Here is a 64,414-nt window from a genome sequence, read left to right as displayed (position 1 = left end):
TGAATAACTATTTTCACAAGTGTCGGATTGTTTCGCGGTCTTCGGCAATATTCTTCATCGTAAAAATACCTATCGAGGTCTGTATTCAGAATTTTTATAGAGGTCAATGGGCGACCTCTGGCGATTTTTCTTTGCAAAAGTAAGTTTTCCCATAGTAAATCTCATACAAACTTTGAACGGCTGGCGCTAAAATATAGTTTCTCCGATCAAGCTGAAATTTTGCTCAGTTGTTATGGGACCTAAAAGCAATCCAAAAAGTGAACTGGAGCGAGAATCTAAATTTTGTCCCACACTAATGGTCAATTCTTCATTGAAGTAGAGCTTCCCGGGAAACAGAAAATCATTTCCCGGAAACGGGAATCCCAGGAAATTTCATTTCCCGGGAAATGTTCCCGAGATTGGAAACTCTATTTGCCAACTATTTCCTCAGTTTAGTGCCTTTGAAAACGTGAACAGGGGCACAAATCGGCCATTGTGACGGCCATCTTTTTTGCATTTCGAGATATTTCACCTTAAATGATTTAATTGGAAAACTCTTAACATGTTCATGAACGTCTTATATGCACTCCCGTGCATAAGTTTGGGGGCACCCCCTTCAAAACATACAAAAGTGCTTTGTCCTTATCTCTGTGATTACACGTCCAATTGAGGAGTGTGATCTTTCGACCGCGACGCTTGCTCCTGCGAGGACGGGTGATGCGATCAGGATTAACCATCTCAGTTGCGTCGTTCGCGTAGTGCAGAGAAATTATATGTTCTTTTATATCTAACAAATTAAAACTTTTATATCAGTAATGGTTCGTGAATATCAGGTAAATTTAAATTGATATTTATATATTTATTATCATATCTTATCATATGTTATCAATAATGCCCTAAATTGTCGAATTGAGCTCATCCTCCTATACACCCTACCCTACTAATACAATCTCACTATCCCGTGACATCTATGAAGATAGTTTGAATTCCCTATATCTTCTTAAGAAGACGTTGAACTAACATTCCTTTCATTCCCCCAGCGATCGTAAGGACGTGGCCAGGTGTACAATGTGATGCTTGTTTTTGTTTTATTTCTATTATGTAGAAAAAGACGTTGATCCCAGACGTTTTATTGCGACACTACATATACATTTCTCAAAACCGATAGAGCTGAGCATTGAACAGACACCCACGATTTGTACAGTCGGTAATGCCATGCTATGCTGCTACCTCTGTGATTACAAGTCCAATTGTGCTTCATAGGTATTTTTCCAAAAGCATTTTTTGAATTTTGTGTACTAAATTTGTACTTAAAGTTGACATTTTTTTAAAATTACACTGCAAAAAACGTGACATATTTCATCAGCATTGGATCGACCAAAATGTTTAATCAATGTGTCATTAAAATCATAATCTTAAATTCTTTGAAGAGCATTCACGGCATTTTAGCGGAAAAATCTAAAAACTATTCAAAATCAATAAAGTAGTCATTCAAGTAATCGTGCAAAAGTTTGGTAATGTAAAACATTCGGTACAGTCGAATTTCGTTCGTTCGTCTTTAAGTGAGCTTCGTTTTAATTGGGCTCCCGTTAGGCGGCATCCACAAATTACGTAACGCTCTAGGGGGAGTAGGCTCAAGCGTTACGGCTCATACAAACATTTGAAATTTTTCATACAAAAAGCGTTACGGAGGGGATGGAGGGGGTCGAAAATGTCCAATTTTAGCGTTACGTAATTAATGGATGCTGCCTTAGGTGGGCTATAGCCAACTTAAAACGAAGACAAACGTTACTTTTTTACATAAAGCTCGATTTTTCAATGTTGGTAGCTCTGAATTTCTATTGTATTCAATATTTTGACAGCCAAAAACTCAGCCCGCTTAGTAAAAGTCTTTCACTAGGTGGGCTACAGGCTTAGTGCAATGAAAGAAAGTTGACTGTACTTGGTATTCCTATTCAGGATACCATTGGTTGGTTGCCTTGGTACGCTGAGATCATGATATGGCACTCGATGGTAGCTCAGGAGACCGCTCTACGATTATGCTGATTATTTTTAATATAGTGGTATGGAAACTTAAGTATCCGGAGCCACCATCACAATTCACTTTTGGCCGATTCCGCCATCAGCCTAACACACATGTGTTGGGTACAAGTCAACACATCCGTTCGCTACAAAATCCTTCACTAAACTGACTTCTCGACCACGCGAAGAAGTTCCAACCAGTTTTCGCGTTTATTATCTTTCGAACTGACAATTAAGGGATGGTACACAAATTATGTCACGCTAAATTTCAATTTTTTCGACCTCCTCCCCCTCTTTGTCACACTTTTTGTATGAGTGCTCTGAAAATTTTGTAAGGCTTGACACGCTTGGCTCGACCCCCCCCCCCACCTTGGAGCGTGACGTAATTTATGCATGACCCCTAAGAGGAAGCTCAAAAGATTACCACGAGCTCAAATGTATTGTACACTGACAAACAAATTATGTGTAATCTTCATTTACATAAAATCTTCAACATATAAACTCTAGTTACCACAGAAACCAGCGTGGTTTAGAATATAGTTTGTAATGATAGTGTTTTCAAACTTTTCCCAACATTCCCAGATCCAGGATTTTTTGAGCCCTTATTTATTTAGGTATAAGCATTTGGATAACATAATTTACCTAGATGAATAGTTCAAAATAATATTTAGCAAAGTTGATGGTATTAGTTTCGAAACAGTAGTTTACTTTATCCATATACTTCACTTTATATTTTGTTACGGGGCCCTTAGCTTTCAACGATTTAGCTTCCTCAAAAACCTGACTTTTTCCTGTGTGTTTATCGTTATCGAATGTCTACTGCTTTTAGAAATTATCATCACGATTTTGAAGCCTCTTAGAATCCGTGGCCCGTTGGGGAACGCATTTAACGTACACCCTAGCTATGCTACTGCTCCGAAACATCTTATCATGTTCAATATAGATTATATGTACCTTAATACGGGGTAAATTGATCGCAATGTGACATTACCAATGTCCCTCCTGGTCAGATGTTCGTATGATCAACATTTATTGATGGAATATTTTCACTAATAACGTTTAGATTTTGTTCAAGTAACGTTGTTTATAGACACTAATATTTTGAAATGTGTAGTTCCTGGTGTACTACCCAGACAACAAAAATGTACGTACCGTGTAACGGGGTATCTTTGATAATGCGGGTAACTTTGATAGTGCGTAACCCACCACATACTAAACGAAATATCCAGGGATTGAATCCTGAGAAAATTGAGAGAATCTCTCACGTATCGCTCTCTGTAACTATCATAACATGCTACACATTATGAGAGACTGTTTATCGTATCCTGCTACAACTTTGATCAGATTGGGGGGATAGTAGTGCATGATAAAACCCCTCTAAACATGCTCCAAGTCTAGGGAACACTATTGCTATTGGAAGTTCATGGATTGTTTATCGTGCCAGTAAAGAAAAACACGCATCCCCAACGGTAAACAAGCGAGAAAAATGGATGTTATCATCGCTCTCTCTTTGGGGCTCTCGCTCGCTGCTTTCATTTATCAGACTTGTTACACCTTGCGATACAATGACGATCGTGGACCGCAACAGATGGAATGTTTTTCTTTGCTTGTTTTGATCGTGCTTCATACTCAAATGAGAGCGTATTCTGCAATGCCTGGAAATATCATAATTTCTGTTAATCGGTTAAGCAAAACGAATGCAAAACTGAAGAATATTAGTATGATACTCCATATAAAAGTTGTTTTCATTTGAATCAAGACCATTTGAGGCTTTTTACACGAATATTAAAAATTGACACAATTTTAGCATTTTTGAAACGCTTACAAACAATCTGTTCTACGATCACTATTTGATGTACTTTTGAATCTTAGCGAAAAGCATTTTCACAAACTGGGACCATTTTTGTAATCTAAGTCAGAAATTTCCATATAACTTTAAACACCTATAGGTATGCAATGCCCTACAAATGTTCGTAATTCATTCAATTTTGTTCGATGCATACTCCATTATCAAAGTTACCCCAAAACAGAAAAATCGACTTTTGATTATATGAAAAATTATATATCCATTCAAAATAAATCTTTTGGCAATCTATCAACAGCAATCGATAGGTAGGATGCCAGTACTTGTTTTAAAAATATAAATTATAATTCTTTGAAACAGCATGCATAAATATTCAAGTTTTCTTCGAAAAAACTATCAAAGTTACCCCGTTTTACGGTATTACTAAATCACATTTTGCGTTATGCGATGCTCATATGTGCAGATTCCTTATAAGATGCTGTCAAAAATACTTATACGTACAATAGTGGAGGCGATTTATGTGCATAAATTATATGAGGAAAATTGGCATACAATGTGAGTATATTCAATTTATTGCGAATTAATCTGTAATCTTATGCGACTTAATTTATCATGACAAAATTGATTTGACAGCTACTTTATTTTATTTACCGTGTTGTGCGGATGTGATGAAATAAGTACTTTCTGAAATGTTTTACTTAATCACGAAGCTATCTAAGGGAGAATTCTGAAGGACCTAGGAAATATGATGATGATGATTGGGTATTATGATCTATACAGCAAGGCATTTGCCTGTAGCATTGGAATAATCTGAAAAGCGATTTGATCAAGATTGTACAGTTATTCACCTTTACTCTTGTTAACGGCGGATCCAACTTTCGATCGAATCCACGGCTCACTTTATTTTGCTGACGAAAACGGGAATGCAACCGATGCAACGATCGAAAGAGCATTCGAACGTAAACAAGAATAGGGGTGATTAGTAAGTACATAGTCAGTCGCCTATATGAAGGGCCACAATTTTCACTGTTTTTGTCTTCTATAACTCGAAAACGCCCTAACTCGCTGGTCCCTTCAATATCAAGTTAGGGAGAGTTGACTGTATAGTCAAATATAGTTCATCGTGAAAAGATCTCAACGGTTTCTTTTTATAATATTTGGGTAGTTTTTGGAGCACGTCATTCATACCATTAATTGTATGAATCGAAAATACGGTTTGCTATCCCACGTAATAATGAACCACTGGGACCCAGAGAGAATTTCCGCGTTCAGAAAAGAGTATTTCTTGCAATCCCATTTAAAACGGCTACATTTAATACTTACATGCCTTGTGGTCCGTGTCTTGTTTTGAAAGCATCGCTGTGGCCCGCATACACAGTTAGATTGATAACCACTGATCTGGTAACTTTATACTTACTTATAATATTCTAATCTATTGTCATCAAGTCATCAAGCGGTACAATAGTTTAGCTGGTAAAGCACGCGTCTTGCATAAAACAGTTTGTGGGTTCGAATCTCATTCGAACACGTGAAGGTTTTCATAATTTGTCCATATTTACACCAGTGTTGATAGACTCATACTCAAAATCTCAATCAATACGCTCTCCCGTGAGTGCAAACTCATTAGAGATCTGCTTCGCAAATCTCACGCTTGAGATTTTGATGCAAAATCAACTCAATCAACTCAAACCGTAAAAAATGATTCAGTCGCAAAACCCGGCAAAAACTCTGGAAATCCGAATGTTGTTGTTTACGTTAGAAAGGATTAACATATTTTACCAGACTAACAAGAAATTATTGCCGTGTGTGAGTAAACTGTGGAAATACGAGACAATGAGTTAAAAAGGTGAGCCAACTCATCCATGATTTTTTGACTGCTGAGTTGCATGATTGACAACTCACGCATGAAAAATCTCAAGCGTGAGTTGTGAGAAATTGAGTTTTTCACAACACTGATTTACACACATCTGATGAGTTATTCTCTTGTTGAATAGCTGCGCGTTTAACTCAAACTTTTTTGGTATCATTTCGAAGGTTTAAGGTGATTATAAAACGAAGCCAAACTTTGAATTTTCAAGTGCACAAGACGAGAGTATCTGACAACAGATCGCATAGAAAACCAATCAGCTTGCTTGCTTCCTGGTGGTGACCAATGGGATAGATTTTTAACGCGGAGCGCTGTTTGGTTCTCAAGTCTTGTGCTCTTGAAAATTTGAGGTGTGGCTTCCTTCTATAATCACCTTAAAAAGCGCACAGTAGTAGTAAGAACAAGTTTAAGTATTGCTGGATCGAGCTACTATTTTGCACAAATAGTGTTCTTGAAAAGGCAACCAACATTACAGCCGAAGCACGTTAAAACGACATTTTTTATAGCTGGGTATACTGCCCATATTCGCATAACGGTCCCACGTTCCATGGGATTTCCTATAAACATGGGACTGTTATGCGAATATGGGCAGTATATTCTACGAGTGGCGTGAGGTGACAATTGTCGGTGTCGTGTAGCGAGGTGACAATACTCGACTCGAGTGAAGTGACTGTCCATTTGATTTGCATGGCGAGTCGCTCGTAGAATAAACCTAAGCGACTAAAGCTCTCTATAATGACATTGTTCAGGTGGCTGCAAAATATTTTAATGTTATTTAACTATTCTCTATTACGACGGTCCCTCCTTGCGATTTAATTTAATTTAATTTAAATCATTTAATCATCAGCAATCATCAAAAACGAAAAACCAGTTTTTTTTCATTCCAATTTAAATTAATCCCCATAAAAATCTATCATTGCACTCCAGATAGCAAGTGTAATGCAATGATAGATTTTATTGAACATTGCTTAAATTTGTAAAACGATGATGGTTATTTTCCTCTTAAACAAGGCGCTAAAATATCTTCAAAAGTTTTTTAACCTTCAAAAATGTGGTAATTGAGCAACATTTGTAGGTATCAATTTACATAGTCTTCAGCCAAACGTTGCGTAGACTGAAAATAACTATCGTAAAGTTCCGTAATTCGGCGCACCTGAAGACACCCGAGAGTATTCTACGAGTGGTGTGAGGTGACACTCGGGTGAAGTGCACCGTGTAATCCAAATGGAGAGTCACTTTTCTCGAGTCGAGTATCGTCATCTCGTTATACGAGTCCGACAATTCTCACCTCACCACTCACGCCACTCGTAGAATAAACCCAAATGTCTAGAGTAACATAACGGTCACATGGCATAATTCTGAAACAACGAATCATTTGGCATCATACACCTCGCTATACGAGACCGACAACTCTCACCCCGCTCGCAGAATAAACCCATTTGACTTTTCAAATTTTGCCCCAAAAGAACATTATGCTGAATGACTATTATACTAAACGAAGTAGACCCGAACAAACTCAACTAGGTATAGATATTGAATTTCATAAATTCAGTGCTAAACTGAGAACTAATGGCCGTAGAAAGTAAACCAACATCGTATGAACGAAACGGAAATTGTTGTCAACTTTTTTCAATCACCATCTCATTGTTTGCAGAAGAAACCCAACGGTCATTAAACACGAGGAACAATATTCGTACATCGACAAGAAACCTGCCAGAGCAATTTAGAATTGGTGAAACAACTTGTGTAGAGAAACTATCGATTACGGAGATGATGCAGTAAACGAGCACATAAAGATTCGTGACAATTTATTAGAAAAATCTTAAACAGGACAAGATCAGACTCAGACTATGTTGTGTGTTGTCTGACAACTGGTGGCACAGCACATTGATTACTATCGAATGGGAACAAAAACAACTGATCAATTTTCTTACGCCAGGTGTAGATCACAAAGTTTCAACGCTGAACATACACAAAAGTGGCTCAGAAATGAATACACACATATGCAAACACACACAAGATTTATGGGTTTGAATCATTATTTTACTTTTTGCATTACTTCCAAGTGTTGGTTTCTATATGTTTAGTGTTTAGATAGCAGTAATAATAATTATTCTAATTAAAAAGACTAATAAAAATAATTAAAGTTTCTTGTTTATATCCTGTTGTTTTCTGGTTTTCGTGTCGAATGTTCGAACGATTATTTTGTTTCACTTTAGTAATATGCAGTGCTTACAGTATATTTGAGTTGTTTACTTCTCACGAATCTCCCGCTCATTTCGGCATCTCAACCTCGCCCAAAATTCAACGCTTGCGAAAGAATATTCATTTCCATCATTTTCAGTTTATTTTCTTGTTCCTCTAAAGTTACGACACGTAGTTCTCTAAGCAAACATAAAATAATAAATTATTCACCATTATTGGTATATTTCTGTTTCATTTACTATGCTGATTTTTTGTTGATCATGAGTTCATGACCGTCCGATTATTTAGCATGATTCTTTCATTTACTTTTCTGTTGACAGAGAAAAGACTGCAACCGTAGGTTTTAAAAATGTAATTGATATAAATGGGAAACGACAATTTTGTAATCCAAAACAATAAACGACACTTTTTGAGAAACGTCCATATAACTTCTTCTCTGTCTTTCGATTCTTTCAGATTGTTTCGAAAGTAAAAAAAAATGATAAACTAATGCATAGCAATTCAATTTTACTAAGTATTTCATATTTTCGTAAATAACTAAAACGAAATGGACAACACTAAACCAAAATGAAGGGAAGAAACAAATGTAAGGCGCGGTCCAGCCAATTTGCAATAATGCTTTCGAATAGTGTAAAACACAGTTGGAAAAAATTTTCATAGGAATTGTCCAAAACAAAACAAAAAAACTCTCGCGTTCGTTATCGTTGTCGCAACGATGTTCTCCGATCAAGGGTAATGTTTTAAGAGTAATCAATAGATTTATTTACTGTTCTCGTGTTGTTGTTTTCAGCTTCCTTCTGCAGTAGTGATTCATGAACTTGATCTTGATTTTCTAGCTTCCTGTTATATCCAGCTGATTATCTTGACATTGTGTTTTTTTTTCTGTTGGTATGCATTAATAAATAATGTTAAACGTATTGTTTGCAATTTGTTGTATTTGCTGTAGCTCATCTCTTCGGTGTGGTCGTCCAAGGGCTAGCCACTGCTGTTGACGACAATTACGACGACGACGAAGACGAGTACGACAAGGACGACGAACGGAGAAAAGGAATCGGTGGCGAAAACTCTGCCGCAAGGTGTTGATGGTAGAAGAACGTTGTTGGGGAGTAGTCACACTGCTGCTGTCGCTGCAACCGAAAACATCGTCATTGCCACCTCCTTTTCCGGCATTATCGACATCATCATCAGTAATCATCTTACGAGTGATGAGTGGCGCAGGTTGGAGCAACAGTAGAAGAAGTAGTACGAGTAGCAATTCAGATACAATTGGTTGCTGTTGATTTTTGTTGTTTTTGTTGTGGTTATTGTTGGTTCTCTGGTTGTGGTTGTTTTTGTTGATTTCTAGGTTATTTTCTGGAACGCATCACATAGCATACTTTCTTGTCCACTCCCGCGCAAGTTCATTGTATTTTTCTCGATCGGTTTTGTATATTCTAGCGATCTCTGGTACGAGGGGGTCGTCTGGATTTGGATCACATAGCAGAGAGCAAATTGATAACAACACTAAAATGAAAGAATAAAAGACATGTGAAGTCGACATATAATAGCGATAGATTGAATAGTAAAAGAAATAAACTGATCACTTGTTTATAGGGTAGAAGCACCAGTATCGGTCATTATACACTGTTTAACAAAGACATACAGCATGAATCATTTCGTATTTTGTAAAACACTTTCACATAACAAAGTGATATTCAGTTAATCGTACAGAAATAGTTCATTTTCCTTCAAAACTCATATGCCTTAGAGGAAAAAAGAATCGCATTAGTAGCGCGTGATCTTTTGATTCCGTTGCAAGCTCCTGTGGGGCGTTGTGCGAGAGCGAAAAAGAAATTTTGTGAGCTCTTTTCAAGCTTATAATAACACAATTTTATTGTGGCAATGTTACGTTTATGTAATTTTCAAACAAACTATGGATGGTTCGTCACCACAAGTGTCGGCATAAACCTTTCTTAATAATTACTAAAAATAACCTTTGCATAGTTCGACATTATAAATGTTGACGTACTTACTAATCTACTATCTTGAATGCTATCAAAAGACAAAAATTCAAAACTTATCCATTGATCGCATCACCGACCAAAGGTAACTCCCCGATATTTTTCCCGTGGTGATTGTGGAGTTGCAGAGATAGAACAGGGATTCCCAATCGGTGGTCCGCTGACCCCTAGAAGGCCGTGACGACTTCTAAGGGGGTCCAAGAAGCTGTGGAGCGTCGCACAGTGGCGCATGGCCGGACAAAACCTCAAAAATTCATGTTCTCAAAATCACTCATCAATATATTTTATAGACTTCTATACTATTGAGCGACAATTTCTCAAAAATTTGGGAAAGTCAGTAAAATTGGACTGCTCGAAATTCATCAACTATGATTAACCTAGCAAACTTCAAATAGCTGTACCTCAACGAAATCATAATCGATTTAAGCTCAATAGGTTCCATTTCGCGCAGGTCATGTCTTGAAGAACGTAGAGCCAGCAAAAGTAAAGTAAGTAAGGTTCCATTTGAGAGCGTAGTTATAAGCCTTAGTTTTGGCTATAATTATATAATTTTTAACATATCGAGTTGTTATTTGTAGCAAAAAATGTTTTAAACAATCTTTCTCCAAAATTTTGGTAAATTTTCAAAATTTCGTACGTTTTATGTGAAGTGTTTCGGGAAAATGAGTCACTCACTATGAAGCAGCAAATCATCCATACTTTCAAACGTGCAATAGTTTCTCTTGCCCTTAGAGGTGAAAATTCCATTTTCATTTTTCATTATAATTTATCGATTTCATCCTTCAAACCTGTATAATTTGTCATAATTCGTTTGAGACTTTAGTGGAATTTCTCAAAAGAAGTTAAATTTGTACCTCTAGTTCAGGTTTATGCACAAATTTCTGCATTACAACAAAAACATTTGTAGTAATAGCCTTTTTATACGATTGGATAAAGCAATTTAATTTGGACCAATTTCACTAGAAAATCGAATTTCCATTTTGGCTGTTATTTCCAACGGGATAATATCAGGTATCGAAGATAATTAATAGATTACCATTATCAAGCAATTTGAGACGTATTTGAGGTTTTGTCCGACCTTTGTATGAAGGACCGCCACTGTGCGTCGTTTAGTTAATTGTGGCTTTTCGTACTCATGCTGCGTGCACTAGAGCAACGAGCTATATTTGCGCACGGGGTCATCTACGCATAATCCCTTAAGGGTCGTTGGGGGACCACTTAGCGTCCACGTACGGACTTCAAATTTTTAGCAGATTTTTTTCTTATCAAAACGAGCACTTTACAACGACGAACGGCGACGACGGAGTCGATTTCATAGTGATCAGGAAGCAGATGAAGCGCGTTATTAGGTGGAAGCCGATCAACGAGCGGATCTGCGTATTGAGGATTCGGGGCAAGTTCTTCAACTACAGCCAGTTAAACGTCTTTGCACCGACTAACGACAAACTCGATGACGTGAAGGACGCGTTTTACGAATGTCTCGACAGGACCTATAGAGAATGCCCAAAATACGACGTGAAAATTGTCATCGGCGACGCTAATGCGCAGGTCTGTTACCAACGACAACGGCCTACGTTTAGTAAACCTTGCTGCCACCAGGGGGATGGCCATCAGTAGCACCTACTTTGCACGCAAGGATATCCGCAAGCACACCTGGCAACACCCGAATGGCGAACTTTGCAACCAAATCGACCATGTTCTGGTAGATGGCCAACATTTTTCCGATGTTAGAACTTTCAGGGGTCCTAATATCGACTCAAGCCACTACCTCGTTGTAAGCAAAATTCGAGCGCGATTATCAACCGTTTCGAGTTCTAGGAATCGACAATCGTTGCGTTTGAAACACGCAAAGGACTTCGACAAGGCGATGGTCTTTCCTGCCTCCTGTTCAATATTGCGCTAGAAGGTGTTATGAAACGGGCGGGCTTCAACATGCGGGGCACGATCTTCAATAAATCCAGCCAGTTCATTTGTTTCGCTGACGACGTGGACATTGTCGGAAGAACGTTCCAGGTGGATGCTGAACAGTATACCAGGCTGAAACGTGAAGCAGATCGGGTTGGATTGGAGGTAAATACGTCGAAGACGAAATATCTGCTGGCTGGAGGAACCGAGCGCGATAAAGCTCGCATAGGCAGACGCGTGACGATCGACGGGGATGAGTTCGAGGTGGTGGACGAATTCGTCTACCTCGGATCATTGATAACGTCGGATAACAACTGCAGCAGAGAAATTCGAAGACGTATCATCGCCGGAAGTCGTGCTTACTATGGACTCCACAAGACCTTGCGGTCTGGTAAACTTCACTTCCGTACTAAGTGTACCATGTACAAGACGCTAATAAGACCGGTAGTCCTCTACGGGCATGAGACGTGGACAATGCTCGAAGAGGACCTGCAAGCGCTAGGAGTTTTTGAACGACGTGTGCTTCGGACGATCTTCGGCGGAGTATGTGAGAACGGCGTATGGAGGAGAAGAATGAACCACGAGCTTGCGCAACTCTACGGTGAACCCAGTATCACGAAAGTCGCCAAAGCTGGAAGGGTACGATGGGCGGGACACGTTGTGAGAATGCTGGACAACAATCCCGCAAAAATGGTGTTCAACTCAAATCCGGCCGGTACAAGACGAAGGGGAGCGCAACGAGCTAAGTGGTTTGACCAAGTGGAGCAGGATCTTGGAAGTGTGGGGCGATCGAGGAATTGGAGGTTAGCAGCCATGGACCGAGTTAGTTGGCGTAACATTGTGACGCAGGTCATGTCTTGAAGGACGTAGAGCCAGCAAAAGTAAGTAAGTGCGTTTCAATAGCAAACGCATGTCAGCAGATTGTGTAGTAGCGGATTACCATCAAAAGTTCGACGAGCGGATTAGCGAAATCAACGAAAGCGTCAACCTCAGCGATCTGTGGGAGTCAGTCCACGGAGCGGTGAGCACAGTAGCGCGAGAAGTGGTAGGTACTGCTCAACGAAGACCAAGGAATGGTTGTTTCGACGAAGAGTGCCAGAGCATGACGAACGAGAAGAACTTGGCTAGAAGCCGGATGCTGGTGTCTGGTACCCGTCAGAGCAGAGAGCGGTACAAGGAAGCAAGGGCAGCCGAAAAACGGATCCATCGCAGAAAGAAAAATGAGCATGAAGAGGCAGTAATTGCTCAGGCGCAAGAAGCTATGGAACAGAACGACATGCGACGGTTCTACGAATCCGTCAATGGTGTGCGGAGAAAAACAGCGCCGTTTCCCGCCATGTGCAACGACCGCGAAGGAAACTTGCTGACGGATAAAACAATGGTGGCCGACAAGTGGAAAGAGTACATCGAGTCATTGTTAAACGGAGATAACGGAAGTGTATCTGATAGCAGAATTCAAATCGATGACGATGGACAGGCTGTGGAACCTCCAACGCTAGATGAGGTAAAGAAAGCTTTCAATGGACTGAAGAACAACAAGGCTGCTGGGAAGGACGAGCTCCCGGCCGAACTTCTCAAACCCGAAAGTGAGCAGCTGCACGAATTCCTTCACCGTGTCATGTCGAAGATATGGGAGGAAGAACAAATGCCTACTAATTGGTTGGAAGGCCTCATTCGCCCTTTGTACAAGAAAGGACATCGACTGGAGTGCGCCAATTACCGAGGGATAATACTTCTTAATTTGGCGTACAAAATCATGTCTGGAATTCTGTTCATCAGATTGAGACCGTATGTATGAGGAGTCCTTTGTCGGCGAATACCAAGCTGGTTTTCGAGAAGGGCCATCAACGACGGATCAAATGTTTACCCTGCGTCAAATCCTAGATGAATTCCGGGAGTACAACTTGCAGACTCATCATCTGTTTGTAGATTTCAAAGCAGCGTACGATTCAGTGAAGAGAAACGAGTTGTGGCAAATTATGTCCGAACATGGCTTTCCGGCGAAGCTGATTAGACTGATTCGTGCAACGCTTGATGGATCGAAATCTAGTGTTCGGGTGGTGGACGAGATTTCGTCATCGTTAGATGGATTGAGACAGGGTGACGCTCTTTCTAACTTGCTGTTTAACATAACGCTCGAAGGTGCTATCAGGAGTGCCGGTGTGCAGAGAAGCGGTACCATTATCACACGTTCTCATATGCTCCTTGGCTTTGCGGACGATATCGACATCATCGGGATTGACCGTCGGACTGTGGAAGAAGCGTTCGTGCCTTTCAAGAGGGAGACAGCGAGGGTCGGGCTCACGATCAACACCACAAAAACGAAGTACATGATAGCTGGTGGTGGTCAACGTGGGTCCGGACGTGTTAGTGGTAGGGTCGGTGTTCCCTTAGTGGACAGTCCCCTATAGTCGCACTAGTGGCTTTTTACGGTCGTTTTGCTATGAATCTTTCCAAAATATTTTTTGACGTAAAGATCAGGAGCTATTTATCTAAGTACCATTGAAACACAGTTTGAACTTGTTCAAAAAATGATCAAAATAATTAGTTTTGCTTATAATTTCAGCTCCTTTGCGCCTATAGTAAACCTATTGTTCCTATTGTAGCACTATTGAGAGAGACTATTTTTTATTATACGCTTGAATTATGCGTGTGCTAGAATAAGGGCGTAAGTCGCATGATCGATTATTCTTCTGTGAATAAAGGTGACAAGACGCAAGTTTGTCAGCATTCTTTTACCTCAGGACGCGAGATTCATCGCTGCCAAGCGGTTTGAAGTGAAAAATGCTGACAAACCCGCTTCTTTTCGCCTTTATTCATGAAGAGAAATCGATCATGCGACTTACGCCCTTATTCTAGCACAGGCTTGAATTGATGAATTAAGATTTTTTTTACATCAAACGAAAGCTTTTGATCCACACTTTGTAGGAAAAATATAAAAGTTTTGTAAACAGGAACAGAAATTAGAAATAGTGCTACTATAGGCACATGTATTCATATTGTGGCACAAGCGATAATCAATACAAACATATGAGTTTTCGTAGTTTTCATATTTTTCCCACAAAACCAAGATGAAAAACTTTCAGATGATGTAAAAATAATGACGCTAGCGCTATTTTTCGATTTTATACGAATATTTGTTCTTAGCTATGCGACTATTGGTACATCGACCCTAGCGAAATAGTGCTAGGTGGTGAAATGTTTGAAGTGGCGGAAGAATTTGTGTATCGAATTTGTTTATCGGCATATCGGTCTATTTTGCTCGAAGTAAGAGGGAGCATGGAGAAGAAAGCAATGAATACTAGATGGATAGGTACCGTAAGGGAACGGCCGGCGAGAGAAATTGGATTAGATGTTGCAGAGGGCATACCATATGAAACAGTATTACTTGAAACGCCCTTCCTTGTGGCTAACGTCCTTTATGGGAACGGCTTGGTGTGTTTTGAGAATGACACTACCAAGACAGCCTTGGTTGTGTATGTTCAAAAATGTATTTTTTTTTTTTGTGTTAGACTTGCTACTAAACAACGCATAAACGGGAATGCAAAACGATTTTTGATCCAAATTGCGATACATATTGGTCTTACCATATACATTGTTAAGCATATTTGCTCTTAGGCTGACCAAAATCGGTGCTTCCACCCTACATCGGAATCTAATGACCTGATGCGTTATACATATTTTTCCTTTTGCATGAAATAACACTTACCTTTCGATATAGTTAATGCAGGTGACCATTGAGATCGTAAGATGTCGAGGCAAATCGAACCATTACTGTTTATGTTAGGGTGATATATGCGTGTTGTAAAAGCCACTTTGGGTGGTTTGAATGGATAATCTGTAGGAAAATGTATGGTTAAGAAGAATACACCTCCTTGATACGGGCTGTCTGGCTGCATGGGGTTTCCAGCATTGAGTACAACGTTGATGGTGGCCGAGTACATGAAAAGAGATTAACAGAATGCAAGAAAAATTAATAATTGCAATGCAGATATAGAAAAAAGAACAATGCTAGTTAAAATGTAAAGAACAGTGTTTATACGTAAGCCACGTGGTTCATACTGAGGAGACTCCATATGGCATAATGGTTTGGTGTAACGGCAATTTGAATCTATGACAAAAGGTCGAAAGGACAGAAGGTCGAAGAACAAAAGAGGAGGGACAAACGGTCGAAAATCTATTTTCAAAGAAGGAAACATTTCCCAACAAGCAAATCCTTTTCGACCTTTTGTCCTTTCGGCCTTTTTTCCATAGACCAGACAGAAATATTTTCTATTTCTTCACTTTAAAATTTGAAACAATTTTCACTTTGATTGTAAAGTTTCAGAACCTCTTCATTGGGTGTTAATGTAACTCATCGACTATGAGGGATTAGAGACGGAGAGCAAGTACACCTGCTGAACAACTCATACAGTTTGTGGAATACTAATATCTATATGCAACAACAACCGGTACATGTAAGTTTTATACATTATAACGAAAGTTCATTCCAATACTCCTGACATTCATCTTTTCAATAACCAAGAAATCACATAGCTGTGATAAATTTTTGGTGAAAGTTATTGAATTCCACAAAAAAACACATACCAGGCGGTAGATTAATATGGAAGCGTGAGATAAACCATGAAACGATTTCCCCGCATAGAATTCGATAGATGGAGAGACTATACGTTTATACCCTCAAGCTATTCTGCGCTGTATCGATTTTCCACATTCTCACTGCAGCGTGGTGTGGTGGTATATTTGTGTCTTTTGTTTCCTAACCATCACGAGGTGTCGATCGTCACCCGATTGGCGTCAGCTACAAGGTAAGCCGCTTGGTGATGATTGCAAAGCTTCCGCTCAGTTGTGGTGTTTCTAATTTGTTTGCCTAAATGATCTGCCCATTCAGCACAGATCAAGTTACAAATCATTCGATAGAGATAGGAATAGCACTAATTAAACCCTAGCACAATATACTGTGACAATCAAAGGTTCACGTAATGGTTGTTAATTTTTGTTTCGCTCCCAATTTTCACTACAGCAGGAAGCTCATTTGGCTGCTAAGAATGGAAGAATATAGCCATGATGTGTGACATAAGTTTGTTGTCTAGATTCACGAATTGATTCGGAGTGTGTATTTGTGTGTAATAAAATGTGAAAAAACGATCATGCCAAAATATCGTACCAACCGTCAACACGCAAGTTTTTTCTTCGATTAAGCGCAAAAACGCACCGCGAAAAAGCGTAGTCACATGAAAGTAGACACAGATAAGAAGAATGCTCGCGTGAATGATGTACTGTTTGGCGCAAAAATAGAATGCCGTTCTGAACTAGGTATTAATGCTAAACAACTACCTACTCTGTCAAATCTCAGCGGGCGGATATACACACTGGATATGACTAGATATTTACCGTATGCTCCGCACTATGCGTTGCAAATTATTATTCGTTACATTGCCCACTTTTTGGAATGTCCTTTTCGCATTCCTAAAATATTTTTCTGAATTGTAAAATAATTATATGAGCAAGAATTGTTTTATCATAGGTAATAGATTGTATTGTTATATTATAGGCAATACGCATAGAATATTCATTTGGAACATATTGGCCACATTATCATCAACAAAACGATCAATTTTAAGTTAGGCGAACTTCCAGTTGGTACATAAAGCCAAGAAAAAAATGGTTAACTGTAATGATTTGAAATAATTAACTTCCGAAACATCACTTAAAATTAACGTTAATGTAGGTATTTCTAGATTTCTAAACATGTTCGCACAACTCCTCATTTTGCAGTCTAAAAATAAGTTTTTCGTCAAGGAAGGTAGATACGTATGAATTGCACACTACATATATTGCTCCAGCTGATGCCGTCGACAAATAAGAAATAAGGTATGGCGGGGCAAGATGAACACTTTAAGGACAAACCGTTCTTTACTGAATGTGACCACTATTTTTTTTTAATGACATGAAACTGTTTGTTTAACTAACATATTTTCTATCATTTATATATTGCTGTTTGCGTTTGATGTACAAATCCAGACTGAGCTTCAAATGCGGTAACACAAAGTTGCCAAAGGATTCCTAGCAACCATGATCAATATCACCGTTAACCTAGCAAAGAAAATCAATCTTTGACTTCGCCTTCCTTGTTAAAAAATCTTACCGCGTTTGGTGTTCCCGCATTTGATATTTGCATTTCAAACGCACACAGCAATACATAACGAGTTCGAATAAAAGTTTCGTTTAAAAAAAGACTAAACAAAAAGGTTTTTTTTTTTCAGTAAAATACGCTGTGGAACAAGCTGAGCAACCTTATGGAGCAAGAGCACTTCCTTAAATTACATTTTTTTTAACTATCAATTAATGGTTGCTCATTAATACGCATTGTATATTCTTTATTAAGTTCTACATTTTAAATTTTGTATGTGCAGAAAAATCTTGAATCCTATTTGGAGATATTAATGCATTACTTCTTTAATTTTACTAGAAGAAATGGAAGCTAAAGATGAGAAACGACTATATAACGGCATAATTTTATGAATACAAGCTACAGTCGACTCTCCACAACTCGATATACTCTATAACTCGATGGATTTCGAGCTCTCCATAAGTCGATATTTCAATAACTCGATTTCTCCATTAGTCGATGTCACGTGAGAGGAAAATTTCCCTCCATAACACGATATCTATTTCAAAATCCTTCTTATACGGGGAAACTTGCACTAATTCTTGTTTGGAAGTGAATAAATACTTGCATGTTGTAATAAATGTTTAAAAACATTAAAATAAAAATAAATATTGCAAGCAAAAAAACGATTATTGCTTTCTTACAGAAGTAATAATGTATGTATTGGAAATACAGAAATTTGTTTCTTCGATTTTGGGATTTTTTGCGTTGATATATTCTATGACTCGATAATTCTATAAGTCGATGGTCCCTTGAATATCGAGTTATGGAGATTCGACTGTAACTAACAGATGTAATAAAGCTAACACAAATAGTCCATGCATTGCTAAGCGAATTTGAACTTAAGTCAACTCTTCCTTACTCGATACTTCGTATTTCGATATCAAGTTAGAAAATCATACTAAAAGTTGGTTTTCGTGACTACCTCGATGTTCCTTTGGATCACATTTGCACTGGTCCTGTGTTCTGTAACTCGATACCTCTCTAAGTCGATGTTCCCTTCAATATTGAGTTATGGACTTGTTGACTGTATTTCGAAATAATTATCTAATTTCCATGAAGCGTGCTCGTCTTGCTCCAACTTGTAAAAATTCAACTTGCCCCGGGTGGCTAATCTTGTCCCGCTCTACCCTAAGTACTAGTCAGGTGTAATAATTCCACAATTTTGTTCGCAGCTATTGCACTTGTCGGTTTTGCACCACGTGTTTGCTTGATGCGCCCAATCAGTGGATAAAATCGAGCCCGTTAAACACGGAGGAAGTGATCAGTTTTACCGATCGATGCATCGAGTATTTCTGAAGGTATGGGAGGATGAAGAAATGTCTACCGATTAGTTGGATGGCCTCTCACGCCCAATCTACAAAAAAGGGCACAGAATTAAGTTCACCAATTGCAATGCAGCATAGGGTAACCAATATATTTTGGACCTCTATAAATGTTGGACCCCCTTGGCCATTTCCTGCAAATTTCCCAGTTTAAATCGAAAGACCAACTCAATTCGCATGCCATTTGAAAAGATAGGACTATCCCGTACTTGCATCAACCGTTTGTACATAAAAATGTGTTTATTTTATCTCAAATTAGTTTAATTTAATCGGTTCATCCATGCAACCGTTACAACACGTTACAAACAAAAATCGAAGCCGTCAGAAAATTGTCAAATGTAAACAAAAACTTTTTTCATATTTATGAACTAAAAGCGTAGAATTTCTTAGATTTTCCATTGTCAATCGATTGATTAGACTATGGGCAAGCATATTATACAACCAGTGTCGTGAACTTTTTCGCCAAACGATAAAAAAACGCCGGGGGTCCATAATATATACTTTGAGGGTCCAAAATGTATAGGTGTCTCCAAAATAATGAAAAACAGTGCTTCACAGTTCAATTTTTTCGACGTTTTCTGGATCCTACATGACCGTATGGGCATTTTATTCTCGTAGAGGAAGTTTTGCTCTACAGTTTGGCATGTTCTTTGACTTGGTTACGATGTGCAATTAATTAATTGGGACAAATAAACTAAAATCACTTCCTTAGGGGATCCAAAATACGACCGTTACCCTACATTTCAGCAAAACAGAATGAACTGTTGCAGATATTACCGTCTGAACTTGGCTCTGAAGATGGCGCAACCTCGTTTATGACGTTAGATGGATTGAAGAGAGAAAAACAGCACTATCACATGGTCGTACGATATCAACTTCGTTGGATTCGATCGCACGACAATGTGTGCCTATGCAGAACGACAGCGAGGATAGGCTTGACCAATAAACATAACAAAACGAAGTACATGGTTGCAGGTAGATATAGAAGTAGGCCTAAAGGTATTGTTGCATACGACAATGGTGTTTCCCGTGAAGTAAAAAGACGTGTTGCGAATGGACCCTTTACGAGCTGGTCCCGCATTTTGCAAACGAAAACAAAATTCGAATCATAACGTAACATTGATTCGATCACCCATTTAAACAATGTTCGGTAGGGGAAAAGCACTAATTATCGGCCTACAAGAATTCTGTGCCAATTTTCGGATTTCCATGCAAAGTAGGCCAAAATCGTATGGATGGGTCAAAAATTAGTGCTGGGTCGAAAATTGGTGCTTTTCCCCTAATATTGAAAATGTCCTTATTTACGGAAATCATGGTCACTGAAGCCGAATATGAAGCCATGAAAAACGCCACGAACCGCGGAGTACGCCTCAAGGTAGGAAATTTCCCAAGGAAATTTTGCATTTTCCATGGTAAGTGATTTATTTTGCTACATTGAGCACTCTTATAAAAATTTTGACAACGAAATGCTGCCTAAGACATTGCATGAAGAGCATTTCCTAAGATTATCGTATCAAAATCAAAAGTTTCCTTGTAGCAACATTTCAAAGTTTTGCTTGCTCGATTTTTTACCATGAAAACATTTAATTCCCGGATTTACACAACGACTTAAATCAGATTTTCAACTTTCCAAAAATAACAACTACTTACGACGCTTTTTATAGTGATGAACTAGCCGTATGCGCTAAAAATCACATCAATACAGAAAATAAAACTTACGCCGCTCCGTTATATGGAGGGCAAAACGACGTAAGCACAAATCAAAACAATACACTACTTAAGTCGATCTTACACAGCTTGAGCTTGATTGGCCGCCCGTGGTTGCCACTCCAGTATTACCAGATCAGCTGCACTTACACAAGGAACCAACCAGATAAATGCTTGCACGCGTCGAACTGGGTTGTCGAAATTCATACATTTCGCGTTATCAAAGATGGAACGATTATTGCAATATGAATACTTTATGTATCGTTTAAGCATCACTCATCAAGGCGTCGATAGGCGCGTGGTGTACGCACGAGCAAATCGATCGCAAGGTTCTTGGTTTGATTCCAGGTTGCCGCGAAAACATTTTTGGTTTCATAAGGCAAATCTATGAATTTCAAACCGATTTCTTGTGGCGAATTTTCATAAGGGGTTGTTATGCATTTCGATAGTCCATTTGCCTGAGTGTGGGACTTACAGACACCCTCAGTGTATAAGTGTTGGTGATCTTCTATTTATATACAACAATGGCGCCTGCCACGTTAAAATGCAGACTAATGTGGGGGAAGGGGGAGGAACTGATGTTGCAATTATACTGGCCCACTGTAGACCGTGGAGTTTTTTCTTACATCTACGCCAATACATGCGGAAGTGTATGGGTTGGGGAAAGGCATGACAGAGACGTTTGCTCTTTGGTAGTCTGCTAGCCTGCTTATTAGACTGGACCAGCGCAGTATGGAATAAAAATAAAGTTGTATAATTCCACGGGGCACCCCCCAGGATTATTCCTTAGGGTTAGAGGAAGAGTTCCTGAAAATTTCAGCTCATTTGGTCGTTCCATGAGCTGGCGCAATTGAATTGAAGTTAATATGGGTTTTTCAGCTCTAACATATAGGAAACCGCACATCATCTCCTGTTTGGGTCAGGGAAAATGTTGATCGCGTTCAATTGAATCCAGAATGTCAAACACAGTACTTGATACCATAACGAACAATATTGTAGAAGGTTGTATGATGTTTAAAATTGAGAAAGTTGGTGTTTTAACTATCTGAAGTAGATTTGCATTATTGCTTAGTAGGTATTTCTTCAACTTAGCTGCGTGGTAGTCACTAAGCACATCATAGCCAGCTATGACGCTGGACAAGCTACGGTACAAGGTATGTACATGCATAAATATGATTGTACGGGAGTGTTGATCTAAACCTAACTTTCAACAATTGAAAGATTGATGAAAATTAGTTTAAATCCAGATACAACCTTCTGCAACTATGTTCATTAGGGTATCAACTAGTGAATTTGTCATTCTGGGTTCAATCGAACGCGATTAACTAGTAAACGGAACGAAAGACTGACATAGGGTCAATTTTCAATATATCTGAAACGAATATTCCATACAAACTCCGAATTGAATGCGCCAGCAGGGGGAGCAACCAAATCAGTTGAAATTTGGAGAGAGCTTTTTTCTTACCCCAAGGCACATATCTAGGAGGTGCCCCGTTGAGTTTTACAACTTTTTTGTTTAAGGCCGCACGGGACGTCATCATAATCACCCTATCCATTTCAAGAAGCAAATCCCAAGAACCACTCCTTATATCGATGCGAAAATGTATCACTATGATTCTATATATGTAGTGCACAACCCGATAAATTTTCAGCTTCATCAGTTCACTAAAACTCGAGATTTGCTTCCACAAAGTTTTGATGATTATTGTTAGAGTGAGACGAAAGATAGGGAAAATAACACGGTCTCCCGTGTCCCCTTAAGGGCCAGTCTACTCCTCAGGCGAAAGGAAAAGCGTGCTATAATGATGAAAGAATGTAAGTGTACACTGAGAACAGCGTTGCAGTTGAAAATACTATATCAGAGGTTTAAATTAAATACACAACACCACTTGATTTGTGCAGACTACATTTGCATTTATTTCAAATATTGTTTGCATTAAATTTTACCATGTCACCATTTCGACAGTAAAAATTACTACATCATGTTTAAAAACTTGTAGCAGGCCAGAATCGAAACGAGGATCTTGCGATTGTCAAGCGCAAACGCTTACCGCAAGGCTATCGATGCGTTTGGATCGAGTGGGAACAAAATATAAATAAAAAGCGTTCATGATAGCTCAATCGGAGTAGGGAGAATAGTAAATTTAAAAACTTGTTCATGGTTCTCATTGCTTCAAAGCTTGTCCATCGTAGGGAAACGGTTTCTTGTCCGTCTTTGGTTCTAGCGAATCGTTTGAGTGTAATAGATTACAAGCGGAAGATACAGATGAAAGATACAACTACAAAGTACGAGGAAAGGGACGGGCTTGGGATTGAACCCATGACCTTCTGCATATGAAACAGAAGCGGTAGCCATTAGACCACCAATCCCATCCTACTTGAGTTGATCTTATACTGGTACCAAAAATCGAAAGTAATTAAATAAAACGGTGTATCATTGTCATATTTTTTGTTAAATAATAGAAAATCCCTGTTTTTAACACGAAGCTGATAGTGGATGCAGCTATTTAGCAAAGCCAAGCTAAGGGTCGTGGGTTCGAACGAATTTCACCGGTCGAGGATCTTTTCGTAATGGAAATTTTATCGATTGCCAAGGGCATGAGCATGATTGACCGCCCGCAGTTGCTACTCCGTTATTGCAAGATATTGTACTTACACAGGGAACCAACAGGCATTACTCGGGATCAGTAGCATCTTCAATGTGTAAGTACTGGTGCTCTCATTATTATAACAAACAATACCGGCGCCGGCTGCGTCCGAATGCAGGTCAATTTAAGGATGGGAGGGAAATGTTGATGTGTAACTTGCTTTATAGAAGCCGAGGAGTCATCTGCACTTCCACAAGAAAACACTGGGATTTTGGATATGGGAAAGGATTCGTTTTGATAAATGATAAAGATATGATTTGAAATGGGTCTACCACAAAAGGCCGAATCACAAAAGGCCGAATCACAAAAGGCCGAATCACATAAGGCCGAATCACAAAAGGCCGAATCACAAAAGGCCGAATCACGGAAGGCCGGAATTTTAAAATAAATTTTAGTGAAAGCCACAAACATTCAGCACATTTTTCTACAATATTATGGACATTTTTACAGTAGGGTTAGCGGGACAAGACGCACAAGTAACATTACTAGCTGAATAAGAGTGTATGGTTAGTGTTTTTGGGTGTGTCAACTGGTCTATTCTTAGCTGACTCACCCAAAATAAATTCTATAATTGAAGCTTAAGTAGTCGCGCTGTTGTATTTTGTACAACATAAGTGTAAAAACCTCGCGAAAACTGGAAGGGTATACAGTGCCTGTTCGATTTTGGCAACATGTCAAAAATTTTCATGTTGCCAAAATTGAACCGTTCCAAAATTTAATAATTGTTTTTATTAAAACTTGTATCACCGTAATAATGACCACAAATTAAATTTATTCTTCTTCTTCTTGGCATTACGTCCTCACAGGGACAAAGCCTGCTTCTCAGCTTAGTGTTCAATGAGCAATTCCACAGTTGTTAACTGAGAGCTTTCTTTGCCAAAGTTGCCATTTTCGCATTCGTATATCGTGTGGCAGGTACGATGATACTTTATGCCCAGAGAAGTCAAGGAAATTTCCATTACGAAAAGATCCTGGACCGACCGGGAATCGAACCCAGACACCTTCAGCATGGCTTTGCTTTGTAGCCGCGTACTCTAACCACTCGGCTAAGGAAGGCCCCACAAATTAAATTTACCTATTTTGAATATGGTAAACTTAGTATTCTTATGATCATTTAAACACTTGTTATACCCTATCTCAGCAATCATTCTCCTACTTGTTGCGTAAAAGACTATGTTGGCATTATACCGGGCAAACGCTTGCTGTCCGAACTCGCTGTCGCTCGTCGGACCTAAAAATGGAAAAACATCCTCTGTTTGCATTATACCGGGCAAACGCCTGGATTTGCTATTTGCATGACACCGAATAGATGCTATACACAACCATCGGATATCGGAGACTTCGGCGGCCTTCTGCCGCCTCAGTTCCTCTATCCTCAATGTGGCTTCGCCGCATGTAAGTTTTGCACTGTTTACTGACATGACTGCATTTAACAAAGCATGGATTTGTTCTTTTCATATCCAAGCTTTATTTTGTGATTTGGCTTTTTGTGATTCGGCCTTGTGTGATTCGGCCTTTTGTGATTCGGCCTTTTGTGATTCGGCCTTTTGTGATTCGGCCTTTTGTGATTCGGCCTTTTGTGATTCGGCCTTTTGTGATTCGGCCTTTTGTGATTCGGCCTTTTGTGATTCGGCCTTTTGTGATTCGGCCTTTTGTGATTCGGCCTTTTGTGATTCGGCCTTTTGTGATTCGGCCTTCTGTGATTCGGCCTTCTGTGATTCGGCCATCTGTGATTCGGCCTTTTGTGATTCGGCCTTCTGTGCATTCGGCCTTTTGTGGTAAGCTAGAAGGTATTCGGCCTTTTGTGATTCGGCCTTTTGTGATTCGGCCTTCTGTGATAATCCCTTTGAAATGGATACGAAAGCATTTACACGGATGATCGATACCGATAGTGCGATTACTACACAAACCAAACACAATTGATCCGGATTCCGTTGCTCGCCCACAAAGGAGCATGCAACAGATTCAACGGACCAAACACTACTGACGCGTTTTGTTTTTTTTTTTTTTTTCACCCGCACACTTTATTTTTTTCACCAGCGCAACGCGATCCGGACACAATTGATCCGGATTCCGTCGCTCGCCCACAAAGGAGCAAGCAACAGATTCAACGGGCCAAACACTACTGACGCGTTTTGTTTGTTTTGTTTTCACCCACACACTTCGTTTTTTTCACCAGCGCAGCGCGATCCGGACACAATTGATCCGGATTCCGTCGCTTGCCCACAAGGGAGCAAGCAACAGATTCAACGGGCCAAAGTCTACTCTCGATTGCCAAGGGCATAGAATATCTCCATGCCGGCCATACGATATAGGGGTGATCGAGGCAATATGGGTCGCCTAAGGAAAACGTCATGGAATGCATAGAAAAACAGCAAAAAATATGGTTTAAATGCAAGTGGCTTGTACTATAAAATGTTATCTACCATGTTACCAGAATTACAAATATAAGTGTCTTATAGGCTTAATTAAAAACTGCCAAAATTATAAGCTTTTCATGGCAAAGGACAAATATGTACATTTTTGTAAATATCTTGAGTGTTCAAACAAATATTCTCACGGTTTTTATTGTGGTGGCTATTTGAAGCATCCTTTAGCAGATTATAATGACCGGGGTGGCTCATATTGCCCCCATTGCCGCTACGCATGCAAAAATTGTTAAAATGGCAAAGAAGCTCTAAGTTATCAACAGGCTCTGTCTCAGTTGGGACGTAACGCCAGAAAGAACATCACCCTAAATGGGTTACCCTACATATATGAATGCACAAATTGCAGCTTTGGCAAATAAAGCATTCAGTTAAGAACTGTGGAAATATTCTAAGAACAATTAGCTGAGAAGCAGGATCTCTCACAATAAGGACGAAATGCCTCAAAAAAGAAGAAGACTTATAGTTTGAAAATCGTCACCATCAAATGATGTCGTATTTTTTACAGCAGGTCGTTGTCACCGACGCTGTTCCGCTGTTCTACGCACTTGAACAGCTCATTTGAACAGTTGCCAAATCGGAAATTCAATTCATGTTCCGTATGTGAAACGTTGGCAACAGAAATGCAATTTAGTTCATCATCGTGATAGCATCCTAGTTAGTATAGAGTAGATAGGGACAATATGGTCCATATAAAGGTGAAACTCATTTAAAATGGATTTTAACTGCGTTGAACAGTTTTCCAAACAAAAAAAAACTCCCGGGATTAATATTTATTACAAATAGGACGATTGCAATTGCTCATATCTCTGTTAAATTTCAACCGTTATTAAAATTTTGGTCTGGTCCATGACGAAACTTCTTATGAAAACTCCAAACGCATGTACGAAAACAAGTTTTTGCAACTTTTATGTTAAACAGATTCAACGTATCCTTTGAACATTGATGAAACTTTGTCCTTTAATTTTTCGTGTGTATTAAACCGATTACCCCTGTCTGTTGTATTTTGTTCAGGGGTTTCCTCTTTCCTAGCTTGTGTTATTTATGCGACAAGTCGGCTATCACTTTCGTACTGAATTCAAGTTCGAGTGCATCCAATGAATGATCGTGTTCAAAATCAATGTTAATAGAAATCGGAAGTTGGGGCACGTATTGGTGGTTTACAGTAAACATCTGGTGTTGCAAGAAGAAAAATGTACTTACCGGTCCCATAATTGTTGCTTGCCAGTGAAATACTGAAAATATGAGAAAAATGAAGTTAATATCAATAGGATAAAATAAGTTACACTTTTTAATTAGCTAGCTTATTAAACTAATAATTAGGGAAAGTGTACCAGTTATGGCCATAGTGGTTCCCTATTTGGACATATGTGAAATTTTGATAACACACATTTTAAATCTTTTTGAATGTTTAACATCAAGATATATCTTAAATCTAACTACTACAACACACAAAAATTTTCAAAATTGTAAGATATTGAAGTAATCAATATAGGGAACCACTATGTCCATAACTGGTACACCTACCCTAGTGTTTCTTATTGAGAGACGATTTGTTTTCATTTATAACCTACTTCCAATGATGGACTCTATTCTTAACAGTTTTGCTTTACTTTGATGGGAGGTATATGTCAATTTGATCGAAAAAGCGTCATTATTTGTCATTGAATGACTAAGAGCGGTAATTCCTAAGTTGTGCTAAGCATGATGATACACGATATTACACGATTCAGAATATCCCAGGATATTCAACAAAATTACCAACTTGAATGAATCATTTAGTTTATCAAGTGAGCTACGAAAGAATGAAACTTCATTGTGTTTGGTGTTAAGCATAACAAATTAGTCACAATGTGGTAATCAAGTGTGAAATTACGTTGCGAAAATTTTGAAATTAACCCATGTTTGACAAATTTCTTTGTAGGTCTAGATCTAGGAGGTGTCCATTAACCACTTAGCCATTGGGTTTTTCTTCTTATATATTTCCTTAAAAGGCTAGTTCTTTCCTAAGAAAGCCATTTTCAAATTCTAAGACGCCTCTCTTACATCGTGCGTTCAATGTTTACGCATACTAAATCGCCCCTCTTCTAATTTGATTGCTGAACAGAACGTCGGAAGAACATGAGGTCGAAAGTGGTTTGAAATAGAAACCACTAGTCAAAACTTGATCAATTGGTTACTCGCAGGTGATTTCCAAACGATCAACTGTACAGGGCACAGCACTTTTTGGTTGAAGAGCACAGAAAATTCAATGCATGGGTTTATTTTATATCCACCTTAAAAATAGAGTTCTATACATCTGTCCCTCCATTTCTAAATGTTTTGCTCTTTCGACGTTTTGTTTCGTTTTTTATTATCAAATAAGATACTTACGATCATCTCCTACTGGACCTGCACTACATTGTGCTGGTGGATCCCTCCCTAGGTCTTGTAGTTCCTACGAGAAAAGATAAAAAGCAATTAGTTTTTCAAATGTTATAGGATTTTGAGGCTTGTAATGTATTTTTTTAGTAACTGGGATTCCATAACTCCGTTTATAATGGGTGTGAGGGGGCTAGATTGATCACCTGTGGTAACCGAAGGAAGTCGTCACTATAACTTTTATATCATACGTGACTGGGATTTATTCTACGAGTGGTATGCGGTGAGAATTCTCGGTCTCGTATAGCACGGTGACTCTCGGCTCGAGTGAAGTGACTCGCCATGTAAATCGAATGGAGAGTCACTTTACTCGAGTCGGGAATTGTCTATCTTGGGATGGGATTCGATTCCAGGTCCTTGGCGTGAGAGGCGTGTGTTCTAATCCTGGGTTCCTGTAAATTTCTGAATAATCGTAAAGAAAATCAAATGACCTGTTTTTGGCTCTTTGCAGGGCGGAACGGAATGTGGTCCGATAGGGAGCCGGTTTCTATTTTTGGCACTTTTGATTTTTTTCGGCAGTAGGGGTTTTGTCCTGCTACTAATATTATATTTAGCTACAATATGCATCGCATTAAGGTGAAGCGCTGTGTAACTCAAAGAATCATAAGAAGCATCATTGATGTAATAGTATTAGTGTCGCCTTTCCATGTACATTTTCAAAACAAACAAACAAAATATATAACATTTGTGTTAAGCATATTTTTAAGTAAACTCATGGGAAATTTAGTAGATTGACGAGTATTGGAAATCAAAATCAACTCTTTAATCGTACATATAAAAAAACATAATAATTTAAAAAAACGGCAACGGAATTTCTCTTTTTTATATTGGATTTATAGCATATTTTTGTTATGCACCGGTACGGTTTATGTTTGCAAGAAATGACGATGTTGCCAGGTGGTTGGTGGCTGATTTTTCCACCAATTGTTACAGCGGGGATTCGCTGGTTGGAACATGACTGCCTTCCATGTAGCGAATCCGACCCGTTAGTTGGAACGACTGACAGCTGGTGAAAATGCTCCAGACTAACGCATCTGAAGCGCAAAACGTCACGAAACGCGCATATACATACACACATGCTCTATATATGGAGAGTTCAATGCGACGGTACTCAGACGTCAAAGTCAATTTGACCAGAGTCTATGAATGAAGAGTTGCGCGAAGACAGAAACCAAGTCTACCTATTGAACCGTCAAATCGTCAACCTATCGAGCAAAATCAACAAACACGTTTTGGTGCGAGAGTAGTATTGTTATCGTGACGAAATAAAAAAAAAAATTGCCACGGTTTAACTTGCGGTGTTATATAATGATGTCACAAAATAATTGCTCTTTGAGGCCTATAATTTGTGAATGAACCTCCTTTTCGTTGCATGTAATGTAACGCTCAAAATCGAGCTCGGTGCTTTAATGCACGCAACATGAGTACGAAAGGCCACCAGTAGTATACTACTGGATTTTTTTCTCTTCAACCTAATTTTTCAGTAGTTGTGCTGTCGTGTTACGGCATGCAAATCTCGGTTAGAGTTAGTTTGCGGACATCTAAGTAAAAGTGACGTTTGGTGTCAGCGGCACCCAAAAGTGCTGCTATAAACAAACCTGATTTTTTCCTGACGTATCCGTTAAAATTCAGTTGCCGACCGCTCGGCTGTGCGGATCTCGGTAAAAGAATGAAAACTAGCACAGCTCAACTAAGTGTGTAGATTTAAGCTAGAGAGGTATTGAAGTATGCAGTATTGCGTAAGAACGATTTACGAAGCAAGTATAAGAAAAAGTTGGGAAGCCAGCTCTGTTTCAGTAGGGACGTAATCCCAGAAAAAAAGTCTTAACACTTCAGTAGTCGCGCTGTTGTATTTTGTACAACACTGGTGAAAAAACTTCGCTTTTCGTCCACAACGGCAGTGAGGTGGTTATGACGGTGGCGAACCGCGCGACGACTGGAAGGTTAAAAGCCATTGTTAACAACGAGTTACTCACTTGGTTGCCAGAGGCTTTTAAAGCGTTATCATAAATTATGCGAGAAATTATTGAAAATCCTGATTTGTTTACTTTTAGTCGATACGTCGGATTTAAAAGTTGTGACAAATAAATAGGTACCGTAAAATGGGGTGAAGTTCATCACTTTTGAGCGATTCTGTTCAATTTGATCTGGTGCGGAGCTTGTATTAGTATCTAAATATTTTTTAAAGTAGTACTGGTTCGATGTTTATCGAATTACGCAAGGGAAATTATGGCAAAAAGCTATAAGCACAGACAAACAGACGTCACACTCTTGTCCATCGACCACCTTTAAAACTGTCAATTAAAAAATATAACAGGTGGTCAATCCACCATCCGCAGCGCTGGCATCGTTTTTGTTCGCGTTTGACGTTTACACACCACCACCATCTGTTGGCCTGTCGGCCAAACACACCGATTTTAGCATTAGGCGTACATGTCCTCATGACTATGATTTTGATCGAGATTTGTTCTAAGTGTTACGTCTGTTTGTCTATGCTATAAGCACAACTAAAATATTTTTTGTAAATAAAATCTCGAAAACTTATTCAACCAGACTCAAGTCAGAAAAGTGAACAAACTTACTTTATCGGGTATCCTACGTTAGCCAGAAACACGAAAGGCGGAAACACAAAAAGCGGAATTTCGAGAGGCAGAACTAACAAAAGGCGAAATCTCACAAGGCAGAACCACGAATGGCGGAATCACATAAGGCTAATTTAAATTAGGCGGACTTTTTGAACCAGCATAGCAACCATATGAAAATTTTTCGATTACTAATACAAAGCTTTTGCATCTTCTTCCACATCTTAATATACCCAAGTAACCACGAAGTTATATATGATTACTTTAGATTTGCTTCATAGTCATGCTATCCGATTCTGCTTTAAAGTAACATAATCGTACAGAGTGCTTGAAAGCAGAGTTAAAGTTGAAAAGGGCCCCTTTTTTTTGTAGCGATAGGGGTAGTACTAGTTCCCAGCATTTGCTTTTATAAGCCTCTATTGCGTTCATCACACAGACGTTCCTAAGCAATGTTGCTCAAATGGTCACCCTAGCAGCAATCAGCCCTTACCGTAGTTTTGCAGTCTAGTACTTTAGACTACTATCAAACTATGATAAGGCCTGAAATGCTACTAGAGTGGTTAAAGTGAAGAACGAAATAGTTTTATTAAAAGGTCCTCATTCCCCATTTCATTTCATCACTCACTATCGTCACTTTTATTTTCGACACTATCACGTTTATCACCGATTATCACGCATCAACTTTTGTAATACACTTCAGATATACTTTCCATAATATCACTTTTCACATCACACCATTTTCATATAAATTCATTGTTATTAGCATTTACCATCTGTTAGCATTACTAAGTAATTAAAAGATATTCAATTTAAATGTTTCATTACGTTTGTTGCTGTGGAGTCATTACTATTCAAACTACAATTTAGCACTATCAACAAAGTTACAGTAAAACAAAATCTCTTCGATCCATTTTTCTGCACTCGCTGTCATTATTAACACTTTTATCATGCATGATTGCACAATGTATTATGGCCTTTATTAAATTAGTAGAGTTCACATCATTATACATCATCATTATTATATTTCTAACAAAACTATCAGAATCACTTCCAATTTCATTTTCAAATTTTCATCACCATAGATTTTATTATAAACACACTACTAGCACGAACACAATCACTAAATTTAATAACAACAAGTGTTAAGCGCAGTACCACCAAACACCCATTCTTATGTTGCATTATAAAACGATTGATCACACACACAGTTGAAAAGGGTTCCATTATAATCAAATTAAAGTGATACTTGCAAGCATGATCATAAGCATCGATATTGTAGTTTTAATGCATAAGCCTTTGAAAAGCATTTGGGTGTGCATACTTAGGGTTTATATTTGCTTTAAGTTATGCGCATTTAGGGCATGTGCCAAAAATAAACAAAAATGTGTGCCCATCGAAAGCGCTTCAACGAGTTGTTCTATTATCGATTTTTATTTTTGGATCTGGATTTGAACCTGTGATAAGAAGATGATGTGCTAGATACCGGATGCGTTGGTGCTCTATGCTGTAGGCGCTCTTGTGATATCGGCAAATGAAAGCACCTCTTAAACGAAACATTGAGTACTACATTACTATTTGTGTTGTGTTTCCATTCTAATGAATACATTCGACATACATCCGATTCTGTTTTTGCATGGAAGATGCGTACCGTGCAAAAGTTTTCTGTTCAAATTTTCAAAAACCGTGCAAAAAGAAGTAACACCATTTCCGAAGTTTCATGCAAAAATAAGGATTTGGCGAACAAAAAATGTATGGAAACTTTTTTTGCACGGCCGTGCAAAAACGGAATCGAGTGCACTTGCGGTTCGAATCAAGCCTAGAAATAATCAAAACCGATTACACCGGTTCACCGAATGAGTTAATCATTCGTGCAGTAAGTTTGAGAGTTTATCCCATCAAAGCAAACAACAAACCCGACGTCACATACCCTACGATTTTTAAAGGACAAGTAGTTGGTCAATGCAGACTTCGTTTATAGATAAGCGATGCAATCTTGCATGAAAGAGTAGCTCTATATTCTTCCAAAATGCTAAGGTCGTAAAAGTGTATCATTGCTTGACAGTTATTAAATATGTGCAAAGAAACATTCTTAATGCAAACAAAATTGGCTTCTAGTCAAATTAATGCAACATTATAATGCTTGTGATTACTTGGGTATTTTTTTTTTGTATGGTATTCAGCTGGAATTAGATTATTTATACTGTTGTTACAAAAGAGGTATTTCTGTTTATGGCAATGTAAAAACCATATTAAAATAAGATTGTCGCCACTTATTTCTACTCAGAGAATCTACTAGTCATTTTCCTCAGAGTAATATTCCCTACGTCGTACATGATAACGATGTGTCTAGCTAGCTAATAGTAAGAGTGGCTACGGATCATTCTGGTTAGCAAAAGGCAAACTGATCGTCACCAATAGTATTAATGCCCACTTCGAATAGATTAATTATTTGAAATGGGCATCAATTCTATCAATGACGCAGAATGTCCGTTGGATCACATCCGAGATATTATTGCGTCTATGCCATATAAATTATGACGCGGCTTAAGCAAAAAAAAATGCCAAAATGTGATACCACCACTACAGGTTACGCCTTTGGTTTACATCATATCCTCGCATACTCTGAGATAACGCCCTAAAAGCCATTGGTAGTCACGTGTGTAGCTCGTTGTTTCTGAGCAAATGAAGGAATAAGCATCCAAACCAACATCACGGGCAGGTAGATAATGATCCTTTCTTCCACATAGTGTTGTTAAATAACATGAAAATCCATTCAAATGCTCAGAAACAACGAGCTACACACATGGTTACCAATGGCTTTTAGGGCGAGATCAGAAGTTATGCGAGATATGGGCTAATGGATTATGCCCTTCCATCGCGGCAAGGTCGCATAACCAAGGGGGGGGGGAATTATTTTGTTACTATACTTGAAAGTTATAAGTATTTATGAACACTCCGTGCAAGAAGATATATTTTTTAAGAACATTCTAACAGTCAAACATCATCATTCTGAATTGATGAAATTTAAAAGAGCCATTTGGGGCAATATGGGCATTTTTTTCGAACATCATTTATTTCTTTTTCTTTGAGTTTTGAACACTGACTTGTTGCTTCATTTCCTCATCAGCTTTGGGGTTGCATGTTATTTCAGATGAAATTTCAAGAATTTATGCAGTTTTCAAGGGGTGCTCATTCCACCCCATTGACCAAACCGCCCCGACTACCCCTAATTCAAAACACCAATCACCAAGATTTGAAGAGTTCCCACTATGGATTGGCTCTACTGTCTTTAGAACTAGACGCTGAAGTAAAGTAGCTGATATTGCTATTCCCCGGAATTTACAATTACAGTTAACTCTCCCTTACTCGATATTCTGTATCTCGATATTTCCCCTAACTCGATGGAATGCGCGAGCCCTTCAATATAGCATACTTTGATCCCTCTGTAAGTCGATACCTCTCTAACTCGATGTTCCCCAACTCGATGCGATCTGTTTCAGTTTCCTATACAAGTTTACCTCTCTAAATCGAAAAAAAAAACCATGAAAATTTTCAAATATTCTCCAATTGTTAATAAATTTCATAAATTTGATAATTATGATTATAGTGACAGTAAAATAAAGGTTGACATGTCATTTCAGGGAGATCAAAAATTGAATTTTTGAAGACTATGCAAAAAGTTTCACGTTGCTAAATGTAATAAAATTTTACTATTTTTCACATTGAATTTACTATTTTGAATGTACTTTGTCGAAATAATCAAAATTTCACAAATTGAAAAAATTGTGTTCTGTATCTCGTTACCTCCCTAACTCGATGGTCCCTTCAATATCGAGTAAGGGAGAGATGACTGTATCTTGACATGATGGCATTGATGACATTTCCTCATGATATTGGAATTCGGGTTAATGGCATTCGGGGTAATGGGGTAGAATCGATATTGCACATCAAGAGACATGATAAAAGTATAAAAGCAATAATTGACAGCTGCTTGGAGAAAGTGATTGAAATTAACAGATACAAGTTTGTGTCGAGGTAAGATACGAGACTTGTACGCAGTGAATCAATTGTCACCCAACGAGCAGCAACAAAAACATTGTCATCTCCTATTCTTTTTGCAGCAATTTTATTCCGCAACATCTTGAACAGAATATGACAATGATCAATCACCACGTACGTAGTGACCGAGGTCAGTGAAGATGCACAAGCATAGAAGTTCGGCTTGGACTGGCCATAATCATCTACAGTATGCATAATTCAGTGCCTCTACTAAATAGAATAAAAATAAAATAAAATTGGTGATCTATCATAATGCAAATGGAATTAACTCTGCACTTTCAATAACCACAATGAGAAGCATGTCTTTCCATTACCAAATAGTCATTGCGTAGTTTTAAACTACTATCTAATCCATAGTTTCTCAATCTGTGGGTCGCGACTCCAAGGGGGTCGTGCGTCGATCTCAGGGGGTAATTAGGTATGTATTTTGACTCAGGTTGCTCCATGATATGTATTAAGATTCATTTATCAGTGGAATCCTGTAAATTGTTTTTGTTCCAGTTGAAGATGAAACGAAGTCAAACCTCAAATTTTCAAGAGCACCTATCTAGAGAACCAGATATCAGTACAAGCTGAAAACTTAATGGATGAGTCACTCGCTGGTGGTGACCAATCGATATTTTTTTTAGTTTGACCGGATGTCTGATACTCTAGATTTTTGCTGTTGAAAATTTGCGGCAGTTTGTTCTACATTTATTCTTTGTTGTTTATCATAATCATGATCATCATATAGATGATTTTTCCTTAAATTTCGTTTAGCTCACTTCTATCTTCTTTTTCGATTTTGAACCAGACATTGGCCTTTTTTATAGGCCAATTTGATTTTTGTAAGCGTGCGTTAGCCCAAGGCTTGGCCCTTTTTTGTGTACTTCGAATAAAAAGATAGCCATTAGCCTCTCACCTTGCTAAGGGCTCATCCAAATATGACGTCCATCATTAGAGGGAGGGGGGTCTAGAAATACCGAAAAACGATGGACGTCATATTTGAATCTTCCCTAAGGTCAATGACAGTTTGCATGTTCCGATTGTACGCCCTCTTGATGGAGAGATCCGTTCATTGGGCAGTTTGGGCAGGACGGGCATGATTTGGCAAGATTTATGATTATGTTGGCAATGTTTCCATATTTAGTGAGTATTGGAAGATGCTATCGAATGGTATCAATATCCGAATTGTTTACAATAGAGTCATTAGCCCTTTAGAATTGTAACGCGAGAAATCGTTAAAAATATGTATTTGTTTACATTCGCGGATATGTCGGATTGGAAAGTCGTGCACGGCAAGTCGCGCATTTGTAATGAAATCGATGACAATCTCTCCCCTGTAGTGTTTTAGCATTTCCGAACTATCTCTGCTTCGATAACTTTCTCATGAATTATCTGTTCATTAACGAACGAGAACAGCATTAGGTATGAGATTCATTTCTAAGCCGAAAAATAAAAACTCTACGATGATCATCGGACTGTTTTCATAGTAGATACTTTCGCTTTGATCCTCATAGAAACGTTTCACGACTCCCTCCCAAATTTTGCCATTGATAATCAATCAGTGTATGTCCCAAGATGATTTGGCCCGCTGCGACGAAAAGCTTGGCAACCTCTGTTCTACGCCAGCGACACAACAGCAGAAAAGAGAGTTAAAAATTGCACAATCCTCATTTTTACAGTTTTACTTTTTGGAATCGCTCATCCAGCCTTGGGAGGGTTTTTCCTTTAGAGGATACCCGACCAATCACAACCCGCCAGGTCAGGACCTAAGGGGGGGAGCGACTGCGTTCTTCCTGCCTGCCTAGAGGAGCCGGAACCCGTAAGGCAGTCAAGTAAGTCAAGAGAGACCCAACCTTAACCCCATTCGCACGATGGTGTCGACGATGACGAAGAATGGTGGTGTGCTGTTGCAAGAAAAACTTACCTTGTTAATTCTTTTTAACGCCATCTGTACTGCAGCTGTACTGCTGTGTGAAGTGACCTCCGCTCTTTATTTGGGAGTGCTCGATCCCGGATGAAAACCGACGACGAAAATTCCTGCCTTCCTGCAGCAAAATTTGGAATATTCCTCTCTCGGCCTGCTAGCTCGCTACTTCTTATATTTCACACTCGTCGTCGTCGATTATAGGAGGAAAAAGTCCGTCTGCTTCAGCTCTCTTCTTTGCGCTGTTGGCTTCTTCTTCCCCTATTGGCTCTTGTGTGTTGCAATAAGCTCACGCATACACACACAAGCACGCACGATTTCACACAAAGGGGGAGCAGAGTGAAAAAAGAACCGAAACCGAAGAAAACTGAAACGAGAAAAACGGAATGTGTCCGTGTATGGGGATTCGGTTCTCCTTCTCGAAAAAAAATAAGCTAATTTCCGCTTGATTTCGCGTTTCCGTTCGATAATCACTTCGAGCTACGGATCGAGGAAAACCAAATCCACGGAAAACTGTCTCGCGAATGCAAACTGATCTCTGTATTTAGTGCGAAAATGTACCCTTCCGAAATCGGTGCTAACCAGGCCGACGAAAACGTATTACAAGATGGCTACGGTTTTTCCTCTTCCTCGCCTTGGTTTGATGGTTTTGCTCGTTTTACTCCGCTCGATTCAATGACGGGCTCCCTGCGCTCCGCAACACTAGAAAATTTCGCTCTCACACATACTCTCAGCCGCTCATTTGCCACATTGGTTGACGTTTCGGTTGATGGAAAAACGATAAAAAAGATCTGTCACTGCGCGGAGTGCACTCAAAAACAATCAAGTTTGAACGACGTTGGTCTCTCGTGAGTGACCACGGAAGTCAATCTTGATTGTCGTGATCACTCACCGGGCGAGTGCATTGTGAGCACTCTTTGTTGTATTAGTGCACACGGTAAAATAAATTACAACAAATCAACATCATGAGTATTCAACCGATTCCAAATATTTTTACAGGCCTGTGAAAGTGATTAAACTGTTTTTGATGTTTCGAAAAAGTGCATACAACATATTTAAATAAACATAGTTTTGACTTAGTTATTTAACAAAAACTGCCCAAAAACAAATGTCTAACGAAACAATCGAATATGTAAAAAATGTATATACCTATATATTTTTCACATTTTCGATAGTTAAACGATGATACTTAAACTAAACCGATTTTTATGATTTTTTTTTTTTCTTCAGAAAGATTTTAGCTACAGTTTTTCTAAAATTTCACAACAAAAATATGTTTGCATTTCTTCAAATTTATGCACTATTCAACTCGTAATTATAACAAGATAATCTTTAGTTAAATAGTGAAAATGTAATTTACGGCGAACCAATTTAAACAATAAAAATTTTTTTGATGTTTTCCTTTAAAAAATCATGTTTTTGGGTAGTTGTTGAATAACTGAGTCAAAACAATTTTTAATTAAATTTGTTGTAAACACAGTTTAGAACAATTTAAATCGCTTCAAAAGCTTGTAAAAAGGTTATACAATCACTAGGACAAGGACTATTTTTGATTTCAGATAAATTTGATGTTCCACAAAGTTTAAAAAAATGTAATTTTAAAGAGAATAATGCTAGATATTACTTATGTTTTGTAACTTGAAAATTCACCTTCAAGTCGCTTACGCCACCTCACAATCTTAATATTTTTGACTAGATACTTTAAGGTTTCTCTTTTTGTCATTTTGATTTAGAGAGCACAAAAATTTCGGCTTTGAGAACATTCGAAAAAAAAAAGTAAACGCCTATCTCAATGCGTGGAAAATTTATTTTTCTTTGATGGCAGTACGCAGTACTTTTCTTGAGCGTAACAAAATACCTAGCTTAAAAACTTAACTAAATGTATTAAAAAGATTAAAATCAAAATTTTTATTTTTTTTTTAATTGTAGATATTCTTTTGCCAATAAATGGTTAGCTCTGGGATGAAAAAATCCTTCGTCGTGATCATATTCTGCCATGAGGCAGTAATTGAAATGATTTCCCAGGTTGTGATATAAATTCCCTGAAAATTCCAGGTTTTCTCCAGGTTGGAAAAAAAATCCGTAATAATTCTCTTTCATTTTACAACTTATTCCCCTACCACTCCATATATCAATGTGAAAATGTACCACTTTAATTCGATATATGTAGAGTGCACAGCCTATTCGAACAGCTCAATATATGTGTTAATATTAAAGTGTAATGTCCAAGTATGGGAACTGTTAACACTGTCTACCGCCTTTAATCGATTCTGCCAGTTAACCAGTGAGAATATATACCGGTATATATTCTCATTGCCAGTCAACCACAACACAAAACAGCAGCAGCACTAATACCATCAGGCGCGCACCAATAACGGTTCACACACTGATTGGATGTTTTTTCCTCCTTGAAGATCGTTTTCGGACAGCCAAGGAGGATGATTGAAAAAAAGGTTAAACAATTCAATCGCTAATATTTCTCTTGTATTTTTAATTATTTAAATCTAGCGCTAACATCAAGAGCACATCCGCATAATTTGCTATGTTTAATACAATATCAAACAGTTTGAACAATGTACCACAAATAGTAACAATATATTTTAATGTACCGAAATTGTTGAATGATATTGACAATTCGAGTGACAATTAGAAGTTCGGCAGTCAAAACTTCGGCGCAGTTCAGCGTCGGCATTCTAATTTGGTGCTTCGCCGACGCATAAGGATGGCCTTTGTCGGTGTAGCACTTCGGTAGAATGCCGACGCCGAACTTCGGCGAACTTACGGTTATATTTCATTTCTCTTATGGACTTCGGTCTAAAGTTATTCGGTTAAAGTTATAATACCCAATATTGCGATAGAAACTCGACAGATATGGTTGCAATCTATAATCATCATCTGCAAAATAGTTTGTAGCAACACACTTACACTCATCTCTAGATTTTACTATATGGTATTGTTTTTCAACAATTTGGCAAACGGTGGCAAAAAATGGTATTAGTGAATTCACAAAAAAACATCTGTCAAAATAAACATAGCAAAGCTATCGAAGAAACTAGTAATTAACTTATGTCAGTTAAAATATTATTATTTAATAAAACATCATTTCAATTTGTTATAATTATCATTCTCGTTAGTTACTGCTTTTGGATCTCTATGGGATAGTACACTGAAAATAATCCACACGTTCGATCCAAATTCTTTTCAACGTGGATCTGTCGTGTCAAATAGCAAGGAATTAACGTGTAAAACTTGTAATTATGTTAAACTTTGACTTTGGTTCGCTAGCAAAGCCTTTTACATACAGTTTCAACGTGTTTCACAATGACGATATCAATCACTAGTAGAACTAGTTTGCCCAACATGACAAGGACTTCCATTTGTCATCCACGCGTGACATGTTAATAAACATGTTAATTATTGAGAAACTGTGCGCCCATAATGGATGGAAATAGGGAAATGACTGTTTATTTTGTTCTCAAGCGCTAACAGTTGGCGTCAGCGGCAAAAATTTCAGACAACAACCTTTCGAACATTCAGTTTCTCTTACCGGCCACCGAACGGCAACACTGATGTTTGTATGCCACTCACTGATCGCGCTACGCTAGATTCTCAAATTTCTCAAACTTTAAACACAAGCGCATGGAAGAATGGTAGTCGGAGAACTGTCAAAACGTATGGAAAATAATGAAAATCGTAAATTGCTTGCAATTAGGAAACTGGGTCAAAAAAAGTAGTGATTAGAAATCAAGTATAACGTGAATACATAACTTTTTGTGTTTAGTTCATCTTCCGTGATGCTTTCTTTGCTTCAGAATTTCGTTTTTACTACCATTGAAAAAGAGCCATCTATTGCCTTTTCAGTTTTGAATATCACCCTATTCTCAATGTATTATTCCTACCAGAAAAACTTTTATTTTCATTAAATTTTCAAAAAAATATTTTGAAAATCATAGGTTAATCTGGAACTACACAAAATGAAATATCTCAACAATGGATATTTCCAGTAATTTCAAAAGACTCCTACGAAAATATTAGAAGTTTTGAGGATTACCTCAACTATGCATCTAGGAGTGTCACAAATGATACATCGTGGATCGATGTGGGGTATTTAGAGGTGCGGGCGAACATCAAATTAGTATTTGTGATAACATCTGTTTTGAAGTGGTAGTTGTGCAATGCCAACTTCGGCGAGCCGAAAGTTCAAGAAGTAGCCGAAGATGACGTCACGTTGAGAAAGCTGCGAACAATTTTTTTCGCAGCCTTGTCGTCACCATCAGCTGATCGTTTTGTTTACATCTTTTTCATGACTAATACAAGCAAACACATACTAAGAGCCGGACCTGTTATATATGACATTGATCGTGGATTGTTATCACATGATATAAAATTACTTTTCGAAATCACCCAAAAACAGAAATCAGACTATTGGAGAAAGATATTTATCATGTATGCAATGTATAATGACTGCATCAAAGTATTGTGTATTTCTTTCACTACTGGACTGCGAAGTGCGGCCTCAAACGTGCGAAAGTGTGAATAAAAATGCGGGATTGCATTGAATCCTGTTGGTGTCTTCAGAGCACTTATTCTTTGATTTACGAAAAATAAGTCCCCCGAAGACACCTTCCTGATTTGATGCAATTGCGCACTTTTATTAGCGTTTCCGCACTTGTAAAATTTTTGAAAATCTGATAATTTTGTTAAAGGAACCCGGATAAAAACGTATCATTCAGTGAATGGAATAAACCATTAATGTACAATATAACGTATTAGATACAATACAGCGTATTGTAATTGAATGTCGAAGCAATATTATTCATGTTTGGATATACAATTCAAAAACAATATAATATATTGTAACAGAACATTGTATTGTTTTTAATTGGTTTTATACCTTACAATTTTGGTCAAATTCCTATTTTCGTGTAAAACAACTGTTGCTTTTATCTATGTAGCTTTACTGAAAGAAATAAACAAAACAAGTTCAAAAAGCAAGAAATGTTGGGTGGAAAATATTCAAAAAGTAAAAATAAGTAGTTTTTTAGAAGTCACTTGACATTAGCTATAACGACGAATGCAACCATGAAACAGTTTGTTGAATTGTTTTTGTATTGTACAACAATACACGAATTGCTTATCAAGACAATACATGAACAGTATATCGTATTGTATTTTCAAAATTTTTGTATGTGAAAATATCTATATTTGTATTGTTACGATACTTAACCACCCATACATTATATTGCAAAAATCTCATATACCATACAGTGAACTGTTCAAAACAATATATTGTACTGTAATTGTATTGTCATTTTACAATATATTGTATTGTACTTCCAATATATTGAATGGTACTGTTTCAATACGTTATATTGTTTTTGTATTGTATTTTTTATCCGGGAAGCTCTGCATTAGCAACTGTATAATGGCTTATAGAACAGATTCAAAAACATTCGGAATCCTTGCAGTGACGTGTTTTCAATTCAATAGTTGATTTGTTAGAAAAATAGAAATGTTGCTCTGCATAACTCCAAAAAGTATTTTTCCATCAAATCTCAAGATGTTGCTGCCAACACTGCTCCGCGGTGTCGACGCAACTTAGGCTAAAGCCAGAAAACAGTCAGTAACCAAATTTACTTTATCAATCCTACGTGTTTCACAGACGAAATTCTACACGTTCCGCACTGAACCGACTCGATTTTTCACTTTTAGAACGTTTAATTTTAGGATTTACAAAACGGCGTAAGTAAGATTTTCAACTTTCGCAACCTAATCACTACTTTCACCGCTCCGTTGAATTAAGAGACACAGTGACTTAACCATGAATAAAAACACTACTTACGTCGATTTGGAAAATTAATCGAGAAATAACAAATAAATTTTGAGTTCGGAATGATAACTCAAAACTCGGACACACAAACTAAGGAACATATTGCTGTTTGCGTTTGACGTGCAATTCCAGTCTAACTGAGCTTCAAATGCGGTAATAAGTTAAGTGAAGTTAAGGAAGGAAATCTAGTGATCATGACAAAATAAATGATGCATCTCGGTTGTTCTTTATCAGGGTGTCGACTCAATTTTAAATATAAAATTCCCTGACTTTCCCTGACCTTCCAGTCAATTTCCAGAAAAATTCCAGACTGTTAAAATTGTTGATTTCAACCGACACAAGTAAGAGTTTTACAAAATATTTCTTCGTTCTTGCGTTATATCCGTTAAATCTCATTTTATCCCAGCCGAGCACGTGGATTTTTTTCATAATTTCACACATAATTTGTCCATCTTTACCACGCGTAATGAGTTAATTAATTTAACTCATTTTAGTGTTCCTATGAACGCTTCCACAGTCATTAATTGAGAGCCTTTATAAATTACATTAATGACTATTTACAGTATGCATAGTTTGAACTATATTATTAGAGAACAATATCAGTTTTTCGATGGTATATTCTTAAAAATGAATAGAACTCAATTTTCAGAAAATTTTCTGGAGCATTTTGTATTCAAGAATAAGAGAGGATCTAAGATTCTAATATATTCCAATAATATAAAAATACTGTCGATTAAAATTTAATTATTATGGTTTACGACTCTTTGGTGACTGCAAGCCGTAACTGCTTTCCAGTTTGAAGCCAGTAAAAGCAGAAAATAACTGAAACCGATGATTAGGGAGCTGATACACATTTACTGAATTAGATAAACCGGCAGTATAGATTCAAAACAATTTTTTTTTTCAAGCGTCTTCGATAGACAAGTTTGAACTGATAAAAAAATCCTCAATACTTCGCTTAAATTTGTCTTATAAGTTTGTTGTATTGAAATATTAATTTCAACAAAAAAAATTAAAAAAAGACAATTTTACACCGTCTTTAGCCATAGGCTGCACAGACTGAACATAACTTACATTAGACAACGGACACACGGAACGACCAGTGGACCAATGAAGAATTTTTCGTTTGACGAAAAATTTTCTCCTACTGGGGCGGGAATCGAACCTACACTCTGTAGCACAATACGCCTAAACGACTGACGCCGCTAACCGCACGGCTACGAAGCCCACACAAACAAACAAAATGGTTTATAAAAAATCGAAAAAAATCTGATCATAGTTTTAATCGGTTTTACCAACATTCTCGTTGAAATATCCGGTTGTCTATTTATTTTCTCTTCTGTTTTCTGACATCACGTTCCAACTGGGACAGAACCTGTTTCCCAATTGTTTTGTGATTGTTGCATGTGTATATACTATGTCAGGTACGAAGATATGCTATGAACAGGCGTAACATTAATTAGAAAATTACCTTAACGTAAAGATGCTTGACCGGTGGGAATCAAACCCGCAAACCTCAGCTTCGTCTAGCTGGCCCCCATTTATTTGTTCATAGAATAGATTTATGATTTAGAAATTCCTTCATTTAGAACACCTTGAAGAATCTATCCATAAATTTCTCAAGGAAGTCCTCCAGGAATTTACCATGTTATGCTTCCATGCAGTTTTCTAGGATTCGTTACAAGATTTTTATACGGAACTTCTTAAATATTTTCACCAGTATCTCCTATTATTTGAGAAATCTCCAGGACTTTCGTTCAAAATTTCTTCAAGAATTCAACCAGTACTGATTTACAAAACAGCTCATATAAAATTTGAAAAATATTCAAACAAAATGTGTTACGAATGGATGGGTATCGAAAATGACTATTTTTGGCGTTATGAAATATGTAAATGAACTCTTAATATTTTCTTATAGATTTTCATGCCCCATGATACAAAAATTCTCTGTTGATTTTTATAGAGATTTTAATCAATATTTTGAGCAAATCTTTTAAAAACTTTTGCAATTTTGAGAAAATTTCAGCACCGATTTTGGCCATACACCTTTACACAGCCAATCAGCGTGAAACCGTTTATTCAAGATTAACGACTATTTTCAAATGATTGATTAATCATTTCGTCCAAAAATCTCGGAATCTCAACCAATTTAAACATCAAAAGGGCTTGAACAAAATCATGAATCAGTTGAAATTATATCGAACTATTATTGAGATAATTAATTGAATATTTTGAAATAATCATCAAAAAATTTTAAACCTTCCTCATTTGTCTTACGAGTAACTTTGTAAACAATCAACAAAATTAATACATATTCGGTTAAAAAAAATCAACGATTTTTATCTGTTTTATATTGGTAAAACTCATTTGGATATTGAAACACAGTACGGATATGTTTTCCCTGACCTTAGGTGATATTCCCTGACTTTCCAGGTCAAAGTGTAATTCCCTGACATTCCCTGACTTTCCTGTTTTTTTCAGGTAGTCGACACCCTGTTTATCGTGCGAGCATAGCAACAACGATAAATCATTAGTCGTCAAGTACTAACAACAAACTCCGCTCCGCGAAAAATGAATCGCTCGGCATGTGTGCTAACGATCAATTGTTCGCAAACCAAAGTCCTAACTTTTGGGGGATTTTTATGTTTTTATTCCACGATCTGCCTTCTGGTATGCCATTTATGATTAAAATGTCAATCGGTTATGGCTTTAAAGTGAAAATTATCGCAGGGCTGGTAGCAAAAATTTGTACCGAAAAAAGTTATTTTAGTGACCAGATTTGAGAAAAAAAGTGACTAAAAAGTGACTTTCGATTCTCGAAAAAGTGACTAAAAGTGACTTGAAAATCCAACCGAAATCAGTTTTATTTCAATTCTAATATACTGTTTTACGATCATTATCCAATAGATTGTGAATACTCAATATGATCTTCTGCAGGTAGTAAGTCTAGTTGAGTACCATATTTGGAAATTTTTATTGTACTTCCAAAACTTTAAGATATTCCCAACAATTTTTCAAACAGAAAAGTTTACTTTTGCATAAATATTCCTTTTTTAGCAAATTTTCAATCTTTTTAAAATGTTGTGTCTTCCTGGCCATCCGGTAATCGAAAACCTACATATAGTTGGTATACGCCATGATACGACAAACGAGCAACCATGAAATACCACCCGGATGAGCTGCAAAGAACCCTGTAACCCAATCCCAACCTAGCCCTTTCTAAAAATATTTGTGACCACTAACCTCGACTTGCCACGAGTACCCTGGCTCCAACCCAGACTAAACTTGGTACTTAAGAAGTTAAACAATTGTAAAAAAGTACAAAAATGAATCTCGGCTCCGTAAAGCGTTAAACGCGATTGAGCCTTAAATAAATGAATTGGTAAAAAAAAAATGTTGTGTCTAAGTATCACCAAAGTATTTTATTTTGTAAATTTCAATACGATTTGGAACATTTGAAAAAATAAAATTTTTGTCGTTTCACATTTCGATCCAAACTCTCCTACCTAATAAGGTTAATATTTTATGTAACCAGATCAAGATTACGGAAAATGTTATACTTGGGCATTAATCAATATTTCAAATAAAAAATGATGATAGAAGATCGAATATGATTGAAATACTTCTGAAAACCGCGTCCTTCAAACGCCGACTTAAAAAGAACAAATGGTTGATATAAGTGACATTGGAATGTTCCATCAGTAAGTTTAATGGGAGGTACGTTTGGCTGAATGAACATTTAGCATAAAGACGATAGGTTTAACAGGCTGTTCTTTTGAGTTATTCTTTTAAAGTAGTTAATAGCACTAATCTTCTAATATTTCAATCAAAATTACTTGAACACTTTCATGATTCACTTGACATTGGGGTTATAGTTGGTCGAATTGGAATAAAAATACTGCATATTATTGTCAAATATAAACTCTGTGGCTTTCAAAAACCTCCTGCCGAAGTGAATCAAAAAATCCAAGAAGAGGACGCCCCACATTTCTTTGAAGAATGCATGCAAGATTTCATGAACGATTCATTGAAAACGATAAATTAATAGTCGAAAAACACGAGTCTTTTTAAAAAACAACTCGGTTTTACGCCGTTTTTTGAAACAACGCGTTTTTTTACGCGGGACGTCGACCGACATAAAAAAAACCTTAGGATATGCTCTAGCTTAGATCTATCCGGACATTTTTAAAGGTTTGGCTTGCAAATAAAGTCTTTCCTAGGAAGCATGATAAGTTTTTACTCTCAAATAGAACATTAAATAATTATTCTTTGTTATTAATATCTGCGATAAAATAACTTAAATATAATCATTTTTTTTATTTATATGATGCAATGGCGTAGCCAGAAATTATTTGTAGGAATATTAGAAGTCTTGAGAAGAAAATAGAAAAATAACCTACTTAAAACCCTCTTTCTTACCTACGTTCAAAACAGCTAAACTATTCATATTGTTTATTGTAATACTAAATTATCTCAAATGCATATGCATAAAAACTGAACACCAAGAATGTAAAAAACTCCGGATAATCGAGTCTAAAATTCCGGATATTCGAGTCACCGAATAATCGAGTCTCCGGATATTCGAGTCCGACCTGCATTACAAGTTACGTGGAACTCAATGTTAAGTTAATCTTTATTTTTTACAAGTTTTTTTTCACATGGAACACTATTTTGATACCGACAAGAAGATGTTCTGGTGATGACCTAACTTAAAACTTAGCCTAAATTAAAAAAGGCCGGTGCATTATTTTCTCGCGAAAATTTAGCTCAAAATAGTTTGACGTAAAAAGTGACTTTAGTTGAAATGGCTTCAAAAAAGAGACTTTAAAGTGACTGGCCTCAAAAAAGTGACCAAGTCACTAAAAAGTGACTCGCTACCAGCCTTGTTATCGGTTATGGCTTTAAAGTGAAAAATTATGCCGCGAACGCGTTTTGATTCATGTTAATCGCGACTTGTTACAACATCCGACAAACGGTTTGTCCCGCGACAAACAGTGCATCGGATGCTCCATTTATCCTTGATATGCGCGCGTGATGAGCTGTTCAAATCATGCTTCTGCAAGAGCAACGGCCCTCTTAGACCATTCAAATACTTTGTTGTTAGTCGCTAGAGGCGATTTTTTTCCATCCTTGGTAATAACACAAAGTAACCAAAGGATACTTAGCAACCATGATCCATAATATGGATATTATCACCGCCAACCAAGCAAAGAAAATCTATCATTCTTTTCTGCCAAACGCACACAGCAATACTTTTGAATGTTTTTTCTGTGTCTCTAGCAATAACAAGGAAATTGGCAACACTGTTGATCTCTTTTTCCATTCGATCACTCAAACTCTCACTTTCACGCTTACCCGGTCAACCGCACACAGCAACCATCTTGCTTTGGGAACTCACCCAGTCGAGTCGGAGCTACGGCCAATTCATCGGTGTTTGATCACGGTAAAAATAATCCCATACACTATGACGACCAAATTAAAATGTGCTTGCATATAAACTTTTATCATCATGAATTTAATGCCAAACCACTTTGTACACCAGAGGAGAAAATTCTATTGAAACCATTAAACACATTTTAAATCACATTGCTTGTGAATTTTGTCCTGTTTGAGGAACAAGCAAGTTTCACTCTACACATCACGGCGTTGTGTTCTCGGGTTTTAGCGTGCCATTTTCAGCCACTCACATCAAAACGGAACCCTTATCAACCTTAGGCGAGGAATTCTTGTATCTTCATATCCAGGAAAAAACCACGTAACCATCTTGCACTAGAGCACACAGCACAAATTTCACACAGAAAAACTTCGTTTTGATTCGCGCACTACAGAAAACAACAAATAATCACCTGAAATTCTGCCTCAATCGCAATTCACTACGATCTTCAGCAGACCCTAGAAAACTTCTACCACACAACACCTTCTGACTGCGAAATGTAATGATTAGTGTTGAGTCGCTTGCAGAAGGCACTCACCCACTCACTCTAGCGGCAGTCCCGGAGCCGCGGTATTATTATCGTTTCGGTTGTCAAACATTTAAGTTGCCCAGTGAGTTTGAAAACATTCGCGAATACACGGAACCAAAAACCAAGAAGTTAATTTAATCGCTTAAGGTTGTGCACCAATATCACCGATTCGCTAAACTTGAATAAAATCGTATCCCGACCAACCATGTCTTAAATAATTCTTTATAGATCTTTGACCAACGATGGCGATCGCTAACGGTTCAAAACGAATCTATATCGATCGCTATCGAAAATCACTGACTGGTTGACCGGGATTGACTTCGCAGCACAAATCTGGAGTTCGCCGGTCTGACTTCCGAAGCGAAGTTTTGAACGAATTAACTGTCATTGCTCTGCCGGCTCGGCTTTTATCTCGACTGTTTTTGAAAATAGTCCATCACGTCGACGGAAGAAGTTTGACCACAACGGAGGATTGGTCAGTTCGAGCGCGCCAAAATCCATCCGACTGAAAATGTGTTGGCGGTGCTTAAGGTGCAACTGTTTGCTATCCATAAATGATGATCAATTTTGTAGTTTTGGGGATGTGATATCGGTTCTACCGGACAGAGATGAACTGAAAGTGTATCAACATGCCTGTTGTTAGCAAGCATATGATCCGATAGATCACCGAATGACCGATATGATATAAAACCAGGGGGGGTATACGCAACGCTCACAACGCTGCTAGGCATCCCGCTGTTTGAGTGTTGAAATGCATCAGCATTTGCTGCCTGGCATGGCCCGCGTTTCAACCTGTGCTGTTTGGGTCGGCCCGCGTGAGAGATGATTGTTAGGCGAGCTTTGTTTGTAGTTGACAGCCGTACACCCACCCTGTATAAAACAGCAATATTTTCTTTGGATGCCACGATGTGTTACCTTAAGTTCGTTGATAAAGAAGAGGAAATTAAGCGAAGTTCTCTTTCTGAATTTTATCGGGATGCACAATATCATTCAGTGAATGGAATATCCGCATTGAAATTTATCGTTCTCGGCACATTTCCAACATTCACGGTATACGTATACTCACCATAACCGGCAAATATTACATAAATGGTTTATAAGTTATGGTAAAACAGTACATTAAACATGTACCAAAAGCTGGAAGGATATCAAAATTTCATACAGTATAGTATGGGCCCATTCACAAATTTCATAACGCTGAAGAGGGTGGGTGGGTGTCTTGAAAATGTTACAGGTCATACGAAATTTGAAAAACGGCCATACAAAATGCGTTACAAGGGGGTGGTCCGTTCCACTCTCAGTGCTGGGAAATTAAAGTTCGACTGCGAATATCCCGAAAAATGAACGGCGGATTCGACAGGTGGATATCAAAAATGGCCATTTTCAGCGTTATGAAATTTGTGAATAAACCCTATGACGAATTGTGTTTTTCGATAGTCACGATTCGACGATCCTATTCACAATTTTCATAACGATGAAGGGGGCGGGTGGGTGTCCTTTAGATGTTATAGTTCATACAAAATTTGAAAAACATTCTATCACAATGCGTTACAAGGGAGTGGGTGGGTGTCAAAAATGGTCATTTTTGGGGTTATGAAATTTGTGAATGAACTCTAACACTTCGAACAAATCGCGATCAAAATTATAGTCGAGAAAACATGTACGCTTAATGCTGAAATTACTGTGGCGATAGTGTGTGAACACAATAGAAATATAAGTAGTAGAACGCTAGTAGCGCTGTTGTCACAAAACTGATTTTAATTAATCTTACCTTTAATTATGGTTTTTCATTGTTTGTTCAATGCCTTGTCGTTGTTTATGTTTTTATAATTAATTTGACACTTTGATGCCCGGTACTCAGGCTGTCAGTTCGTGGCAAACTAGATGTTGGTAACACGAACAGCAGCGACATTAGCATTCTTAGGTTAATGCTTCTACTGTGAACACCAAACGCGAACAAAAACTATGCAAGCGCTGTGAGTGGTGGATTTACCACCTACAAAATATTTGAATCATCCGTTAAAAAGGTGGTCGATGGACAATTTTAAGAGTGTGACGTCTGTTGGTCTGTGGTAAAGGTTTTCATTTCGTTCATTTAATAACATCTGAGACGAGACTCGCGGAAACGATCTTCTTTTTCTGCGATTGCTGAGTTTTTTTCTTATTCAACTTAATGCTTACATCAATCATGCGCAAGCCGTTCAAACTCTCACATGAACATCTCAGCAAAAAACTATTGCGTTTGCATCACACCGAAGCATAAATAGCCTTGTAAGGGGAATTTCATGCCAGCAAATGACATTATTTCATAAGAAAGTTACTAATTTAAGCGAAGTATGCACTTCAACAGAAAAGTAATCGCCTATCTCGATGCGTGGAAAATTTCTTGCAAGAAATGCTCAAGAAAAGCATTTTTCTTTGATCGCAGTACGCAGTTGAAAAGAAAAGTCAATTCAAATGGAGCTCACTGTAGAAAATTTCTTGACCATTTCTTGGGCAGAAATTTTTACTTTTCTTGAGCGGAATAGCATACCTAGCTTTAATCAGTAATTTGCTTATGACAATTGTTAATGGACATTAATACCCTGGGGCCCATTCACAAATTTCATAACGCTGAAGAGGGTGGGTGGGTGTCTTGAAAATGTTACAGGTCATACGAAATTTGAAATACGGCCATACAAAATGCGTTACGAGGGGGTGGGTGGGTATCAAAAATGGCCATTTTTAGCGTTATGAAATTTGTGAATAAACCCCTGCCAAGTATTTGCACATTTCAATACAGAGTCATAATTAGGGCGAATGTAAGCACTAATACATTGTCAGTAAAATCGGTTTGAAGTTCAGCGGATATAATTTCAATTCTGTATTATGTTTCCGATCGATTTAATCGCATGATGCATTTTTGTATGATCCATTACAATATTGCTTTTGTAACAAACCATTTGATTTATTTTCATAGTATGAACAACATCTATATAAATAAAAATGGACTGATGTTTGTATGTCACGAAATAGCTTTAGAACGGGAGAACGGATTTGCACTATTCTTTCACTGTTGTATTTGACAGGGGATGCGCCGTGTTTGTGCGGGGAAAAAGTTTAAGAAAGTCTTCTAGATAGTCAGAAAAACGGGAAAAAACTAAGCTGTCGTTTTGCATGCGAGATTCCATGACGTTTTTCAACAGCCTACTTGATGGCAAGACGAAGTTTGCCGGGACCACTAGTGTTAAAATAAATAAAAAAGCATCATGCGCCATTCATCAAATTTGAGGATTGTTGCGCCCCTCGGTTTTTCGTCTCCTTCAGTTTGACAGCAGCGATTGCGCCTTTCTACCTCATCCTTCTGGTTTGACTATCATTAGCTTCGCCGTTTTGCTACGCTCTTTCACACGAACCTTCTTCACTATCGACCTTCTGCACACTCAGTTTTAAATGCGCCCTGCTGCCACACTCAAACGCAAATGCGCCCGGTTACCGCAGGGGGGGGGAAGGTGGGCGAAATTGACATCAGAGTTTGTATCGAAAGAGAATATCAAATGCGCCTTTATGTTTTTCTTACTTATTTCGTGAAAAACGTTATTCTAAGGAAACAGTTGTGCAGTATATGATTGTAGTTTATCAAATAAACTGTTAGGTGAATAAAACTCAATTTGTTTACATTTGTCAGTTAGGCCGTTGTTCTGGTACTGTATTGATTTGGCAAAGCGTGTACTGATATACTGCTTCGCGTCGAAAAACAGGTTCGATTTATGACCAACTTCACCACGTCACTTCTCGCTTCGCTATAGTGCACATCTATGCCCTCCGCTGTGTACATTATGCATATACGTATTACTATTGGGTTGTTCAACAATATCCAGTTATTTTTTACAAATTCTGATTCTTCGTTAAAATATGACCTAGTACCCAAAGTTTCAGAATTTTCCATGCCCAATAGTTCCAATTTAAAACGCGTCTGAATGTCACTTTTAATTCACCCCACGGCAAATTTTGCTTCGGAACGAGCTGTCATTATGTAAATTGAAATGTCAATGAGTCTACAGATTGAAATCTTCTTTAATAATTTATAATATTATCGATCCGACAGAAATAAGGAAAAAACATTTTTTTAAACATATTTTTTCTCAATCTCCAAGCGTCGCGACCAATATTCATTAGTGTGCTCACAGACAAACAGACGTCACACTCTCACCATTGTCCATCGATCACCTTTTTAACGGTCGATACAAAAATGTGGTAGGTGGCCAATCCGCCACCCGCAGCGCTCGCATCGTTTCTGTTCGCGTTTGACGTTTACACACTACCGCCATCTGTTGGCCCGTCGGCCAAACACACTAATTTAAGCATTGGGCGTACATGTCCTCGTGACTATGATTTTGATTGAGATTTGTTCGAAGTGTTACGTCTGTTTGTCTGTGGTGTGCTGTGTTCATAAACATCGTAAGGGCTCATTCATTTATTTCATAACGCTGAAATTGGCCTTTTTAGACACCCACCCACCCCCTTGTAACGCTTTTTGTATGAATATTATTCAATTTTTGTAACATCGTAGGGACACCCACCCACCCCCTCTAGCGTTATGAAATTTTTGAATGGGCCCTAAGAATGCAGCGCCACACATGCCATTATGACAGTTATGTCGGGAACGAGTCACACGTCGCGTGTCCCACACGCGCGTTCCGATTTGGTAGACGCGCGACAATATCAAAATCATGATATTGAAGCACAAAGCACTTAGAAAAATGTGTTCTTTCGATCCAGCTACAAAAAACTGTAACTTTTTCATCGCTAAACAACCAATCAAATTGCGATGCGGAGAAGTTGGTCAATAATCAAACTTCGCACATTGGTTAACCCATTTTTCAACGCGAAGCGGTAAGACTTTACGCTCGTATTCTATTCAATCGTGTTACATCGTATTCTGTAGGTCGATGTCCCAAATTTAATGCCAAACGCTTAAGTTTAGGCCAAAAACACATGTATACTCAATTTTTTATGTTTTTTGTTTGTTTGAGTCAAAAAAAATTTGTTTATGTTTTTTTTTAGATTTTGTCACACCCCTTGGCTTAAACTCAAATTTTTGGGTGTATTTAGTTTTCCGTGTCCCTTCCGAAATGTCAGATAGGAACAACCCCAGTGCTAAAATTAAAACCCCTGTGGTGTTTTTGTCGACCAAGCGAACGTCAAACATGATCTTAAGTGTCAAGCACAGACAAACAGACGTCACACTCTCATCATTGTGCATCGACCACCTTTTTAACGGTCGATTCAAATATATTGTAGGTGGCCAATCCACCACCCGCAGCGCTCGCATCGTTTTTGTTTGCGTTTGACGTTCACACACTACCGCCATCTGTTGGCCCATCGATTTTAGCATTGGGCGTACATGCTCTCTTGACTATGATTTTGATCGCGATTTGTTCTAAGTGTTACGTCTGTTTGTCTGTGTGTCAAGGTTCATTTATTGACCCAATTTTTAAATTGAAGTTATAATATGACATATCCGTTATTTGAGCGGGAAAAATTGCTAAAGTAGTTACAAGTAACATGCTATTTCGTGTTATTACCGGGTACCCCCGTTGATTTGACCACATTTAATCTGAACACTTTTTAATTTGTACCCCGCTAATTTGCACATCGTTCAGATTAAAAATAGTTCAAACGTCATTTAGCTTCTGGAACGAAGTAAAGTAAAATGGAACGCTGTGAAACGGAACGCAAAATCAAAACAAAACAGTGAAAGAGGTGACCAGAAACACGATTCTAGGGTGACTAGATGTTCAAATTAAAAATGAACCCCGATGGTTTGCATGAGATATTGTTCAAATTAACGGGGATGTACGGTAAATAAAAACAAGGTTTCATTAAACATTTTAGGACCCTATTGCCCGCGAGTATATTGGACTATATCATATATATATATATATATATATATATATATATATATATATATATATATATATATATATATATATATATATATATATATATATATATATATATATATATATATATATATATATATATGCGGAGAAGTTTGGTATATATATATATATATATATATATATATATATATATATATATATATATATATATATATATATATATATATATATATATATATACAGGGTGTTTGGTTCCATGTTTTTAATAATTGGAAGGTAGATAGGTCTCCATGAGATATGAAAAAGTGCCCATGGAACATAGGGTCGCAAATCACTGCTAAGTGAGTTATTCACGATTTTAAGATTTTCAACTTGTTCATTTTTGGAACCACATATCTAATTAACTATGCGTCATACATTTAATATCAGCGCATGAATCGAAAGCTTATGATCTAATCTATCTTAGTTTCTTGGACATAATTTTTGTAGAAAATGATTCAAAGGCTCAAATTACGAAAAGTTTGCAAAAAGTGACGGAAAAATCAGCATTTTTCGACGTATTTTTATGAATTTTATTAAAATTATCGTAATTAATGTTAAAAAAATTCTTCTACAAAATATGCATTAACTTGTTAGCTACCAAAGTGTCTTTGAGAGCAAAAGTGTATCTCTTGTAGATTCGTCACAATATCATTTTGAAAGTTGTGCTTCAAAGAGCAAAAAAATCAAAATAAATATCGGCTGATAACTCTATTCGTTCGTCCGTTCGTGTGTTGATGCCTCCGCGTGTGGATGAAGTGCTCGGAAACGACAGATGTCGGTCGTGCCGAAGCGAAGGGGAAATGAAATCGCTTCGCAACATGCGCCATTTATTTCTTCTCTTCGCGGCGTTTGGTTTGCAAACAGACGCATAAATAGATTTAGTGCGGTCGCCACACGACCACCGCAGTAGCGAAAGTGTGTTCATAAAGACTGATCCCTTTAAATTCCTCGCACTAGTAGCTGAGCTACGGTGCAGAGCAGAGGGGGGGTGCGCTTGCGCGTGTAGCGAGGACTCAATTTATGCATTTCTCGCCTATGACGTGGAACTTTTGATGCATTTTGAAGGGTTTTAGGTCGTCTATTAATTACATAGAGGTGGACAAGTGAGAGTAGAATTTATGACGTGCCATTCACGCCGTTGTAAAAGTACAACACTACCAAGTAAACCTGGCCCGTGATACACAGCACGAGCGAGGTGAATTCTTAGGTTCAATAAAGTAATTTAGGTATCGCACTAATGCTCAGCGTGAACTGTTGGAGCAGCAGGATGAAATATCTCACAAAATAAGTGACCGTCTATCCTACTACAGCTTGGTTTTCTGTATAAGGTTGCTTACAAATTATGTTCAATAGATCAATAATCTCTCAGTGAACTATTTTTATAAAATCAAATAATAGACCTACATGTAATATTTCATATAATTTTCAGTGTCGTATCCAGAAAATTGCTCAGGGGAGACGAACGACGCAAAAAAGTGGATAGTTTTACAAAAATTGGGAAGGCTTAAGACGGTTCAACCACATCATTTTGTTTTTCTTTTATCCAGCAAAATAATAGAATAACTGCATAAAATTAAGAATTTCTTTTGAAATTGAGACTTTGGCAGTTTAATAGGTTCTTTGTGCAGTCACAACAATTAAAAGTCACAATTTTTAGATCAGTACTTTTCTTAAAAAAAAGCCTGAAGCCTTGCAATGTTTGTAATATGAAATCAAATATTTTGAAAAAAAAAAAAAATCAAATAATTCATCAAATTCCAACATTTTTACTTCATTATTGAAACAATTTATGATAGATTGAACGAAAACGACACAATTTTATCAAGCAGGTTGATGCGGTTCTTGTACAAGAATAATAAAATATAAATAAACCTTTTGTTATGCTCTAAATCAAATAGTAATCAGATCAGTACCCAAATATTTGTAGCTCAAAATTTCATTTTTCTCTCTCTCTCTGTTGAGTTACTGAGTCTTATTTTTTAAAATTTGAATTAAAAACTAAGAGAAGTGTTAATTTTGAACGATAACATTTGAAATATTTGCTGTTTGCTCTAATAGATGGAAAATTAGAAATCAAATTGAATATAATTTAACAATTAAATGTATTAAAATGAACTTAAAACAGTCACAGTCACAATTAGAAATTGAAGCACTTTCCAAACTTTAGTCAAGTTTTAATCATCAAGTTAACTGTAACTCTAGCGATGGCAAAATCATTTGAAATTTGACTCATGGAACATATTCAAGGCATAAATGTGTATGATTTTACACGAATTAAATTTAAAAAAAAAAATACCTGCTGGAAACCCACCAAAACCCGGAAATATGAGAATATGTCATTTTTCAAACAAAACTAGTTTCATGTTATTTAAAGCTCCCACAGCAATTTACGGATGCTAATGGTTGTCACTATGGCAAGCCTGTAAAATTTCGTGAAGGGAAATATCCTTCATCATTTCAGTAACAGAACCTCCGAATTGTCAACCCTCCAGGAGGGCGAAAATGTAAACACGACACGTAGCAAAAAATTTTTTGGGATGAACAATATTTCATTAATAGTATGTCTCACTATCAAGAACTTTGGTGATCACTAAAGCCTCTCACTAATTTGAATTTCAAATCCAAATGTTTAATTTTAAAAATAAAATTCAATTCACATTTTCCAAACTGAATAAGCCAAACATGCTTTTAAGAGCATTTTTCGTATTTCAAGTAGTTTCACACCAAAAACTTACTCCAAAATCCACTAAGGTGGAGAGGGAGGGAGGGTTGACCCTCAAACACCCCCCCTCCCACTGATCACTTGTTTTAGTTTTGTAGACAATATGATCTTAATTTTCTTTCTGGTGTTATGTCCCAACTGAGACAGAGCCCTGGGCAAAGGCATATGCATTTTCAATATTTTATATGGGACAAAGTCCACGAGACCCCTCCCAGCTCTGAAATTCTTTGGAAATGAGCATGTAGCTTAAGGACAGCCATAAAAGCACTGCAATATTAAATAAATGAAAAAAAACTCTAGTGGAATTAAATGGTATAGTACTACATTCGGGTTTTCTTTTATTTATAGGTATTCCACTAAACAGCTCGAAGATTTATTACACAATATTCTTAATTTTTCTCATGATCTCAATTAAATGCTTTTCACACAAAACAAAAGCATGATTACTGCATCCAGATGAAAATATTAATTTAGAAAATTTTTAAGAATCTATCCTGCAATTTCCAAGTTGTTCCAAGAATTTCTCCACAAATTCCTTCAGGAATTCTTTCAGTTAATGTTCTCAGGAATTTCCCAGGAATACCTTCAGACTGAGACCACTTGAGGAATCCTTTGTCGGCCAATACCAGGCTGGTTTTTGGGAGGGCCGATCCGACAACGAATCAGATATTACCAGATACATCTTGCAAATGAACTTAGATAAATTCTTGGAGTATAACTAGCAGACTCACCATCTGTTTGGATTGGAGACGAGGTGTCAATGTCGTGTGTGAATTTAGATGGAAGCAAGGAGACGCACTTTGGAATTCACTGTTCAACATTGCACTCCAGGGTGATATTAGGAGATCAGGCGAGCAAAGAAATGACACTATCATGACACGGTCACATCTTCTTCTTCTTCTTCTTCTTGACATTACGTCCTCACTGGGACAGAGCCTGATTCTCAGCTTAGTGTTCTTATGAGCAATACCATAGTAGTTAACTGAGAGCTTTCTTTGCCAAAATTGCCATTTTCGCATTCGTATATCGGGTAGCAGGTACGATGATACTTTATGCGCAGGGAAGTCAAGGAAATTTATATTACGAAAAGATGCTGGACCAACCGGGAATCGAACCGAGACACCTTCAGCATGGCTTTACTTTGCAGCCGCGGACTCTAACCACTCGGCTGAGGAAGGCCTACGGTCACATATGGTCCTTGGTCTTGTGGACGATATCGGCCTCATTTAAATCGATCGCAGGTCAGTGGAGGAGGTTTTCGAGGCTCTGAAGAATCTGAATATCTCCAAGAATTCGTTGAGGAATATCTGCAAAACATCTTTCAGCAATATTTTTAGGGATCACCCCTGATACTCCTTCAAGAATTATTTTATGAATTTCTCCAGGATTTTCTCCAGAAATTGTTTGGTAAATTCTGGCAAATTTTTTTTCAGGGATCCTATGAGATACATCAAAGGATTCCTCTAGGAACTACTCTAAAATTTCTTCGGGGATTTCGCGGATTTCACCTAGCACTCCTTCTCTTAGGAATTCCACTAGGGATTTGTTCAGAATTTCTTACAAAGATTTTAACAGAAATTCTTCCAAAGATTCTATCAGGAATACCTCTTTGAATGCCTCCAGAAATATTTACATTTTTTTTTCTTTATTAATGTGAATTTTAACACATATGGCTAGTTCTTCACTCATACAGAAAAATATTTAAAAGGATTTCTCGTAAAATACATCCAGAGCTCCCTCCAGGAATTCCTTAAATTACATTCCTTCAGCATTTTCTCCAGAAATACCACCAAGAATACCTCCATGAGTTTCTCTAAGGATTCCTCTAAAAATACGTCCAAGGTTTCCTCCACGAACTACACAAGAAATAACTTTAAAATTCTACTAAGAATAACTCCAGGGATTCTTTAGGATTAACTTCATGGTTTCTTCCAGGAATACCTTCAGGTAGAGGAATATCTTTCAGGATTCGTCCATAAATTACTGCTTAGATTCCGCTAGCAATAGCTTCTAAGATTCCTCCTGAAATTTGACCATGGGTTCCTCCTGATAAACTTCACGATATTTTTATCAATTTCTCCGTCATTTGTAAAGGAGCTGTCTAGTAACATCCTGTAACTCCTCCGGAGATTCCTGCAGAAATTTTTTCAGAAATACTTTCATTTTTTCCTCCAGGAATATCTCCAATGAATTGTTAGGAAAACCATCAGGGTTTTCTCTAGCAATCAATAACATATCCATAGATTTTTTTCAAGAGTACCACTAGGGTTTTCTCTAGGAATACCTCCAGGGATTCCGTCAGTTATAATCCCATGAAATACTGGAAAACGTTCAAAGATTTCTTCAGAAATATCCTACCTTTATGAATATCTCAAAAGATTGCTCCAAGTAAACTATGAAGATTTCCTTCAGGGAGTCTTTCTGGAATTCTGTTTAAACTTTTCTTCGGTGACTCCTGCAGGCATTCCTCTAAAGAGTTCCTCCAAGAATTCCTTTAGGGTTTCATCCAACGATTTCCTTAGGAATCTCTCCAAGGATTCCATCCGGAGCTTCTCCATTGGTTTCTTCAGGAATTCTTCCAGAGTTTCTCCCTGTTTTTAAGAATAACGATTTGGATTTTCTCTTGGAACTTCAAAGATGCCTTCAGGAGTCCTTCTTAGAATAATTTCAGGATATTTTTCATGATCTTTTCAAGAATTCTTATCGAGCTCCTGGAATAGTTCAGCGAAAAACTGCTAGAGGAGTTTCCGGGTATAATTGAAGAAAACCTTAGAAATTCTATTGAAGGAATGTTTGGTGGTATATTTGGAAGAACCTTTGAAAATATCCATGGAGACACTGCTGGAAGATTTTTTGGAATGATTCCTGAAGGGGTCACTGTAGAAATCTCCATTAGAATTCTTGGAAAGATCATGAAAAATATCCTGAAATTATTCTAAGAAGGACTCCTGAAGGCATCCTTGAAGTTCCAAGAGGAAATCCAAGAAATTATTCTTAAAAACAGGGAGAAACTCTGGAAGAATTCCTGTAGAAACCAATGCAGAAGCTCCGGAAGGAATCATCGGAGAGATTCCTAAGGAAATTGTTGGATGAAACCCTAAAGGAATTCTTGGAGGAACTTCTTAGAGCAGTGTTTCCCAAACTTTATTAACTTCCGCCCCTTTAGGCTAATATATTTTTGGAATCGCCATTTTAATTTATGAAACACATATGTATGCCAAAAAATGTCTTCGATTTGCATATCCCTTAATACCTCAATATTATCGGTTATCGGACAATGATTAAAACCGATTAACTGAACAGTATTTTATACAGTCGACTATCCAAATCTTGATATCTCACCCTATGTCGATGAATCCTTCGGTCCTTTTATTCTGCATATAATTATCCTCTCCATGTGTCGATATCTTCGACGATGGGGGGGTACCATAGCTGCATATTTGTCACATTCGACATTTTTGAAAATTTCGAGTTTGTACCGGAGAGAGTTATCAAATGACAAATACTTTCGATCAACTTACCGAAATCTATGAGATTGTTCTAGAAAATTAGAAAAAAAATGCATAGTTGTTTTGTCACATTGGCAATTGTAACCGCATTACAGTCACATTGAGATTATACATGAGCCTCATAATGTAGTAGCAACAAAATTTCTATCAGATTTATTTTTTGACTACTCTTCCTATATGCAACATGAGTTGTACAAAATTTCAGCCTCAAATAAGCAATTATGGATTCATAGTGATTTTTTGAAATTTTAGTTTCCTCCAATACTGCAATGAAATGCAAACTTGGTATATCATTTACTAAATGCCTACTTTTGTCGAATGTTACAAATATGCAGATATGGGTAGTTTAGTCTTGTAGTTTTTTCATTCCTGATTTTCTTTCCGTACGTCACTATGCCCATTATCAAAGGATACTAGTTCAAATTTTCGTGATTCAAAATAATATAGGTGCATAAGATGACGTCTGTTTGTTTATTATTTTGCCTATTTTCCTTCGTATTTCAACGCAATCAACGCATGTTTCGTTAACTGTTTAAGGTTAACGTCAACGAATTAACGAAACGACGTTAATCATTGATTAACGTTAACAACTCTGTTTTGTACGCATATCTATCGATCTACAGCAAATTGTTACCGATTTTCTTCGAATATTTCGATAAGTAATCTCAGAATAACATATTATGAAAACAATATGTGAAAAATAGAATCCACTTCATTACAGCAGTGTTGCCGAATTTGATGATTGTCAATGTACTTTGAATGGTCTTCTAAGAATGAAGCAATTGTGTTTCTATTGTGCTTTAAATGTGACATTGGGACTAAATAAGTAACTCTGTGAAGGCGTAAGCTATTTTTCATATTAATACTATATTAGCACTTCCGTCAGGACGTAATTTAAACCAAAAAAATCTAATCATATCAGTTCCTTTCAAATTTAAAATATTTTTCTCTAAAAAATATAGGGGAAAAATGATTTTATGATATCTGTAAAATTGTTGCTCCAAAAATAATTCGATTTTTACCATCAGGCTTCTGATTGTTGATGTTTTCTAAGAACAAGCCTTTTATGAAAATAAAAAATATAAATTGTCGAATTTTTCAGCCAATTTTTAACAATCATTGGTTTTGATAACCTCCAAAAATCGACCGTTCTAATCGTTGTTCTTTATTCGTGTGAAATTTAATTATTTTGGAGATTTTTTTTTTTATCACAACATTGTAAAATACTAGTCGAACGATGTACAGAAACTCGATTGAAATTTCATTAATAAATTAAAAAGTTACAGCATGCACAAAGTGTCCATTTTATAAAATGAACAGTCCTTAATTTCAAAGTTCCATACAAAAAAGTTCCTGGTATTTAATATTGAACATTTGGAATAATTTCTTAAAATTCTCAGATAAATGTTTTGAACTTTCAAAACATGTTATCTGTGTTCTCAATGATATCAGTGATTTATCTTTTCGATTCAGAGAAAATCTCAAATACCGATCATTCACATGATATGGAAAAAATGAATGCATATTACAAACATTTTGTTTTTGACAATCATTCAGTATTTTCTATCATAATTTTAAACGGAACATGCTTAAAGTTCTAAGCAGTCTAAGATAAAGGAAATCATGAAAATGGTTAAGTTTAGAACTGATTCTCCTTCAGATGCATTAGTAATAGTTTCTTGTTGTATAGTTGTACTTGAGTGTGTTCTTCAAAGGTTATAAGTAATTATTTTCAACTGCTCCCATGTCAGCTTTTTCTAGATTTTCGCTCCCCAATTTCTGTTTTACAAATTTTCGCCCCCTTGGACCTGAAAATCGCCCCTAGGGGGGCGGATTTGCCCACTTTAGGAATCACTGCATCGGGTTATAACTGACGGAATCCTAGAGAAAACCCTAGTGGTACTCTTGAAAAAAATCAATGGATATATTTTTGATTGCTAGAGAAAACCCTGACGGTATTCCTAACAATTCATCGGAGATATTCCAGTGAGCTGTAATTTATGGACGAATCCTGAGAGATATTCCTCTACCTGAAGGTATTCCTGGAAGAAACCATGAAGTTAATCCTAAAGAATCCCTGGAGCTATTCTTAGTAGAATTTTAAATTTATTTCTTGTGTAGATCGTGGAGGAAACCTTGGACGTATTTTTAGAGGAATCCTCAGAGAAACTCTTGGAGGTATTCTTGGTGGTATTTCTGGAGAAAATGTTGAAGGAATGTAATTTAAGGAATTCCTGGAGGGAGCTCTGGAAGTATTTTACGAGAAATCCTTGTAAATATTTCTGGAGGCATTCAAAGAGGTATTCCTGATAGAATCTTTGGAAGAATTCCTGTTAAAATCTTTGGAGGAAATTCTGAACAAATCCCTAGTTGAATTCCTAAGAGAAGGAGTACTAGGTGTAATCCGCGAAATCCCCGAAGAAATTTTAGAGGAGTTCCTAGAGGAATCCTTTGATGTATCTCATAGAAATCCCTGGAAAAAAATTTGCCAGAATTTACCAAACAATTTCTGGAGAAAATCCTGGAAAAATTCATAAAATAATTCTTGAAGGAGTATTAGGGGTAATCCCTAAAAATACAGATTCTTCAGAGCCTCGAAAACCTCCTCCACTGACCTGCGATCGAATTAAATAAGGCCGATATCGTCCACAAGACCAAAGACCATATGTGACCGTAGGCCTTCCTTAGCCGAGTGGTTGAAGTCCGCGGCTACAAAGTAAGCCATGCTGAAGGTGTCTCGGTTCGATTCCCGGTTGGTCCAGCATCTTTTCGTAATTATAAATTTCCTTGACTTCCCTGCGCATAAAGTATCATCGTACCTGCTACCCGATATACGAATGCGAAAATGATAACTTTGGCAAAGAAAGCTCTCAGTTAACTACTATGGTATTGCTCATAAGAACACTAAGCTGAGAATCAGGCTCTGTCCCTGTGAGGACGTAATGTCAAGAAGAAGAAGAAGAAGAAGAAGATGTGACCGTGTCATGATAGTGTCATTTCTTTGCTCGCCTGATCTCCTAATATCACCCTGGAGTGCAATGTTGAACAGTGAATTCCGAAGTGCGTCTCCTTGCTTCCATCTAAATTCACACACGACATTGACACCTCGTCTCCAATCCAAACAGATGGTGAGTCTGCTAGTTATACTCCAAGAATTTATCTAAGTTCATTTGCAAGATGTATCTGGTAATATCTGATTCGTTGTCGGATCGGCCCTCCCAAAAACCAGCCTGGTATTGGCCGACAAAGGATTCCTCAAGTGGTCTCAGTCTGAAGGTATTCCTGGGAAATTCCTGAGAACATTAACTGAAAGAATTCCTGAAGGAATTTGTGGAGAAATTCTTGGAACAACTTGGAAATTGCAGGATAGATTCTTAAAAATTTTCTAAATTAATATTTTCATCTGGATGCAGTAATCATGCTTTTGTTTTG

General features: G+C 37.5%; 1 protein-coding gene across 3 annotated transcripts; it reads right to left on the bottom strand.

The window, feature by feature from the left end:
- Window positions 1-7,899: 7,899 nt before the first annotated feature.
- On the bottom strand, window positions 7,900-48,842 carry LOC5577061 (ubiquitin-conjugating enzyme E2-17 kDa). Of its 3 annotated transcripts, none has more exons than XM_021846148.1 (6): window positions 48,708-48,842; window positions 37,032-37,398; window positions 28,434-28,497; window positions 27,264-27,295; window positions 15,492-15,675; window positions 7,900-9,380 (listed from the first exon to the last, which is right to left on the bottom strand). In XM_021846148.1, the coding sequence occupies exons 2-6, from the start codon at window positions 37,053-37,055 to the stop codon at window positions 9,241-9,243; spliced, it is 444 nt and encodes a 147-aa protein (XP_021701840.1). In that variant the 5' UTR covers window positions 37,056-37,398; window positions 48,708-48,842; the 3' UTR covers window positions 7,900-9,240. The 3 variants fall into 3 exon arrangements, with proteins under 3 accessions (XP_021701840.1, XP_001663154.1, XP_021701844.1); XM_001663104.2 differs by lacking the exon at window positions 48,708-48,842 and adding an exon at window positions 37,593-37,751; XM_021846152.1 differs by lacking the exon at window positions 48,708-48,842 and adding an exon at window positions 37,506-37,713.
- Between the last annotated feature and the right edge of the window lie 15,572 nt (window positions 48,843-64,414).

The sequence above is a fragment of the Aedes aegypti genome, chromosome 1, assembly GCF_002204515.2.
Source record: "Aedes aegypti strain LVP_AGWG chromosome 1, AaegL5.0 Primary Assembly, whole genome shotgun sequence".
Classification (NCBI taxonomy): Eukaryota; Metazoa; Arthropoda; class Insecta; order Diptera; family Culicidae; genus Aedes; species Aedes aegypti.
Note: the sequence above shows the minus strand (reverse complement) of the source record. Positions and strands in the feature narration are given on the sequence as shown.

What these genes read in the sequence shown, in the direction of transcription:
- LOC5577061 (XM_021846148.1), bottom strand. Translation starts at nt 37,055, where the DNA reads ATGGCGTTAAAAAGAATTAACAAG. An exon ending in AGGTCCAGTAGGAGATGATC is followed by an intron (nt 27,296 to 28,433) that starts GTAAGTATCTTA and finishes TCATATTTTCAG; the next exon opens with TATTTCACTGGCAAGCAACA. An exon ending in TGCATTAACTATATCGAAAG is followed by an intron (nt 9,381 to 15,491) that starts GTAAGTGTTATT and finishes CTTTCATTTTAG; the next exon opens with TGTTGTTATCAATTTGCTCT.